General features: G+C 35.3%; 2 protein-coding genes across 3 annotated transcripts; one reads left to right on the top strand and one right to left on the bottom strand.

Annotated features, from left to right (window-relative positions):
- Positions 1–12908: 12908 nt before the first annotated feature.
- On the bottom strand, positions 12909–35736 carry LOC128991829 (RNA-binding protein 48). 2 transcript variants are annotated; one of them, XM_054415035.1, is made up of 7 exons: positions 35579–35736; positions 33628–33798; positions 32809–32919; positions 23400–23593; positions 16317–16475; positions 14503–14605; positions 12909–13300 (listed from the first exon to the last, which is right to left on the bottom strand). In XM_054415035.1, the coding sequence occupies exons 3-7, from the start codon at positions 32905–32907 to the stop codon at positions 12923–12925; spliced, it is 933 nt and encodes a 310-aa protein (XP_054271010.1). In that variant the 5' UTR covers positions 32908–32919; positions 33628–33798; positions 35579–35736; the 3' UTR covers positions 12909–12922. The 2 variants fall into 2 exon arrangements, with proteins under 2 accessions (XP_054271010.1, XP_054271011.1); XM_054415036.1 differs by lacking the exon at positions 33628–33798.
- A 1158-nt stretch (positions 35737–36894) lies between these two features.
- LOC128992383 (probable ATP-dependent RNA helicase DDX10) lies at positions 36895–67655 on the top strand. The gene is made up of 13 exons (XM_054415935.1): positions 36895–37136; positions 42177–42368; positions 44036–44186; positions 44744–44865; positions 45472–45593; positions 53653–53854; positions 56936–57098; positions 63217–63403; positions 64034–64210; positions 64584–64789; positions 65227–65435; positions 66206–66597; positions 67427–67655. The coding sequence occupies exons 1-13, from the start codon at positions 37023–37025 to the stop codon at positions 67599–67601; spliced, it is 2412 nt and encodes an 803-aa protein (XP_054271910.1). The 5' UTR covers positions 36895–37022; the 3' UTR covers positions 67602–67655.
- Positions 67656–72089: the final 4434 nt, after the last annotated feature.

Raw genomic sequence — 72089 nt, 5'->3', positions numbered from 1 at the left:
TCATAGGATTGCAAATACCTTAATCTAATGGTCACAAACAGATTCCACACCCTGAACAGCTCGCCTTTACTACTTCCTTCACCACTTCCTACGTCGCGGACCTGTTTCCTTCCCTTCCAATAGCATTTTAGGATTACAGATACCTTCATCTAATCGTCATAAACAGTTTCCACACTCCAGACTGCTAGCCTTTACTATTTCCTTCACCACTTCCTACGTCGCGGACCTGTTTTCCTCCCTTCCCATAGAATTTTAGGAATGCAGATACCTTAATATAATCTTCATAAACAGTTTCCACACTCCAGATTGCTCACCTTTACTACTACCTTCACCACTTCATACGTCACGGACCTCAAGCTAGTGTCGGCATTTGATTATATTTATGATCCATACCGTTTCTGTTCTTATATCTGTGGAATAAAGCTATCAGCTATTTATTTATCTACTGCATTCAAAAGTCAACAGCTGATCATATGTCTTTGTTTATGTGTCAAATACTGCTTCCATAAGGATTACATTGAAACTTGAGACCCAGTGGGGCGGATTCCTGAGAGATTTTTTTATCGCCATATAGATGTTGGCACTCACCGATATGGTCTTTATCACCATGCAAAATTCGAAAACGATTGATTCAGATGTCTAGGAGGAGTTTGCGTATTACGAAATGCATAAAAGTCGACGTATAAGAGCTTCGCTCGCTCCACTCAATAAGTAATTATTTTAGTCGTTTTTACATGTTTTACATTAATACAAGTCTAAACTTATAGCAACTGGAGTCTATGTGTGGCTTTTTAAGTGATTTCTCTGTGTGTGTGTGTGAGTTACGTTTATGTATAATATTTTCACTGAATATGTATACTAATTTAGATTTTTAATTTAAATTACACAACAAAATTCTAGGATGTCAACCTAAACCATTTTAGCGAATTTCCCATATTGGGAATAAGCTATTACCGTAGGTCTCATGGTAAGACCTGGATCAGGGAGCGCTTTACTTTTTCGTTTTGAGGGTCCCCAGAGGCCAAAAACACCATCCGTTCAAATTTATATGCATATATATGTGTCCGTTAGCACGATAACTCGAGCAAAAAAATTATCCAATTTTAATAAAATTTGGTATGAACGTTTAAACCTACATTTATTCGAACCAGCATGATCGTACTGTGGGAACCGGGGCTTATGGGGGGTTTTATGGAATAAAAATGTTGTTTCCCATTTTCACCCAAAAAACATAACATTTTGCAATTTTCAAACCATTTTGAGGAGCACAAAACAAATAATTTAGTATGCTGAAGCGTTATACCTAAGGGTTATGGGAAAAATTCCAAAAAAGAGTAAATTTAAAATTACTATGATATTCTTCGGGAGAATAAATGAACTGTTGTAGCTTACTTGTCTATGAAGGACATATTTTAATGAAATTTGGAAAATTAGTTTACTTCATACTAAGCTAATCAATAATAAAAAAAAACACTTCTTATCACCTTCCCTGTAGCAGCAAACCTAAGTACTCATTAAAATTAATGATATTTTATAGGAAATAAATCTGACAATTTTAAGGGAATAATTTTGTGGAATTCCAGCCAGGTAAATGGAAATTCGCTTAGTCTGCAGGTTTGCTGCGGGCGAGGGTATTTATATTTTACTAGCAGCCAAAGTTAATAAGCATAAAAAATGTAAACAGATGTTTATGGTTATACCTAAATTGTTAAATTTTATGTTTATATAATTTTCGCAACAAAGTGACATGGGCTGAAACTTTTAAATCAGCTGATGAAGTACTGAACCTATTTATTTCAAAACTACTGCTATTTCAAAGTTCTGAATTATTTAAATATCTGCAAAATTTAGTAAAATGGAAAATTCTGACTTATCAAACATAAATTATCTGAGCTGGTTATCAATTTTGACGAGAAATCAAATAGACATCAAACAAGTTAAGAAAACTCATTAAAGCCTTAACAAAGTTCCCGCTCCCGAGAACAGAAAGGAAATTGTTTCTCGATTTGAAGTATAAAGAAAATCTCAATTTTCAATCTAATATCCTTTGTAACAATCTCGTATTCGACAAAGATATTTTAAAAAACGGGGACTCGTTACTGCTCTTATCTGCAATTAATTACTTCAAAAGGTTCTGAGTTTTGATTCACACAAAAGTATCAAATCAAATTAATTGATAGTTTGTTTTTGGTCATCAAAACATTTAATTAAAAATATGATTCATTGATTTAAAAAATATCTCAAGGACCAACTGTTAAAAAAGAAAAGTTGCTTTTAAGTTCTTACCTCTGCATAACTATATGAGATGTAATTTATTACGCTTTGCTAATTTAATTTAGAAAATTATAAACGTGTATTAAGAAATCTGAAATGCAACTGGACTAACATAGGAAAAAATTGTTCTTTTATTCTATTATTTATTTAGATTAGAATGTAGGAGTAGAACCTTAAGAAAGTCCTTGTTCAAATCATATTGTTCATCGATTGGTTTCACCTTTGTGATGTTGCTACACATGTGTTCAAAGACCACCTTCATCTGGGGACTGTACATAATATCTGTGTCGCAGCAAACCTACAGACTAAGCGAATTTTCATTTGCCTGTTTGGAATTTCACTTTAAATGTTTGCTTGAACATTGTTGGCAATGGTTTTAGAATTTAATTTAAAATCATATGATTCTTCATTACATGTGATTGTGATTGTGTGATTATGTTTATATTATGATTTGTTTTCAGTTGTTGTTGTTATTATTGAGTTCAATATTAAAATGTGTTCTGAAATACTTTTGAACTTTTAACACTTCTGGGACGGGTGTCATGACTTTTCGTGACTAGGACGGGTGGCGTCGTCCTGTAATCCAGCTACTAGGAGGTCACGAATTGTGGATATTTATAGGGTTGCACTGTGGATGCGATGCTCTCTGGTGTGGATTAATGTCCGCACTAGTGAGTACTATACGACTATCCGCAGTACTATCCTAATAATTAGACCAATTCGTTAATTACGAGGAAAAAATGTGGTTCGGATTCCAGAATAAACTGTAGGTCCCTTAGTTGCCATTAGCTGTATGGGCTATTATTTAACAGCTGTGTCTAAGGAACATGTCGGCCTCAGTCACTAACAGGACTACAAGATCGCGCCACTCATTCTACACTCATCCTTCACTCATATTTGGGTTGAAATACACATATAGTGGTGTCGCCATCTTAAATAATTGATAATTATTTGAATTGAACTTTAGATTAGATTTATCAACATGGTGTCAGGTTTTTGATAACAAGACATGAATAATATACCAGTTCCAAATAAATTTGACTTCACGGATAAACAATCATCAGCAGAAATTTGTGAGCTTTTTAAATGTCAGTGGGAGAACTACATCACCTTGGCACAAGCATGCAGCTTAAAAAGTACGAATCTGCCTAATCGGAAGACACAGCTTTCTGATTTTTTTTGTGGTTATGTTATTTCTTACAGTTATTGGTGGAAAAATTGTAAAAGTAATAAATAACTGTGTAATGAGCCATCAAATGTTGAAGAAGTCTAGATTGGATGACTATTTCAAAGATGCAAGAAATGTAACTTATAATAGATTTGTATTCAACAGTTCTATGCAAGAAGCAGATGAAACCTTCCATAGATAAGTAAGTAGGGAGGGTGATAAAGTGTGATTTTTAGTAGAATAATAAAAGTTTAGTGTAAAATAAATAAATGCGGTTTTAAATAATCCTAGCTTAAACCTTGCTCGGGACCGACAAGAGCCTAATGACTCTCCAATTATTGCACTGAGTGACATCTCCTTTTTGGATATTTTCAAAATGGTAGGCCTACCCTGCTTCCACTCATTTGTTACTTTTTCCTCAATCCTCATGCCAGATTTGCAGTGTTCTGCTGGGATGTTGTCCGGTCCAGGGGCTTTACTAGACATGAAACACATCCCAAAAAAGGTTTTAATGTAGGCCTACCATAAGAATGGAGATCCCTTGTTGATTCATCTGATGTTTTAAATTGGTCTTACAAAATGTTACAGTATGCAATTTTGCCATCTTACCAAGTTAAACAATATTACCACACGGAACATTCATCTCACGTCTTTTACAGTATATAAATGTTGATAAGTCATTCTAAAATTTATGAAATACCTAAGTACACACAAGCACACACTCGCATGTAGACTTCATGCTTCACTCAACACTAAACTTGCTAAGTTGCAACCTGAATACCTCGGTTACTGAGGAATGAAACTAATATACTAATATGGAACCTAAAAAATTCTCAAATTTACTTTAGGTCAGAACTTGATCTCCAAAGCTAATTTTCTGTTCTGGACTTAATCTTGGGTTTAGTTCAAAACTATAGATAATTTGTAGCTCTGAAAATCACACGTTAACACAAATATTGCTGCTCCGTTCGATAAACCAAAACATATAAGGATAAAAAGATAACATGAAGAATCAGTAGTTGCAGCAGTAAAGATTTTATGTTGAAATCATTTGCTTAATTGTTCAGCGTGTGTACGAAACACGTAGTTTAGGGTTGCGTTGTAAAATATTTAATCAGCGCACAAGTCTAAAACCAATCACTAAGATAGAATTATTTACCCTAAATATAAGTAATCTTGGTCATACAATTCATGTGTTTATAGTACATGTTTTAAGCTTTCGATATTTGTTATAAAATAAAACTTCAACGACCGATTGCTACATTATGTTTGAGATTTAAATTTTTTCCCTTTCATCACAAGTAAAATTCAAAATAACTTCTTAATCAGCATAGTACATGTCATTAGATTTACAGAAAGTAAATAAAAATATGTCTTATAACCAGTGCTCAATTTGTAACAATTGAGGTGCCGGAACTTTAACCTATTCAATGTGATTAGTACCTATTTATATTAATATTTTTATCTTTCCGAAAGCACAGAAAACATACTACTATAACCCAGAATGCCAACCGCATGGGAAAAACCATTAAGTACTTTGAGAGAGCTTTGCCTGTCAATTCGTAGGCAGCGCCACCAGTGTTGCTATGCTGAGTCTTGAAAGTACTGAATGTTAAGTGGTCTCAAAGTACTTAATGGTTTTTACCATGTGTTGGCATTCTGGGTTATAGTAGTATGTTTTCTGTGCCGAAAGAGAGGTACCGGAATTGGGGCTATAATATACAGGGGCTGGCTCGTATCTTTGATGTAGCACTTGCCCACATGGTCCCACTCCCCCCTCCCTGTGATGTCACGGTGCGGATAGTCGAGCCTATTGGCATTACACAATACACAGCCACCGAAAATCTCACTCTTCCACACGCTTCCCTACGTTTGTACGATTATATTTTTAATGTAAATCTTACATGGTTAAATTTTGCATTCTCTGAGAATAGAAATATCTTAACAGTTTTTAGTTTAAGAGAAGTGAATTGGTTTCAACAGAACATACAAACGTAGGGGAACTACAATAATGAATCTTGAAAAAGTTGCTAAGCAATGATTTATTGTTATTTTTTAGGTTAGGAACAAACTTCCAGCAAGGAAAATAAAGTCAATCAGTTCTTCCACATTAATTATGTTACCAATTTGTTTATACACTTCCAACATTTTATTAAAATACCCCCGCCCCCGCAAACCTGCAGACTAAGCGAATTTCCATTTACCAGGCTGGATTTCAACTAAAATATTCCCTTAAATTGAGATTTATTTCCTATTTAAATAACATTAATTTTAAAGAGAACTTAGGTTTGCGCTACAGGGAAGGTATTGAGGTGTTTTTTTTTTGTTTTTTTTTTATAATATGTTTGTAGTTTAGAATGAAATGAACAAAATTGCCAAAATTGATTTAAAAATATCCATAAAAACTACAAAAGTGTTTTTTATTCTCCATAAGAATATGAGAGATAGGGGACGTACTCCAATTTTTCTGAGATTTTACTCCAGCTTTTCTGGAAATAAATCATGAGAGACCATATCAAAGAAGACTCCAGAGGTGGATGCTACTTTGTCTTAATGCGTTCACAACCCTACGGATGATTGAAAACATTCCATTGTCAGTACACCCGCCTTGGACCTTGGACAAAACTAAACTGATTGGGGCACAAAATTGGGTTGTTGTGGTTAATGAAAGTCAACAACCTATTTAAAAATGTCTTTTACCTACGACCGTTTTTTAAAGTAGCCATTTCAGTCCAGTTCTTTGATATGGTTCTTTGATAAAGTGAATTGAAAAGTTTCACTTTACAGCTGTTTACTTTCATATCCGCATAGTTTCATTTCATATCCGCATAGTTTTCTCATATCCACACAGGTAACGGACCAATGAGGTTCAAGTATTGAGAGAAAAGAATTAAAATTGTAATGCTTCGAACGTCACCCAATCAGCTGAACAGCTGATCAGTTGACCAATTTAATTGTTGATCCGACTTGTTCATGTTGATACTCGCGTACATTCTTAATTAAGTTGGTGGAAGTCCAAAAATAAATGAAATATTTGCCGAATTGTACCTGATACAATATTATTTATGGTAAGAATGCTGCTAGCAATGTAATATTTAACGAAGTTTAACAAACACGTAATTACAGGAAATCAGCTGATTATACAACAAGACGTTGCATCACTTTCAGTGGCAATGACAATACACGAAAACATAACCTCTCTAAAAAGTTATCAGTAGTGATTGTTAGTAATTAAATCCAGATTGATAGTAATTAAAAAACGGTCGTAGGTAAAGTAGTGTACGCAACTGGCGTTAATAGTCTTTAGGACACTCGTAGAAGTTTTTAAAGCACTCGCCAAGGCTCGTGCCTTAAATTTTCTACTCGTGTCGTAAAGACTCACTTAACGCAATCGTTGCGTAAACTACTATTCTATCACTTTGGAAAATGTCAAAGTTATTAAAATTGGTCTGAAGTTATTAAAATTGGTCTAAAATTATTTAGATCTTGAACACTGCCTTTTTTGTGGACTGGCGTTACAATAGATAATTTTACTGCGTCTGGAAAACTTCTCTCGTTTGAAAGGAGTGGTTGATGATAATAACCAAAGGATCTACCAAAAATTCATAACAGGACTTCAGAAGCTTTGATGACACACTATCACAGCCTGACGAAGGCTTTGCTTTCAAGAACTTGATTATTTCTTTCTACTACCTACCTCCTTCTTGCTTACTGGTGTTAAGAAAAACTAAGATACAGATTTCCCATTAGGAGAAGAATTTTGGCCCCATTTAACCTCCGTTCCCATAGTCTGATCATGCTGGTTCGCGAACTCGTTTTAATAAAGGTAGGGTTGGTACACATTGTTCCAAATTTCATCAATGTTGGTTCAATTTTGCTCGAGTTATCGCGCTAATGGACACATATATATATAATGGATTTGAAGGGAGGGTGTTTTTTGCCTTTGGTGGCCTCAAAACGAAAAAGTAAATTGGTCCTGGGTCTAGGTCTTACCATGACACCTACGGCAATAGCTTATTCCCTATATGGGAAATTCGCTAATATAGATTGGTCTCCATGGTAATAACGTACAATCTCACTATTGTTCTCGCTCACCTCGCAATATTCATTTATTTTATAGTTGGTTTAACTAGTGCACTAACTAGCGCATCAAAAATTCCTTTTACTATTTTGTACCAATAAACGCTTTATTCTACTAAAATAAAACCATTACACATTCCTAGAAGCAGAGACTCAATTAAGTGTATTTAGAGAGCATAACAAGGAGTACCGGTATAGAAAAATGGTAGTAATATTCCAAGCCTATATCGAGCCAAGATTAAAATCTATTGAAATGCGCAATTTTTAAGCGGGCCCTCTTGTTTAAAATTAATTGTGACGTTTTTATAAAGCAATAATCCATTTATTAAATATAGATAAAAAATCCTGATATTAGTTTAACCATTGCAGAAACTACAGACTAACAAAATATTTGTTTATTAAATGCACCAATGACGTAGAAGGATAACAGAAAATAAGTTAACAAATAATTTCTAAAACATTTTTGGACCCAAGTTCACATTGTGTAGTAGGTGCATATAGAGAATAGTTTTAGAAAGGAATTAAATATGGCTTCAGTAACCTTTCATCTAAAGACGATATACTTGAAGCGCAACTTGAAATGTAGAGAACATGAATACATTTTCTTCTGGCGCAAAGAATTAACTTTAGATTGATTTACAAAGTAGCCAAAATAGAGATCAGCAAAATGCATCAAAGTAATTCATTTTCAATTGCTTTTTTCAGAATGAGAATAATTGATCAGTATTCAGAGAGAGAGATTCTCAGTTTCATTTCTTTCATTATCTTTAACGCTGCCATCTAAAATAAATGCTCAATATTAACTTTCACTTTATCAAAAAAATCATTTATTAAGCATATCCCTTTCAAATATTAGACTTTGATGAGAGTATTCTGATTGAAACATAATATATCTTTATAAATTTGTATTTTGTATAAATGACCAATGTAATAAAGTGGTTTATAATTAATTCCAGTAATAGCGTAGACTAACCAACACATTCAAAAAAGTAATATTGCTCATTTAAAATTTAGCTGGATTTATCAGAGTGGGAAAACCCAAGAGTGGCCAAGAGTGAGTTTATTTTCAATAAAAATATTCATGCTGGCAAAGCAAGGTTGTTTGTCACTTTAACTACTCTCCTGTTGCACAAAAACAAAGAGAATTATGTTTTGTTATTACTAAGGGAATTAAAGCCCTTTTATATTTATTAACTGGGCCAATTTTACTAATGGTAAGCATAATTTGAAACTATTGTTACGCTTCATGTTTTTGTTTTTCAGGGAAGTACATATTGCATTGCACTAAAGAACATTAAAAAAATTTATCTTATGATATTTGTCAGGCCTACGGACATTTATAGATAGATACATTATAGAACATAGAAAGTACACATTTATATATAGACATTATAGAAAGTAGTTCCATCGTTTTTTTTTATCATATAGTGTTGCGGCCAACTTTATTTTGAGTAGTTTTGTGTAAAAGGATGTTAGAGCAACTGACATACCATTGATACCCCAAATCAAATTGAACTTGAACTGAAATTGATATAATTTCCTTAAAAAATAGTTTTAAAAGAAGAGTAACAGAAGTTATTCTCTAAGTCTAACCTATAGTTTTTGGTGAGTCAATATAGAATAATTGTATTATTTAGGGATGGTCAAGTCTCGAAATTTCGGGAAATTTTCGGGAAATTTTAAATCTCGTTACACGAGACAAGATTTCTTTTTGGCCGAGATTTTTATCGAGACGAGAATAAAAAAAAAATTAAAAAATTAAAAACGCCTGCAGAAAGTCAATGCAATACCCGCAATACAGGAGTGTGTTGTACTTGCGTTTCCTTTGCGAAGGCGTTCTTATTTAATTAATTCTTCAAAAATGTAAATATTACTTTAATTATTTTAATAACATTTGAGAAGTTTTGTTAAGTGTTAGCAGTGTGTGGAATGTTTTATTACTATAAAAAAGTCAAAACAAGTAACTATTTTATAAAAATTAATATTTTCTTTTATGATTTATTTTATTTTAGGATAAGTTGAACTCTATCCTAACTGATATCACTATGTTTCCTAATCGTAGGCATTTTTAATAATTTAGGTGTGATTAATTAAAAAATGTTATGCTGATGTTTTTTAATAAAAGAGTACCTGGGGACCGAGCTTTGCTCAGGTAAAATCATTAGTTTAATATGAAAGCAGTCTTAGTATTGCAGATACATTAATCCATTCCCAAACTGCACACTGCTCGCCTTTACCACTTCGTTCACCACTTCCTACGTCGTGAGTCTGTTTCCTTCCCTTCCCATAGCATTTTAAGATTGCAGATACCTTAACCCAATCGTCATAAAATGTTCCCGCACTCCGGACTGCTCGCCTTTGACGCCTTTACTACTTCCTTCACCACTTCCTACATCTCAGACCTGTTTCCCTCCCTTTCCATAGCATTTTAGGATTGCAGATACCTTAATCCAATCGTCATAAACAGTTCCCGAACTCCGGACTGCTCACCTTTACTACTTCCTTCACCACTTCCTACGTCGCGGATCTTTTTATCTCCCTACTCATAGCATTTTAAGATTGCAGAAACCTTAATCTAATCGTCATAAACAGATCCCACAATCCAGACTACTCGCTTTGACTACTTCCTTCACCACTTCCTACGTCGCGGCCCTGTTTACCTCCCTCCCATATCATTTTAAGATTGCAGATACCTTAATCTAATCTTCAAAAGCAGTTCCCACACTCCGGACTACTCACCTTGACTACTTCCTTCACCACTTCCTACGTCGCGGACCTGCTTCCCTCCCATCCCATAAAATTTTAAGATTGCAAATACCTTAATCTTATCTTCAAAAACAGTTCACACACTCCGGACTACTCGCTTTGACTACTTCCTTCACCACTTCCTACGTCGCGGACCTGTTTACCTCCCTCCCATATCATTTTAAGATTGCAGAAACCTTAATCTAATCGTCATAAACAGATCCCACAATCCAGACTACTCGCTTTGACTACTTCCTTCACCACTTCCTACGTCGCGGCCCTGTTTACCTCCCTCCCATATCATTTTAAGATTGCAGATACCTTAATCTAATCTTCAAAAGCAGTTCCCACACTCCGGACTACTCACCTTGACTACTTCCTTCACCACTTCCTACGTCGCGGACCTGCTTCCCTCCCATCCCATAGAATTTTAAGATTGCAAATACCTTAATCTTATCTTCAAAAACAGTTCACACACTCCGGACTACTCGCTTTGACTACTTCCTTCACCACTTCCTACGTCGCGGACCTGTTTCCCTCCCTCCCGATATCATTTTAAGTTTGCAGATACCTTAATCTTATCTTCAAAAACAGTGCCCACACTCCGGACTACTCGCCTTCACAACTTCCTTCACCACTTCCTATGTCGCAGACCTGTTTCCCTCCCTTCCCATATCATTTTAAGATTGCAGATACCTTAATCTAATTGTCATAAACAGTTCCCACACTCCAGACCGCTCACCTTTAACTACTTCCTTCATCACTTCCTACGTCACGGACCTGTTTCCCTCCCTTTACATTGCATTTTAAAATTTCAGATACCGTAATCTAATCGTCATAAACAGATCCCACTCTCCACACTGCTACCCTTGACTACTATGTATCGAGTTCAGTTTAATCTTTGCTTAAACAACGGATGTTTTTCCTTTTGTACTGTATTTTGTTTTGATCGTATACTGTGGATAGAGAACTTCTGCGCATGTGCAAGCTAAGGTGCCCGTGGGTACAGAACGCCAAGTTATGTCTTAAAATGTAAACAAAATAACAACAATGGCGGAATGTTTTCTCATAAGGCCCATGTTAAATTTTCAAAAGTTTGTACTCATATTATGGTGAAAATAGATTTTTCCTGGCTAAACCACTGGTCTAGAACTTATTTTTGACACAGAACTTAGTTATTCCGTAAATATAAACGTTTTTGTAAGAGCCGATTCCCAGATCGAGTTGACAAGTATTCAAACTTTACTCGTATTATATATAGGATGGTAAATATTCTTGCCTATTATCATTATTTTTGTATTTAAACAGTCATCTAACAATGTTACAAAATCAGGTAAAAATTCCGAACGTGCATTTCCCGTTGTGTATGAGAAGGGAAATCCCGTCTCGATCTCGTCTCGTCTCGTCTCGAACTAAAAATCCAATCTCGTCCATCCCTAGATTATTGTATTACTTATAATTTAAATAGTTATTTGAGTAACTAGTAAGTGAGGCACTTTGCTGCACTTTGCTTTTGTTAACTGAGAGTTTCTTGAGTGCAGCAAAAACAATTAATTTGCACTCATGTTACACATTATATTTTTACTATAGGCTAGTTATTAAAGCTTAGAAATAATTATTCTTTCAAACACTAAACAACACGCTATAGGTTAGGTTAAATCCAAGCGTTGAACGAAATGGGACACTGCAACAGCTGATCGTAGTCGTAGTATCTACTAAAAATTGCATTGTGTAGGCTTTCCAATGAGCCTACTCCCACCACCCTCATACGACCTGTCGCTGAACAGTGCGCTGCAGAAAATAGATTTTTTTTCCGCACCCTGTATTACTAAAAGGATTCAAATAAAAATTGTTATTCACTCTTGCCTACAACGATCACTGAAATTTTTTACTTTACCGTGTTTTGGGTTTATTTGTGACTTTTCTATAGTCATTACTTAAGATAAATGAAATGAAATGAAATGAAATGAAATGAAATGAAATTAAATTAAATTAAATTAAATTAAATGAAATGAAATGAAAATCGTCTTTATTCTTGAGCGTTTTTCATATTACAACATATGTTTTTCAAAACAACTCACGTCAACATAACAGATAACAAGATAACTAGATAACAAGGAGATAAGTAGATAAGTGCTGTTTATTTTGTAAATTATGCAAAATAATGATTATATAATGAATAGCACTTTTTATTTTATTTTTTGGATTGCCTGTTTTAATTGACTTATTGAGTTTTCCAATGTAGGTCCAGTCTTGTTAGGGTCGGTTAAGAGGGGATGTCAATTCTGAATAGAACAGGGGAGTTTTTAGTTTACAATAATTGTTGCCAATAACCCATGGCCGAGAGTGTGTTCATTAACGGTGCCCCCCCCCCCCCACCCATCTGGTTCTATTCACATATCTATGGGTCAACTAATAAAATTGGGATAGTAGAAGATGGCAATGTTTCTGTGATCGTAACTCCAATCATAGTAGGCCGGTGTTCTGTTGGCAATGAAGAAAAATCTTATTTCAAAGTTGGATCTCGGTACCAGTATTTTTTTTTTACTGTGGTAATGAGAATAATTTCTCTCGAATATAACACATAACTAATAGTAAGGAATGTATACAAATAATATATCTACTAATAAATTTTCTTGAAAAATATTTTATTCATTAAGATTTTCTATGAAAGATAATTTGTTTTTTAACGGATACTTGACGAGGAATAAATTTGAGAGTTTTTGCAATAGGAAGGCTGTTTGATGTTTTTGAAGGTAGGTCAACAGATAAAGCTGAAGTTGGAAGAAGGTTTGGAATATTTGGTCCAGAATCGATGGGCAATGACTGAGGTGAAAGAAAGGGGGGGATTTGTGAAAATGGTTGTTTATAGCTGAACATAACTTGCGGTGGAAGATGGGTTGGTAAACCTTGCGCTGCAGGATTGAGCCAAGTTTGATGAGAAGAGTTACCATGAGGTTCCACGAGGGCTGGAGGCTGATAAAAGCTTTGAGAAGTTCCCTGAGGATTTGAGTTACCTTGATCATATGCAACCTGCAAGATAAAGTTAACAATGGTAAAACTGGGTCAGCAGTTACAGTAATAGCCTTCATTATAAAAGTGGTTTTGTTTTAACAAGTTGACAATTTAACTATCATCTATTAATCAGCACAGTTTTAAGAAAATCTCTTTATTTTTTATGAGCTACTAATATTATGTCTTATGACAAACCATTTTGATACCTCAAATCAAATAGATTAAATCAACAAAACAAATTTATAAATCTAGGTCCATTTACTCCATAATATGATAAACTTAAACTACATGGACGTTGCAACACTTAATTCTAATTAAGATCTTTTGCCAAAGGGGGCTATGGTAGTGAATAAGACTGATTTAAGAATGGATCTTTTAACCTAACCACATTTTAAAAAGTGAAGTGACCACTTTTCACCATTGATCTGTACAAATAAATTCCTTCCTGATTAATTTGAATAATGGAACATCAACAACCACAAAAATACCTACCACAGAATGATTAAAACTGTTGCATAACCAATATTTAATTTGCATGCTGGCTAAAGAAAATTGGTTTTTCTCGTTGATAAATGAATTAAATTGAACTTCATTTCTTTCTCAGAGCCACTGAACAATACCTGTTGTTCTTAAAACATTTGTTCCATGGTGTTTCTTTATGTCTCTATTGTGGTTTATATCCCCTGTAAACTTTGTCAACCTGTATCTGAAATAGTTTTAGTTTTCTGCCTTTTTCAAATCTGTTTAATAGTTTTATTTTTGTTTTAGTATGAACAGACCAGTTAGTTAACAATAAAACAGTTAAATTTCCTGTTGTCACCATGTGGTCCAAGTTTCGTCTTTACAGTTTTACAGCGAACTTGCTAATATTTCATACTTAATATACTGCAGGTTCTCTGTGCAACTGTACCCTTCTGGGTTATTTAGACTCGTCAAAACCCAAGAGTCGGACACACGTCTGGCACGATATAAAAATATAATATAGACCTGTTTAAAAAAATGTAAAACCGTTGGTTTGTGTTTTATGTGATTCACTATGTGTTAATCTATTGTTTCAAACTTTTGACATGCCTCTTCAAGCAAGTATGTCGCTTTTTATTATATTACCCAAAAACTTTTTAATGGAGGTCTATATTATGAATTGTACGCTATGATTTTAATTTTTTTTTTCTTTTTTCAAAGGAGTAGGCCTAACTATAAAATTTTTATCACAAAATTACCTCCTGAGTTGGCTGAGCAGGATGAACTACAGGGAAATTTGATGTTGAAGTCTTTTGGGGTTGTGTAGCTGCAACTGAATCTCCATTTTTCGAATTCAAAGCTCTGAAAGCAATGTTTTAAATTGTGTTATCAATCTCTGCATATAAAAATAGCTTATTCCCTATATGGGAAATTCGCTAAAAATACAAGTAATCCTTATTGAAACATCTGATCGAACAAGGCAATTCTAGGCATTTTTCTTGTCTTAGAAAGTTTACAAATGGGTTCGTTTTTCTACATAAGAAGGGATTTTAAACTAGAATTCTTATGACATTTTTAAAAATGGTTTGAAAATATAGTCCAATATATTGATATTCTTGTCAAGATTGTCAAAAATCAAAAGAAGACAATATTCTGGGAAGCACCCAGTGGTTATCATAATCATCTTAAAATCTTAAGGTTGCTTGAAATCCCAAAAGGGTTCAAATTGTAATGGGTTGAATCATATAAAATAAATAAATAAATTTATTAATTAAAGGGGAAAAAGAATAATGTGAATTCAAATTCGGAAGAAACCGCCAACAAGTTCAAATACAAGGAGGGGGGGTTGAACGACCTTCCAGATTGTCCGAGAACATTCTAGAAGGTTTCAGAGCACTCTGGGTAACTTCCGTGTCCGGTTCCAGAAACATCTAGAACGTTGGAGAAGCTTCGAGAGCCTTGGGTTGGTTTCCGTTTCCGTCGGGCAGCGCCCCTAACGGGGGGAGTAGAACTGAAAATCGAGTAGAGAGGGAAGCGAGGGAGGTCATTCGTCGTTCGTTCGTCAGCTAGCTAGCACTACATAGTAGACATCGCCATCAACTTATTCGGTGAGGGAAGTTTTGTTCCACGAGGACTGTTAGATGAATCGTCAAGTATAACACCTACGTACGTTACGTCCCCGTGAGCATACGTCAATCTAGTTACGGTGGGATTTAGGACATCTACAAGGGAAGGAAGTTGCTGTCCCTCACTTCTCAGGAGGACATCTTGACTGGACTCCCGACGCCATGATGGTGGATGGATCGTCACTCACATTCACTGCTGAGATTTAAGATGAGTACTATGTAACTTAGTAAATTTAAAGCCATGGTCGTATTTTTCTTTCTTTTTAGGTAGACTATCAAAACATTCTGTAAAAATTTGTGGTCATCATTGCTAGAAGTCTGTTGAATCAGAAGTTAGGGCCTAATTTAATTAAGTTAATGTAACAATTTTTTTTAAGTAACTTTGTCGAATGTTAAATAGCTTACTGTTTGTGTTTTTTATTGAAAGGAGTTAATTAAAGGTATACGTTTATATAAACAGGTTCATTTAATTACCTATTCAGCCTCACACGAACCAAAACACCCCTGAGATCAGACAATCAAAATAGTATACATAGGCCTAGATTCATTCTAAATAACATAAAACAAAATTTAATTGTATTACAAAGAGATTAGTTAAGATTATAAATAAGTCACAATCAAAAGTGAGAGAACCTGTTACAAAATCCAAATTCAAATTCAAATGGGTTCGGATCTAAGCCCAGATGCTGTTTGTCATTGGGCCATCAATTAATGTCACTAGCCCATCTAACAATAGGTTGAGGTTAAATAGTAACAAAACCAGGGCTTGCAAGAAACATTAAAGCCACTGGCATTGAGAGCTAGACAAAATAAAAATAACTTCACAGACAAAATTGTTGCAACAGTGATTTTGAAACAATTAAGTAAAATCTCATAGAATTCTCAGTAGGCTATTTATTTTAGATGTTTTCATGAAAATATAAAATATCCATATTTCTGTTAGCTACCCGTTAGTTGATGCCTTCTTCCTCACTCTAGAAGCCACCTCCTTCCTCCGCAGCACAAGTTTGTTCCTCGTCTCCAGTACAGTTTCCAACTCCGGAGCGTAACACACATGCAACACTCCTCCAAAGAAAGACCTTGTGTCTAGCTGCCTCTTGGCAAACCTACAGCAAAACAAGCGGAAAAGAAAGATTATAATGTGGAACGTAATAAGGATTATTAAGCAACAAATTTCTGTTCGCTATGTTTGCTCAGGCAAATATTGTAAAAATCTAAATTTAAGCCTATAAAATCCACCAAGAAAAAATAGAGCACTGGTAGAAGACTTAAAACTATCAGTTCAGTTTAATTTTTTTTACATAAAAACTCTGTCAAACTATATGATAAATATCACAGCAAGTGGCAATAAAGACTAGTTAACATGCAGGAACAATAATAACAATAAATATTAACGAAGTAGAGACTAACAATAAGCAAACCCAAAATTATGAAACACTACAAAATAAATACATAGTATGGAGGCAAAAACAGCAAATTTACAGAAGAGAACAATGTTCAAAAGGTACGGTAAACTCTGAAGAAAAATTTAAAACTTAACAATAAAGGTAACAACAAGATAGACCATAAATATCAATAAATATGAAAAAGTAATACACAGAAGTGAGGGGAGTCGACAGCCCCAACACTATCACACACTCTTGCACAGAAACATGCACTCACTGGCTCGGAAGTGAGCAATGTACAATGTAAAATGGTGTTTGCCGTATATAAATAAATAAATAAAATAAAACTGTTGACATTGTAAACCATATAGCTTTCAATTACAATATATAGCTATGTAACTCTGTGCTCAATAAGCGTTCATGTAATTCATGTATTGCCTTCCAGATTACTTCACAATGGATTATGTGTTATGTGTACATGCAGTTCTTCGTGTTTGTGTGCCTTTCTTTATGTTCATTTGTGTTGAATGCTTTGAAGACTTAGAGTGATTCACTGAAGAGCACTGAATAGAAACAAACCATGCCAAATGAAGAACTTTGTGAAAATTCCCTTAGTGTGAACTTTTTAGGTTTTACACTTCAGGACAACTTAAAATGGCATGATCAAATTCTGGCCATACAAAAAAAAAAAACTTAATAAATCTCTTCATGCTATTAGAACTATAGCCAACATCTCAGATATAAAGACATGTCTTTTGGTTTATCATGGTTATTTTTTATCAATTGTTAGGTACAGCATCATCCTTTGGGGTGGAACATCAGTAATTGACAAGATAGTCAATTTACAAAAAGAGGCCATTCGAGCAATGTTTAAACTAAAATTTAGAAAATCATGTAAACAATATTTCAAAAATTCCAAACTATTAACTGTACCCTGTGCCAGCTCTTTATATTTTTGAAGTTCTGAAATTCTTTAAAAAACATCAACAATATTTTTCAAACAACAGTCAGGAGACTCAGGGTACAAGAAACACACACACTCTGCGGTACCCTAAACATAGATTGTATCTTTTGGAGAAGGGTCTATATTACATGGCAATTAAATTGTTTAATCACCTTCCACTAGAGATAAAAAAAAGAAAAAAACTAACACATTAAAAAAAAACTGGAAACTCATCTAGCTGCAACATGTCCTTATAAAGTGGAAGATTTTTTTTTAATGAGCATATCTGTCTGAGTCAGGGGTTGTACTGTATATATTTTCATTTTTGTTAGACTATATCTTATCCATTATATTTGATTTTTAAATAATTAATTCACACTCTAGTTATAATTGACATGCCATCTGTTACATGAGCTATGCTCAAATTTGTTGTCATATAGTACTCATCACAAAGAGACTTTGATTTAATAACTCTATGCTGATGTATGTTTACTCCTTGTTGAGACGATGACTCTATGATTTGTAAATTAGCTTAGCTCACTCTCTTGTATTAAATATGTAGAACGAGATGGACATCTTTTATTAGACTTGACCTACAATACTTCTTTTGACATGGCGCAGTCCAGCTAAAGTTTTAAAGTTATATGTTTAAAGTGAATCAGTATGTTATAAAGTTGAATGATGTTGCAATTTAATGTAAAATGCAAATTAACTGAAATACAAGAAGCAGAAATATAATGGCTGGAGATGAAGACGAGGAGAAGAAAGGTAAAATTGAAACTCCGATGGCCAAGCCTGCAGGATCAGGTAGTACACCTACAACTATGTCTTGTTCAATTTCAAATTCGAACATTAAAATTCCGTCAGAACTAAACTGGACTGGAAATATGGCAGAAAATTGGATTTTCTTCAAACAGAAATTCAATATTTATTTGTTAGCTAGTAAAAGCAAATCAGAGACTTCAGAATATCAAGTTGCACTTTTGTTAAGCACCATTGGTGATCGAGCACTTAAAATATATAATAACTTCACATTTACTGAGGATCAAAAGGGTGATGACATTGAAACAGTTTTATTAAAGTTTCAAGAGTATTTTGTTCCTGACAAAAACGTAACCTACGAGAGACACATTTTTTTCCTCAGGGAGCAAAGGCCTGATGAATCGGTGGACACCTATGTCACTGATTTGAGAGATTTGTCTTCCACATGCGACTTTGGCACGTTAAATGATTCTCTTATTAAAGATAGGCTAGTCCTAGGTATCAAGGACAGATCCGTCAAAGATAGGCTACTTAGGATTAAAGATTTATCTTTAGGCCAAGCAATTGAAGTCTGCCGTTCTGCGGAGAGAACCAAATCTCAATTAGAAGATATTTGTTCGAACTCTGAAGGTAAGGAAGTCAACAAAATAGGCGTAGGCCTAGGTAAAAATCAACAACACAAGAAGCGAGCAGCTCTAAGTGGACCCAGTGCCAGTGGCAGTTCTAATAGAAATAATAATAGGCCTAGTGGTTTTTCTAGTCATCCAGTTAAAGGTCGTACTTTTAAATATAACAATCCAAGTAAAAGCTATGCAGTGACTGGCAGGAAATCTCCTTGTTCAAAGTGTAATACATTCCACGAGTACTACAAATGTCCAGCTTTTGGCAAGCGGTGTTTAAATTGTAATAGACTCAATCATTTTGCTAAGGCATGTAAAGCAAGTAAAACTGTAAATATTGTCGAGCAGGAAGAAGAAGATGAAACTAGCGCGCCTAATAGTTCTTTATTTATCGGTAGCGTTCATGTAGTATCGACTAAATACAAAGGTTCGGGTAAACACAAACAATGGCACACTGATCTTCAAGTTGAAAATGCCACGGTCAACTTCAAACTAGACTCAGGTGCGGAAGTGAACATTATTTCAAGAAATGTATTTGGTTCCTTAGATGCAGGCCTAGATGATTTGTTAGTGACAGACACAAAACTAACTTCCTACACAAGACAAAACTTGAAAGTAGCAGGTAAATGTTTACTTAATGTTACTTACAAAGGTTCTAAGCATGTTTTAGAATTTTTTGTTGTGAATTCAAAAGCTCCTTGCATACTAGGGCTTAATTCATGTGTTGAGCTAAATCTAATCAAAAAAGTTGATTCTTTAAAAATGATTAGGCCTACAACTCCTAAGCCTAATCTAGATACAAATGGTAAAGATCTTATTTTAAGTAAATACAAAGATCTGGTAACTGGTATTGGTTGTTTGAAAGGAGAGTATGACATTAAATTAAGAGAAAATGTTGTACCTAAGGTGCATGCACCAAGAAAAACCTTGGTTTTTGGCACATTAAATTAACAGAAAGATCCTCGGACCTTTGCACATTTAATACTCCATTTGGCAGGTACAAATTTTTGCGTTTGCCATATGGGGTTTGTTCAGCCTCTGAAGTTTTTCAGCAACGTATGAAACAAATCTTTGAATCCATAGAAGGTGTTGAAGTGTACATAGATGATCTCATAATATGGGGTCGTGACAAAGATGAACATGACAGTAGACTCAGGTTAGTTTTGGAAAAAATGTATTCAGAAAACATTAAACTTAACCTAAGTAAATGTAAAATATGGGTAGATGAAATCAGGTATTTAGGCCATTGTTTTTCACACAAAGGTATTTCTGTAGACGATGAAAAAGTCAAAGCGATCACTGAGATGCAGTGTCCTAGGGACAAAAAGTCATTAGAAAGATTTCTTGGTATGGTGACCTACATAAGTAAATTCATACCTAATGTGTCAGAGCTAACATCTCCTTTGAGAGCAATTTTGAAAAAAAAATGCGGAATTTCAGTGGTCTTTCAAACAGGAACAAGCGTTTGTAAAAATAAAGTCGTTTCTTGCGTCAAAGCCTGTTCTACAGTATTTTGATAATGAAAAACCAGTTTTGCTGACGGTTGATAGTAGTCAAAGCGGAATGGGTGCAGCCCTAATTCAGAATAACCTACCTGTTGCGTATGCATCTAAAGCCTTAAGTGACACCCAAAAAGCTTACGCACAGATAGAAAAGGAGATGTTGGCAATTGTTTTTGCGTGTGAACGATTTCACCAATTTGTCTATGGCAGACATTTCACTGTTGAAACGGATTGTAAACCCCTGGTATCTATAGTAAAAAAGAATATTGAACAATGTCCTCCCAGATTGCAGCGTATGTTATTGAAACTGCAACAGTATAATTTTGATTTGTTTTACAAGCAAGGTAAGGAACTTTTCATCGCAGACACGTTGTCTCGAGCATTCAATGTTTCAGACGATTCAGACCTTGATTTAGACACTAAGGATATTGAAGCATATGTATCTTCTATTGAAGCTAACATAAATGTGAGTAATGGTCAACTAGCTAAGATAAAAAACCTTGTAAATATTGATAATGAAATGTGTGTGCTAAAAAGGTATCTTATTGGTAATGTGTGGCCTACTCACAAAAAACAGGTCCCTGATTGTATTAAACCTTATTGGCCTGTAAGACATGAACTCACTCACTGCAATGGTTTGATTTACTATGGTACTGCAATCGTAATTCCTAATTCCCTAAGAAGTGAAATGTTAACGAGACTGCATTACCCTCACTTGGGTATCACGAAAACCCAACTTAGAGCTAAGAATGTTCTATATTGGCCTAATATGTACAATCAAATTGCAGAAATGGTAGGTAAATGTGAATCATGTTTGTTGTATGCAAAAAATTATCCCAAGGAACCGTTGTTGCCTCACCCTGTTCCAGATCTTCCATGGCAGAAAATAGGTATTGATTTGTACCAGTATAAAAGTAAGTTTTATTTGTTAGCTGTAGACTATTTTTCAAAGTTTCCTGAAGTGTTATGTGTAAATAGTATATCAAGTGTCACAATTGTAACATGTTTGAAATCAATCTTTAGTAGGCATGGTATACCAGAAACTATCGTAACTGCTCATGATTCTTGTTTTGTAGGAGAACTATTTAAAAAGTTTTCACATGATTGGGGATTCAATCATATTTTAACGAGTCCTCATTTCTCGCAAGCTAATGGAATGGTTGAAAGAACGATACAGAGTATCAAAAATCTAGTTAAGAAATGTGAACATGACCAAAATGATCTGTTTTTAGCGCTTTTAGAATACAGGAACACTCCTGTATCTTCTACTTTGCCTTCTCCTTGTGAGATATTGTATAGCAGAAAGGTAAGAGGACTACTTCCTCATGACAACAAAGAATTAAAACCTAAAGTTAATAGATTTGTTAAGACTCATCTGTTACAAAGGCAACTATCGCAGAAGAAGTACTATGATGTAGGCTCAAAAGAATTGTCCAATTTACATGCTAATGAAAATGTGTTGATGAAGTTAGATGATAAGAAATGGGTCAGAGGTAAAATTGTTAATGAAAGAAATGTACCTAGATCCTATGTTGTAAAATGTTTTGCAAATGACAGGTGTTACGTCAGAAACAGAAGGCATGTTCGCCCTTACCTAACAGGTTCGCCAAAGGCAAATGAAAATGAATGTAATGTTAGCCTAAGTCCAAAGGTTACACAAACAAAACCTACCACCCCAAAAAAACCTATCCTATCCCCTCCTTCTAGAGGTTCATCGTCTCCCATTGGTCCTTCTCCGACCAATCCTGGTTCTTCGCCTAACATCACTCGAAGTCCTCGATTATCTTTACCTCATACCATACCTAATGAAGACCTACCTCCTGTAACTAGTCCTGAAACTATCACCAGAAGCCGCTACGGTAGGATAGTCAATCCTCCCAAGAAACTGAATTTGTAGTAGGCTATGAATGAATAGGCTAATAGGCTATGAGTGAATTTATTTGTAGTCGTCAATCACAATTCTTTATTTAAAATGTTGAATATCATTTTTCAGTGTGTATTTTGTCTTTTATAATTGATGGTACTTAAGTTTCAAGAAAATGAATTTGAATTATATTTTAGGTTATATTATGTCTTTTCACATCCAAATGGTTCTTATGTTTTGTAAAGTTAAACTTGAAAGTTGAAAATTATTTTAGGTTATATTGTGTCTTTTCATATCTGATGGTACTTAAATTTGTTTTGACTGGAAAATTGTTTTAGGCTATATTTTGTATTTTTAAATCTAATTTCTCTTGTAGGCTAGGTGAAATTTGATTATTGTACAACTTTGAGTAATAATGATTTATTTTATATTGTTAATAAGATCAAATGTGAATTTTAGTTTCATTTTAATAATGTTGGAGAGAGGGTTGAATCATAAAAAAGAAATGTACTTGATTTGTTTAATGACTTGTTCTAATGTCTAATTGTGTAAAAGATGTTTTTAATTTTGAGCTAGGCTATATTAAAAAAAAAAATGTTTTTCTCATGTTTCAAATTTTGAAATGATATTAGTTTTGTAAATTCCATTTTATTTTAAGAAGGGAAGTGTCATATAGTACTCATCACAAAGAGACTTTGATTTAATAACTCTATGCTGATGTATGTTTACTCCTTGTTGAGACGATGACTCTATGATTTGTAAATTAGCTTAGCTCACTCTCTTGTATTAAATATGTAGAACGAGATGGACATCTTTTATTAGACTTGACCTACAATACTTCTTTTGACATTTGTAATGTTTTTTTTTTTTTATGGCAAATAAAGAGTTTGAGTTTGAGTTTGAATATTGTATGTCTTGCTTAGTGCTGGATTTACCACAATATTGTGAACTAACCTGGCAGACTGTAGTCTGGCGTACTGGACGTGGTAAGTCTCTGTGAACGCTTCATCACCATCGTACCCCGGCACCAACACACAGCAAGTGACTGTCCCGAAGCGGCTGCATAGGGCACTCAACTCTGAGTGCAGCTGGAGGGCCGGCACTCGACTGACAAGTAGATGTGTTGACTCATCGCTCACCGTGTACACCTGACAAAGCTGGTCTTTTAAGGAAATTGCTACTTACGCCTTCCTGGTTTCTGGCACTGAATTAAATATGTCAAAAAAATCTAAAATAGATTTTACAGACAATAAGCTGGGCCTATATAGATTTTAGTTGCTCAATGTACTCCAATAACCAAAGTCAAAGTCATTTTTTTTGTCACAAAAGGTTTTTTTTACAATTCTCTGACACAGCGAGACAAAACAAGTGACATTTTCAAACTATAGGAAATAAATTAGCCTATTGTACAAATAAACACATATTGGATTTGTCTTCAAGAAACTGGTTAATACTATAATAATTTTTCCAAAAAAAAAATTCTACTATTTTTATTTTAAAATATACTAATTGTATAATTGATTTGTAGTACCCTGGCAAGTTGTTGTAAAATTGTTTACCCATATAAGAAAGGTACGTCTTTTCCACAAGATTTAATCTATGTATATAGAATATTGAAAATCTGTCTAAAATCTATTGTTGTAATTGTGCCCATTATTTTCACTGTGGAGTTTTTTCAAAATTTGATTTCTCATACAATTAACAATTAAGAATGTACAAATTAAGGACTGTTAGAGTCTTTAGGTACCTATTTAAAAATTTGTTTGCAATAATGTTTTGCAGGTTTAAAAGTCAAGGTTTAAAATTGTAGCACTTCAACTAACATTCTTGTTCATTGTTTGTAGGAATCATCAAATTCTTAAAAAACATTATCTATTTCTTCTACTTGTGGGAATAACCCACATCACCGCCAACAATTATATAATAAGGTAAGAGTCAACCCCATCAGCTGATCCAAAGGCAAGCAGACAGCTCTAGTCGGACCGATACTAGCGCTCCGGCCGAAAAGGACCAACCGCCGGCAACCAGGTTTGTCTTGGATCGGCACGGGACGGAGAAGGACATCTTAATCTTTTGCTACAGTTGGTAAAGTACCCGTAATGGCTAACTAGTTAATTAATCTTTTGGGGGATAAAGGGGTTAAGGGGAATCATATCTTTTCTAAATTAGACCAAGATCAACCAACAATAAACTAACTGACGTAACTCTTTTAGGTTTACTCTTTTAGACCTCAATTCAGCATACAACCAGATACCCCTCGACGAAGAGTCAAAGCCCTTGACAGCCTTTGTGGTCCCTTGGGCCCAATATGAATTTAATTATGTCCCTTTTGGACTGGCAAATGGTTCTATGGTACTCAACGATTTGATGAACAAAGTATTAGGTGATATCAAATTTAAATATGTTTTTTCATTTTTCGATGATTTAGTGATCTATTCAGACTCCTTTGAACAACATGTTCAATACATCCAAGAGGTACTTCGTCGCCTTGAACGAGCAGGTCTCACAGTCAATCCCGGAAAAATGGTGATAGCTTCGCAGGAAATCAAATTTTTAGGTCATCAAATCAAAAACAACTCCCTATCAATTAGCAACACTAGAACCAAACCCATAGATGAATTTCCAACCCCTAGAACACTCAAACAGCTATCCAGATTTTTAGGTATGACCGCCTTCTATTCTAAATTTATCCCCAATTACTCCGAAATATCAGCTCCTTTAAACAAACTCAAAAAGAAGGGTGAAAAGTTCATTTGGGGAAAAGAGCAGGAAACGGCCTTCAATTCATTGAAACAATCTTTAACTTCGGCTACAGTCCTTAAGATGCCAAATTTTGATCTACCCTTTGACTTGCATACAGATGCCAGCAGAACTAGCATTAGTGGAATAGTGTCCCAAAAGTACGACGATGCACTTCTACCAGTGGTATATGGTTCACGTCCCACAAACATACACGAGAAAAATTACAGTGCCTTCGAGTTAGAGGCTCTCGCCATAACTCACTTCCTCAAGAAATTCCGTGTATATTTAGAACATAGACATTTTGAGCTATATACAGATTCTAACGCACTAACCTGGCTTTTTGAACCATCCTAGACAGGTAGGCAAGATCGCACGTTGGATCACGCTAATCAACTCATTTCAATTCACAGTTTATCATATTAAGGGAAAAGACAACGTAGTAGCCGACTGTCTCTCTCGCATGTTCGAGGAAGGCCCACCCCCAATCACATCACCCGTAGCTTGTCCACCCCCAATCACATCACCCGTAGCTTGTTCACCCACACCAGATCACACACATCAAATTAATGTTTTATTTAAATTACCAGACGCTTTTAAAGATATTAGGGAACATCAGTCAGAAGACACAGTTACACAACAAATCATTAAGTCATTGAAAGGAAAAAAACCACCACCAAACTATTCAATGGTAGACAACATACTGACACACAAATTTCCGAGCCAAACCAAACCCAGAGTAGTTATTCCAGACCGATTAATACCACTTCTCTTTAAATACTATCATCTAGCCCCAACCACAGCTCACTTAGGCATCAAAAAGACTTGGTCTCGAATCGAGCAGCATTTTTGGTCCCCAACCCTTAAGGAGACCATAACCGACATGGTCAAAACCTGCACCTTCTGCCAACGATCTAAGCAAGCCCTAAATACTAGAGCAGGACTCTTATCCTCCGAGGTACCGACAAGACCATTTGAAAAAATTTTCATAGATCACATTGGTCCATTACCACGTTCCAAGAAAGGAAATAAATACCTTCTCACAATTGTCGATTCATTCTCAAAATTTGCAATTTTTCTTCCGGCTAAGAACACAACGTCAGCAACCACAGTTTCACTTCTACGCTCAGGCCTCTTTGCTTACTTCGGCTTCCCAAAATATCGTCTTTTACATCTAAAGAATTTTCAGACATGTGTCTCCAGTTAGGGATCCGCCACATAACCACCACTCCATACTATCCAAACCCAAGCCATGCCGAGCGAGTGAATAAGAACATCAAAATAGCCATTCGAATTTATCACTCAGATCATCAAACTGATTGGGACCAAAATATCCATCTTTTCCAGATAGACTTTAATTCAGCCAAACACTCAAGCACCGGATATTCCCCAGCAGACCTTTTTTTAAGTTTTCACATCAATCATCCATTAGAACTAAACTGGGATTTGGACCAATTACTAAATTACAACACAAACCCCCAAACAACCAGGGACAAATGGGTACAAGCGCACCAAAATTTAACTAAAGCACGAGAAGCCCGCGAAAGACAATACAATCAGGGAAGACACCCCCCATCCTTCAAGATAGGCGATTGGGTCATGTTTAGACTACACCATCAGAGCAAGGCAATCAACAAAATCAATGCTAAATTGCTTCCACTCTGGTCACAACCTGCTATTATACAGGCCTACACATCACCTGTCACAGTAATTTTAATGGATCCAAAGACAGGAAAAGTTGTGAGGCGAGCTCATGTCTCTCAGCTCAAGCACTATTTTCACCCGAATCAGGGACTTCCATGAAAGACCACATCAATTAAACCCCCACCCACCCGTTAAATCAAAAACTCACGCATCTCATGAACCCTCTCAGCTGGTGATATTAGATTAAGTTAGGTTAGTCCATACTGTACAATTTTTCACTCCGTAGCACACACATACACACGCAGGGTTGTGATGGAGCCTGCACCTGTCGCCAACTGTGACTAAGGTCGTGTTTCGCGTAGGCACGCCCTCCAGAAGGCGGCAGGGTTTAGCGATTGCCCATACAACCTGAGCTGCAGCTCTCCTCCACGTCATTGGTTTTAGAGTAAATTCATTTTTTGCGCATATTTAAAATTATTTTATTAGACCGTGAACTGTGCCTAGCTTTTTTTTAAAACTTTTTCATCTTTTAGCGCAGTTCAGGGGCTAATGATCGTGGGGAAGAGCGGATTGTTCCCCTCAACCTACTTCGAAATAGTTTGAGGATACACGCTCACCAACACTAACACACCAATCCTTACACAAACACATCTTTCATATTCAAACCGGTAGTTTTAAGTAGATTAAGTTAGTTCTGTGACCAACATGCCAACCTTAGGGCAGCGAACCTGCATAAAAGTGCCCTACAGGATCATAGATCATTAAGATATATGTTTAATCGCATTGTTATAGTTCAAACTATTTATTCATTGTTATTTGTTATTAATATTTATTTACTTGTTTATGGATTACTATCCTATTTGTTTATTTATTAATACATTGTATGATCCCGCCAGTTAAGTACATTACCACCACTGGAACTGCAGTCCAGTGTGGCCAAGGCAGCAATCTTGCCTACCAAAACCCCAAACACTATTTTCTTGCCCCTTTTAACCAGAAGTTCCAGGTCCAGCATCCTAGCTCCAGCTCCTTTTTTGGGGAGCGGGGGAGAGCTGTGGGAATAACCCACATCACCGCCAACAATTATATAATAAGGTAAGAGTCAACCCCATCAGCTGATCCAAAGGCAAGCAGACAGCTCTAGTCGGACCGATACTAGCGCTCCGGCCGAAAAGGACCAACCGCCGGCAACCAGGTTTGTCTTGGATTGGCACGGGACAGAGAAGGACATCTTAATCTTTTGCTACAGTTGGTAAAGTACCCGTAATGGCTAACTAGTTAATTAATCTTTTGGGGGATAAAGGGGTTAAGGGGGATCATATCTTTTCTAAATTAGACCAAGATCAACCAACAATAAACTAACTGACGTAACTAAATTAAACTTTACAATTATCGATATCATGTTTAGGGCAAGTTGCTGCAGGCGTGTCACAATGGCGAGGAGTAGTTAGAATTGAATAAAATGTAGTTAATCTATTTATTTGAGACTTATCAAAGCTGGCTTATGCTGAGCAGGGTTTTCGTGGGTGCTGTGGGAAGTGGAATCAGCACGTTTTTCATTAAGTGTGGATCTGGCTGGGTTTATTCCATTCAAGACCCCGCATACTTGGTGGCGTTCTATGACTTTCCTATGTTACTATAGTTTACAAATCGGTTCTTTCAAATAATTGCTCAATAAATACAGTACTGTGTCAATTAACTCATGTTTCTTATTTGGTAAAATATATCAAATTGTCCAGAATTCATCATTTTTTCCCATTGTTATGTGTACGCAAACCCAAATTCAAATACAGTAGACTCCCTCTTATCCGGACACCTTTTAACCGGACCACACTCGGTAGAAGTGACATCTTTTTATCTGGATAATTATTATCAGCACATCGGTCTAACCGGACTAGATCAGCAGGAAGTGGGCGGTACTGAAACGACTGTTCTGGAAAGATTTGAGACCAGTGATACGTGTCTAAATACAATGCTCTCCTAATTTTAAGTCAAATACTGTATAGAGTATGCATTTAAACGGTCCGTTTTAAGAAGAGATTTTGAGGACGTCGGTTTAACCGGAAAAACCCTTATCCGGACTGGCCTCGGTCCCGAGGAGTCCGGATAAAGGGAGTCTACTGTAGTAAATATTTAATTTTAACAAATTCAGTAAAGTTTAATGTTTGTAGCACCCGTTTCCTTGAATTGCACCTTAAATATTAACAGCGATTAAATTATCCAGCTGAACATAATGTAAACAAATATGTTCTTCATAAGGATAAAATGGAAACTTTACCGTAACCCTTTGCGGTCGAATGGCAAGTATAGGTTGCCGCCCGCCATTTTGCCGGCTGCTCGAGTAGCAACATATACTTGCCGAAAAATGAAAAAGAAATCGACCTCAAAGGGTTAAAAGCTACTGGGGCAGAGCCCAAGGGTCTTTTTCAAAAATTTAAGGTCAGTTTGCAAATCTACATGACACACTCTTTCCAATAAGACGCGAATGGTTAAAATCGGTTAAGAAATGGCAGAGGATTCCGAAGGACAAATTTTGTGTTGGCGTATTAATTATATAGATTACAAGAAAACGATGCTCGTGAGCACTTTGTAGTCTCATACCTCAAATGAGCCTAGCTGCAGTTTGAAATATGAAAATATTGTGGAATAATAACCACCCTTTTTGCAATATTATTGTAAAATTCCATACCTACAACTAATTTTTAACTAGACCAAAATTAATTAACAATTCAAAATTAATAAAAAATACAGTACAACATTGTTAAGTTGGCACACTTTAAGTTAGATCCACAAATGACTCCGACCGGTTTGCAATTTTAAACTTAGTAGGCCCTTTAAACAAACCTTTTAGGCAACAAAAATACAGGGTGATTGATATAAGTGTGCAAACTGTTTTATTCGAAAGTTATAAGAGACATCAAAAATGTTAAACTGTAACTGCATTGGATGTTTTATTAAAAAAATTGTGGTCAAGTTGAAAAAATAATTTTAGCTGCCATTTTTCCAATATGGCAGAACTTAAATTTTTCTTATGGAAGACCCTATATTTTATGCATTTTTTTAGAAAGTAAATGCCTAATTCTTGTCATTTTTTCTCTAAAGCTACTCTAAATTACTTGGGGTGTAAATTCTGCACCATGTAGCTCCTAAATTGAGTAAGTTTAGAAAGTTTAGGAAATGGTATGAGGTATGAGTAAATAAGTCTTTAAACTGTATCTACATTACAAAAAGACCATAAAATACATAGTTTTCTTATTCTAAAATTTTCTGCCATTTTGGAAAATGGTGGCCATTTTTGAAATAATGGGATCAATATTTAATTAAACCATCAAAAACAAAAAAAAATATTGATTCCATTATTTCAAAAATGGCCACCATTTTCCTTTTTCCAAAATGATAAAAAAAATTTAAAATAAGAAAACTATGTATTTTATGGTCATTTTGGAATGTAGATGCAGTGGCTTAACGACCTGTGGCTTAATGGATCCACCATGTTATTTGCAGACGACACCACCCTCATATCACAGGGGAAGGACATTGGTCAGGTTCGGACGGAGGCTGACCACCTACTGGAACGGGCCAAAGACTGGTTCAACATGAACCGATTCAAGCTAAATGAGGACAAAACCCAATCGCTGCTGTGCACTCTAAAGTTTGACCCACATAAAGACGAAGCCATGAAACGACTTGGGTTTTGGCTTGACCCCAAGCTAAGTTGGAATACACACATAGATAATGTATGTACTAACATAGACTAAGCAACACAAGTAAATAACTCATCCCATTGTAAATTTTGAAGCTTGTTTTTCGTGTCTAGTTCATGTACGTCCACACTGATCGCTGGGGTAGACAACATTTTGTTTCTATTATTTTAGGGTTATTTTCATGATTTGTGCTTTACTATTTGGTTATATAACTAGGAGACCAGTTATTGTTTATGATTACATCGTTTTATTTGGTTAAATGAGATTTTAAATTACTGAAATAAGAAGAAACAAATTGTAAACAAAACATAACCTCTACAGTTGGACGTACAGAACTAACAATGAAATTGGCTTCAGCTGTTCCATAGGGATGACAAATCTACTAAGGGAGTATGATTTATCTATGGTACTAAACTCTCCAGAGTACTATGTCTTTTGAGGAAGCTCCGTTACGTCATCACAAAGCCTTATCTACTAAATGTGTACCATGCTCTTTTCCATAGCCATGTCACCTATGGCATAGCGATGTGGGGACACGCACCACTAACTCAGGACATTCTCCTCTTGCAGAAGAAGGCTGTAAGAATTATAACATCCTCAGACTTTGATGAACACTGCAGGCCTCTCTTCATGGAGTTAGGAATACTAACAGTGCACAGCCAATATGTCCTAAGCAGTCTGCTACTCCTGAAAGATAACCTTCACCGTTTTGAAATGAGGGAAAGCCAGCATAGCCATAACACTCGAAAGGCCTAGGAGCTCGATCTGCCGCGGTGTAGGCTTAGCCACTCCATCAAAAGCTACCCTCGCTCAGCAATCAAGATTTTTAACACGCTGCCAAAAAGAGTGAGAGAGTTGGACAAGACGAATTTCAGGGCAGTACTGCAGGGCCATCTGGTTAATAAACCCCTCTACTCCTTAGAGGAATTAAGGGAAGTGCCACTAAAAGTTAGCTGAAAACAGCACTACAGTAGGAAATCAGTTAGGAAATCAAATCGCCACAGCCCAGTAAATAAATAGTTTTTTCCTACAGTTACCTAACAATGTACATGTTCTCTCACTGATTTGAGAAAGCAAAGTGGCCAATTCGCTCATCAACATTGTCTCACTCTAATTACTTTGTCTCACTCCAGATTTGCAACATGAAGGCACAAAATAGTGAGCGCGTAACATGCAGGCAACGTCGTATGCGCGCGAAATACGTTGGCAGCACTGGCTGTAAATCAGCTGGTCAGCTGTTGTACTGTTGTATTTGTCACTTCACATTAAATTTTATATATTAAAAGTTCACTTCTGTGTAAAAATAGGTTATGTTTCTTGTTTCTTCACCAATTTATTTGTTTTATGGTAACTGTAGGAAAAGTATAATGTGCAACTCGAGTTCAAAGTACAATTGCCTCACTCGAGAAACCATTCCTCACTCGCCTACGGCTCGTGAGTAAGGATTTCTCTCGAGTGAGTCAATTGCTCACTTTTCTCACTAGTTGCACAAATAACTATTTTTAGTAAGAAGTTTGTAAGTATTAGTTTTAAAAATATGTAAATAAATAGTATGTTAATGTGCCTCTGACGCAATCTATCCGACATCGTCGGTCAAGGATTAAGGACACAAGTATCAAATATCCAAGTAAGTATCAGTTTTAAGACTTAAGCCTATTTACTCTTATATAAATTAAACTGTATAATTTTAAATTAAATATGCATTTTAGTAGCATTATTGCTTTATGTGAGCATATAATCGAGCAATGATTGTGTTTCTGTCATTTTTGTCCAACCGAGATTGTTTGATTGTACATCTGGTGCTTGAATTGACGTAGAGTGCCTCTGTGGCAAGTCACTGTCATTGCAATTGGTTTATTGTGATGTATAAATATTTCAAGCAAAGTGGTTTTAATGTAGCCTAGTGAAAAAAAAAATGTAAGTATATTTTCGTCTGTTGTTTTCTGCTCTTTTTTTAAGACACAAATTTCTCAGAACGGCCACGGTCCCATTTGGTCTGACTTAACGAGGCTGTACTGTAGGCCTACACATTGATATAACTTCAAAATAACAATTCGGTAAAACATTTACGCTTTGCAGCCTATTTAATTCAAGACGATGTATAAACTATAAATAACAGGATATTGATTCAAATTGGATGGAGTACAACGATCACCGCACACATTCAAATCACATGGCAAATTCACCTGCTAACGTTATTTGTCTTAATAATTAAAGGCTGGACTATCTCTTTATCATTACTAAATATATACTTTGTGTAGTAGGATACGTCACACCTTAACAGCTGTTAATTTTCTTCCTTGTCTATAACTTGGTCTAGTCGAGCACAGTTCCTGCTGTTCATGATGATTTAGTTTTGGAATATTGATATCCATCTCTTGGGGTACCTTAACAAAATTAAGTTATTTTATAGCTAAAAAAAAACTTTACTAACCAACTAAACATAGAGATTTGAACTAATCCTTAAAGATTGGCCACAAACTATTATAACAAGTAGCCTACAATCTTGGTGCAGGTCACAAACTATATGACTTTCTCACTACCGTACCACTCTCCCACTCATAAAGAAACATACACAAATATAGGCCTAATGATCATTTTGGAAAATTAACTATGTTGTAGCCCTTAAACAGTTCAGGGTAGTTTGGACTCCTGGTTTATGATCGGACGGGTGCTGCAACCAAGCAATTGTTAAAAATGTAAATTTTTTATGTGCCTAGACCTACTTACAGTTTTTTGCACGTTCAATCCCAAAATGCAATAGGCCTAACTCCTTTTTTGTTAGTTTTTTGTCGAAAAGATTCATAAATAACCGTACAATTAAATTACCAATTTTACGACCGTTTCGGTATCAAAATGCCATCATCAGATGTGTGTATCAACCAGATTTGACGTCGTCAAACTTTACAAAAACACAAAACGCGATAAAAAAAATTTAAAACATAACTTAGAACAAGAGACAGGCCTGTCGTGCACATGATGTCCGATACGAGTACGGAAGCTATAATTGATTGAGGCCTACACAGGCAAAGTTAGGCCACATGGCCCTTTCTTACATAGTCCTACCACTAGAAAAAAACCCACACGTAGCCTACCTGTTTGAGTCGAACGCAGGTAGAAGAGTCAGTGTGGTGGGGAAAGACACTTCGCCCCTCGCCAACGACTTATCCCCACCACCACTCCAGGCCCTTCCCCGCCATCACCCCTACGTGCGCGAGACAGCCGTGGTTCTGCGCAGGTTCTTTTTATAGTGGTAGACCTATAACCTGTAAGTTAGGCTACTTAAATATGATCAAAGTGTAAGTTGTAGAAATTTACGTTTTCCAATCTTTCCCTATTGTTGCTAGTAAATCTAGAAAAATAATCATTTTTTGTAGTATATTATGATATAAGTTAGAGTAGCCTAAATTCTGTGGCCTACAATTTGCATAGGCCTATTTTTAATTGTGCAATAGAAATTTACGTTAGGCTACACTTGACAAGTTTTTGCTTTTGAAAGAAAATTAAAAAAATAAAGTAGGGCCTATAGCATAACTTATATTTTTTGTTTTTGTTACTTTTATCTAAAAATCCACCTGTCTAAAATTGGTTTTAAGTTATAACCATTTTTGATTTCTAACTGACTAAGTTATTACGAACAAAATGAATATACAGATCAATTAATAGTTAATCTATATTACTAAGTTAATTTTATACAGATTTTTGAAAACCCCCCTTACAAATTCACCAAAATAAGCATGCCACTCCACAAAGCACATAACTTATTGAAAATTGGTCTCGCAACTCCTAGGGTTAAGATTTGGACCAGCATAGCTTTTTCCACCGTTGCCATTTTTATTTTCAAATTGTCATTTGAATCCAATTAAGAAATCACCAACGGTGAGCACAATGTCGTGGATGGTGCCTTACGTAGACCGGAAAAGCTGTCATAAGTTAATTTTGATCCAACCAAACATCTTATAGGCTATAAGTTATTCAGGAAAATGAAGACATTTTGATCTTTCAGTTATGGTAGGCCTTACTGTCAAAATAACTTCCCCTTTTGTAGGTGGTAAGGCACACAGTCCCCCAAGGGTCTGTGTCAAGTTTTCACTAAGACTTCGGTGAGGGTTGATTCAGGCCTGACTATGCTAAGTCGAGATTGAGAAGGAGCTGATTGAGAAGGACGATAAAATTCACTTCCCACCAGCTTGAAGCCTAGGCTGTTCCATATGGCCAAACCTATAGACGCGTTTACACCGGAGTTTGAAACACGAGTTGCAAACAGGAATTGCAAACATCTCTAAAAACGCACATTTTTAGACAAAACATTTCGCTGTTGCAAACAGTTTTTCAGTGTTTGCAAGAGAAATGTTTGTTTCCACTTGAAGTCGGCAAAGATCAAAGGGAGTTGCAAACTTTCGTTTGCAACACCGGTTTTGGTCACTGTGTGCCGTTGAAACACAAAACAGAAACATTTCCCCGCCATCCCCTACGCTGCCAAATCCACTCTCACTCACGTGATCACTCGCACCACCCTGTGTCGAGAACCATAGATGTATAACTTAGCCTTTCATCAATTGTCTCGACTCAAGTGTCATAAACCTGTCTGGACTGCTAGTAGTTATCTCGTGCGTGATGCGAGTGACAATGGAAAAGTTACTGAATGAGATGGAGTGGGTAGGTAGATGACAACATTCTAATAAAGCTAATTGTCTCGTACAGAGAGCAGCAAGTCCTGTGGAACCAAACTATTAAGATTACAAAAACATGAAAAACTACGTATGGAATGACATTTAATTTTAAAATTACATCCTCAACACTATAGACATCCTCGGAAGGAATGATCCCAGGAACCATAACATAGGCGAGTCATAATCAAGGTCAAAAGTGTTTCAAAAATGTTCATGAAATATGGAAATAAAAATTTCAAACTTTTATTTGAAACTACTGTTTGCAATAAAAGTTTGCAACTTTTTGTTTGAAACTTCTGTGCAAACGCGGCTTAGGCCTATAGGTTACAAATAATAATTAAATTGACTACAAAAGAGTTTAAACTGTACTTACTTCTTATCAGTTGATATTGATTGAAGGAGATGAAATAATTAAAATTTATTGACGTTATATCAAAGATGAAACAACTACATTGACATTACAAACACACATTCCTTCTTCCTTTCAAAAACACGCAACAACAAGACCAAGACGAAGACAACGACAACGACAACGTCGACAACGGCAACAAAACAAAACAACAAACGAACAAACAAAACAACGAAACAACAACAGCCCAAACCAAAACTCTTCTTCTTGTTTACTTGTTTTTCTTCTTCTTGTTCTCCCTTTTTTCTATTTTGTTTTTAAAAAATCTGGCTTGGCTTGGTTGAGTTTACATGTAGTTACACTATTTTACACGACTGTTCTATAAATTTTTCCCGGGGTTTTCCGAAATGCTAGCAACAGCAACAAACTTCTAAATCGTCAAAGAAAGACTAAAATAGAATAATCAAAATTAAAAAGTAAACACTTTCTACTATCAAGCTCATTTATGTATGTGTCATGTAGCTGTTTTTTCTGCCGTAAAAGGAGAAAGGTGGTTGTGGTGAGAAGTCATAGCGGAGCTTCGTGGGTATAAAGTTTGACTTGACAGTGACATTGACCAGTGGCACTGATAGGTAGCACAGTCATCTTCAGCTTCGGCTTCATGTTCATAGTGAAGGTGACCGTGGTTAGCAGAAGCTAAGCTAAAGAATGGTGTGGTGTGGTGTGGGTTCTGGGTTCACCATTGGTATTTACTCAAGGGAGGTATAGAAGAGCCTTCGATGACGTCAGCTGTCGGATCTCTTGTCTTGAGGGAACGCCATTACCACAAAGATACGATCGAGCCATGGCGTGTCGGGCTGATAATCTGAAGGTGCCGAGCTCGAATCCCGCTGGTAGAACTTACTTTTTGACAACAATTCGTTTCATATCAGCAAGTTTGGTTGGTATGATTAAGGTTATGAATGTTTAATTCTATAATTAAAAAATTATAAAATTGAATTTGAGGCATTTATAATTTTATTTTATGAACAAAACTATTTTTTTCGATTAGTAAATCTTCATTCGATTTTTGTAATTATCAGCAAGTTTGGTTAGTTTGGTTGGGTTATGATAGTTTAATTTAATAATGGAAAAATTATAAGATTAATTTGGAATTTTTCTTAATTTTATAATTAACTAATAGTGAAATAAAAATTACTCGCCGTGCTCTCTAATACAACGCTGTTCAAGGAGGAATTTTGAACTAAGCTATGATGTCATCGTTGCCTCAATTATACCTCCCTTAAGTCAGACCCATTCACCCACCGTTCGTTCGGCGTTCGTCTATTTTCAATGTTTTCTGGTTTGCATCACGTTCTTTTAGGTTATGTTACCTTTTATTATGAATGGTGAATAGCTCAGGCCTATGCTAAAAAGCTAGCTAGAGTAATTAATTATAGTGTGTTTATTACATTGATTTTCCACTACCATGAAAGCTAAAGACAAAAATAAAAATAGAAATAAAGAAAAGGTAAAGGTATTTTCCAAAAAGAAGACCTTTGATCATTTTGATAAGGTCATAAAAAAACTTGAATCAGCCAAGGTGAGACATTTATTTACTTAGTTCCTCTTGTATTTCTAGATACCTTAATTTAACTTATAGGCTACCATTAGATACCTTTGGGTTCAGTTCTGCAGAGAATCTATGATTTATAATCTAAGTTACTGTATTAAAATATTATTATAGAGGGGGAAGATCCACAACCACGCACTGATAAGTACGGTAGGCCTATTGTTGAGACAATTGCTGATGCCATCGAACATAACGAGTCAATTCTTTCTTAGACTCTGCGATCTGAGCAAGGCTTTTGATGTGGTGTCCCGTAAGCTAACTTAAGTTACGGTACTGATAGGCAAAGTATGTTGTGGGCGGAATTGTACTGAAGTCCTTGTCCTGTTATCTGGCAAATCACAGGCAAGTAGTTTCAATAATGGGGCCTTCTGCTGCTTCTGCATCAGGAATATCTCACATGGAGTGCCACAGGGCTCAGTGCTCGGCCCTCTCCTTTTTAGTGTGGCGGTGAACGACTTGAGGCTAAATGGCTCCACCCTCATCTTCGCTGACGTCACCACCCTGATATCTAGAGGAAGCGACATTGAGCAACTGCATATTGAAGCTGGCCAAGAACTCGTTTAGGCCTACAGCAAACCGCCTGAAATTAAATGCAGCCAAAACTCAGTCCTTGCTCTGCTTACTGAAGCCACATAACGAAAGGGATGAGGCGGTTAAACTTTTAGGGTTCTGGTTGGATCCCAAACTGAGCTGGAGCTCACACATTGATAGGATATGCGGATGGCTATCTAGGGTAATTTGCCTCCTAAGGAAGCTTCTGAACGTCATCCCAAAGCAATTCTTGATAACTGTGTACCATGCTCTATTTCATAGCCATCTTTTACAGCTTGATACTTTGGGGTCATTCACCAGCAGCACTGGACATATTATTGCTTCAGAAAAAAGCTGCAAGAATCATAATGTCAGCTGACTACAGGCCCCTTTTTATTAAAGACCTGGGCATTCTTCCAGTCTTTAGTCAATACGTATTAACATCCTAATACTTTTGAAAGAGCCATCTGTTCGGCCGAAGAGAAGTTCATCACCGCTATGACATTCGGCAAGCACTACATCTGAGATCAATCAAAATTCTTTTGCTAACCTGTTCAATACCAAAAACAAATTTTCCAAAATATTTTTTTGGTGATTTTAGGTTTGTAGCTGAAGAAAGTGTTAGGTATTCACGCTATGCTTCATTGACTTTGCGTACGTGCCTCATCATAGGACCGCAGTCGTTTGTTGTAACCGCTTGTCGACTTTGGAATGACCTCCCTTTAGCCATCAAAGCTCTTGATAATCGTTCCTGGTTTGTGCAGCGCTAAAAAATATGGGTAATTATGTCGAAATCCAGTCAACGTTCTAAAAATTATTTTTTTTTTATATGTTCTTTTTTAGTGCTGATTCCAAAAATGATATTCATTTTTGGCGGAAACGTCCCGTTTTCCCCGAAAATGGGAAAAACGGGAAAAATATTTTTTTGCCCAAAACCCATGGTGTGCGTACTCAAATTGTGCGGAATTTCCTCCTGAACAAGAATATGTAATTTTTATTACGATCGGACCACTATTAAGTAAAATATCACCGGAAAAGCGGCCGCTGGCTACTTATGTACTGCCGCATGGCGCTAGCATTGCGGGTGACTCTAAGCCATTGTAGAATGCGGGCTTTATTTTGGGTTAGGATTGGTTAGGTTAGGTTAAGTTTGGTTAAGTTAGGTTAGGTTAAGTAAGTTTAGGTTATGTTAGTTTAGGTTAGGTTTGGTTAGGTTAGGTTAGGTTAGTTTATCAATAACATGAGTTTTGTAAATAAATGAACCTAAAATTGTGGAATGCGGGCTTTATTTAAGGTTAGGTTTGGTAAGGTTAGGTTAGTTTAGGTTAGGTTGAGTTTGGTTAGGTTAGGTTAAGTTTGGTTAGGTTAGGTTAAGTAAGTTTAGGTTATGTTAGTTCAGGTTAGGTTAAGTTTGGTTAGGTTAGGTTAGGTTAGTTTATCAATAACATGAGTTTTGTAAATAAATGAACCTAAAATTGTGGAATGCGGGCTTTATTTAAGGTTAGGTTTGGTAAGGTTAGGTTGAGTTTGGTTAGGTTAGGTTTGTTTACTTACAATACTCATGTTATTGATAAACTGACCTAACCTAACCTAACAACCTTATCCTAACCTAAACTAACCTAACATAACCAAACTTAACCTAACCTAACCTAACCTAACTTAACATAATCCAAACTAACCTAACCTAACCAATCCTAACCTAAAATAAAGCCCGCATTCCACAATTTAAGGTTCGTTTACTTACAATACTCATGTTATTGATAAACTAACCTAACCAAACCTAACCTAACCAAACTTAACCTAACCTAACCAAACCTAACCTAACCAAACCTAACCTAAACTAACCTAACCTAACCAAACTTAACCTAACCTAACCAATCCTAACCCAAAATAAAGCCCGCATTCTACAATGGCTTAGAGTCACCCGCAATGTTAGCGCCATGCCGCAGTACATAAGTACTTAGCGGCCTCTTTTCCGGTGATATTTTACTTAATAGTGGTCCGATCGTAATAAAAATTACATATTCTTGTTCAGGAGGAATTTCCGCACATTTTGAGTACACACAACATGGGTTTTGGGCAAAACAATATTTTTCCCGTTTTTCCCCTTTTCGGGGAAAACGGCACGTTTCCGCAAAAAATTAATATCATTTTTGGAATCAGCACTAAAAAACGAACAGATTTAAAAAAAAAAAAAAATTTTTAGAGCGTTGACTGGAGGTCGACATAATTACCAAAATATGTATTTTCAACGTATGGCCATGGTTGGTTTTTCCTAGGGGCTCGTACGTGTGGTTGGTCGCTGACAGGTGTGCTTTGGTGTGTGTGTGTGTGTGTAAGAGAGAGGGAGAGGGAGATTTTTGTACATTTTATAATGTAAGTAATTTTCTTTAAGTAAGTTTCTGTATTTATGATTTACATTTCGTTTTGTTGTATATTGATGTAATTTTTAAATATGTGTAGGCAAATATTTATGTACAGGTTAAGTCAAACTTTTGCCTGTATAAATAAATAATTTTCCATTTAATTTCATTTTCACCTTGACATGCTGCGAAGTCGTCTCACCCCCACCCTCAAGAGCTATTCCCACTATGCCATGAGGCTTTTTAACACCTTGCCAAATAAGGTGCGGGATATGAACATCACCTCTTTCAAAGCGGCAATCAGAAACAGCTTAGTAAATAGGCCACTGTATTCGCTGGAGGAGCTGAGCGAAGAGCCCCAAAAGTTACTTAGAACCACTTCCCTAAAAATGTGTTACAGTAGAGTCCCGCAAACTCGGCACTCGATAACCCGGCAGTCTGGATAACTCGGCCATCACCTGGCTCAGAAAATTCGTGATTTTTTGAGTCCGAGTTAAACATGGGCTCGAAAGTCAAACCATTCGCAACTCGTACCAAGGATTTGTTGTACTATATAATGACTTAATACTGACTTGTAATATAAAAATAAATAAATAAGGCAGCTAAAAGAAATAAAAATTGTATTGTTCTTATTTTTAACCCTAGTTCCCGAAAACCCGGCATTTCACAAACTCGGCACCGTTCCAGTCCACATTACGCCGAGTTTGCGGGACTCTACTGTACTTGTTTTATTTACTGCCACAGCCTGGTCAAGTTTTGTATGTAGGCTATGTAAATAGTAGTGTTATATTTTGAAATGTATATATTTTATTAACGCAGTCTATCAGACATTGTCGGTCAACGACGTAGCACACAAGTATCAAGTAAGTAAGTATTCAGATAGAAATGCCATGACCCTAGGGTAACTCTGAACCAAGTAAAAACACCATTACATAAAAACGGATTAGCATCCGAACAACTGGCCATCATGATAAGAGCTGATTTGTAGCAGCTGATAATGAATGATAACACGGAGTGCCCTTAGACCTTCTGATAGGAATAGTTGCTTGCTCTGTGTACTTGGTTTCCGGCAATACATTTTTATATGGCTCAGAATTATCATGCATAGTGCATGAGAATGGGATCAGTGGTGTGTTTTCAACAATGTGTCCTTTTGCTGGGTCACATTTTCTTTCGCTGTTCTCAGGCCTATTTTTATATTTATTTGAATGGCAACCACCAGTTTACAATAATACATAAGCCTCAGAAATGACATGTCATTTGTATGGCACATGCATGCAGCAAGATGCAGAAGAAAACATATGGATGCGTAAGAAGCTGTGACATGATGATGAGATTTCAAAAATAGTGAGAGAGAGATTTGCATATGATGCTAAGTGACGTTATTAAATAGACCAGTGTAAATTGATAACAATATAAACAATGACAGTAAATTAACATGTGTAAAACAACAAAACGAAGCACTTACGGCATTTTTAAGGGGGGGGGGGTGCACGCACTAGGGCGGCATGGCACGGACAGACGGGCAAGCTAAAACTGTTAGTCCTACTTCGGGGGAGACCATGAGACCAGTGGAGAATGGCGGTGACCAGTATTCGCAGCGTTTGGTCGGTATGGCCAGTACGGCAGCTCGGAAATGTCCTAGAGTTCTGTCTCTCGGACTTTTTAACAAACGAAAACAGCAGAAGCTGCTGGAAGTCCGTTGCCGGCTATCCCACCGTAGTGAACACACCCATATTACATTCGATGTATCCCAATGCTATTTACTTCTAAAAATTAATTGCTGTGCAGGCCGCCGGACATGAACGTTAGTCATCTTCACCGCTAACCACCACGCGCCCGCCGCCCCGCCACCTGCCGTGGCTGGGCGAGGCACGTGCCTAGTGTGCCTTTTGTTAAGTCCGCCACTGAAGATGTAGGCCTCAAATAGAAACAACAGTGTAAACATACCACCTAGGATTCTTGACCACCTAGGTCAAGACCATTAGGTTGGCCTACCAGTTTGATTCATGCAGTTTTACAGGCTATGCTTTGGAGTTCATTTAACTTTATGAACAAGATATGTGTAATGCAGTGTATCGTTTAATATCCTAACTTAATTTAAATATATTTACAGATTGATATCTCCCAAGTAAGAACGTTTACTGACCTGCCATTATCTCCACCAACTCAGAAAGGACTCTCTGAAAATGGCTTTGAAATTCCAACAGAAATACAAAAGGAGAGTTTGGTTTACAGTTTGCAAGGCATGGATATCTTAGGGGCTGCCAAAACTGGAAGTGGGAAAACGTTAGCATTTCTTGTACCTGTAAGTAAACCTATTCAATTTTACATATAAAATATTAAACAATCCCACATAGGCCTCAGGCAAATGCGTAGAATTGAAAGGAAGTGGTGAGCCGAAAGGATGTTACAAGAGTTGAACTGTAGGCTACACCTACTGATTCAAATAATGATTAAAAACTAGGTGAAACCCGTCGAAATCGACGGTTACTTTCAAGGCTTGCGCTAACTTATCTAACTGCGACAAATTGAGTGAAATTATACATATTTTGAGCATTTAGCATTGTTTAAAGAGTAATAGGTGTAAAAACAATAATGATATTAATTGCGTTAGTTGCCAAATATGGTTGATCATTCAATGAATAAAATATTTCCCATACTGTACATCATCGGAGTTATTATTAGTATGTTAACTGGTACATCTTCTTTTAGAAGAACCTTTAGATAGTATTAAAATCATATTGGTGGATCTTTTGTAGTTAAAACTTCCGCGATTTCATCTGTCTAATAAAGATTAATCTATGATTTTATTTGAGAAAAATATCTGTTTATTGAAAAGACACGTTCTAACTTAAAAGGGAGGTCCATCCGTTACAGTGCAAGTTTGATTTTTCCTTCATCACGTCGCGTCAGTTCATATCGTACTTCTGTGCCAATAAATAACCCTCTAGCATAGTTTTGGGAAATTGGTTGTGGGGATGTTGAAGCTAATAAGACACTTCTGCACTTGTATTATTTTGCATTGTATTACACAATCGAATATTTTTCCAATGATTTAAAACATGTATGGCAATAATCTCATAGTATGATAAAATATAGCCAAAAGTTGTGAAAAAGGCAGACACCAACCCGTACAATAGATATAAGATAGTTCAATAAGAAATAATTGTTAAATAACAGTTACTGTGATAAAATGATTTTCCACTGATTTCGTAATGGAACGTTATATTGCAAAATATGACATGATACAAAAGAAAATCAATTTTAAAATCACAAAATAACATTGCAAATACTTCTTTTGGACCATTCAGTAACTCCCAATAAATGTGTGTTGTTTAAAATACAATTTTAAATTAACAGCTGTTTCATTAAAAAGTATTATCCATATGGACAAAATGTAAACAAATCTGTGGAGGGATCTTTGAGGGCTTCTGGTGCAGAGCCCTAACGGGATTCACTTAGTTTTTCTTTTGGTAACTCATCTAGGGACCAACGCCTTTCTTTGGACACCTCTACCAAGTTTCTACGCCCAGTCCTTCTCTCAAATTAATGGAGACAAAGTTTCAAATTAAATATTTAGATTCCCCCATGTTAATCTTATGGGAGAAAATCCAACTTTGGTGGAAGATCCTGCCCAAACTAATAAAGATTTCAAAAAACTAAAAAGACTTTGCAAAACTACAGATCAGGGCCATTCATTTGACACTTTAATCATCAAAATCGGTCCAAAAATGAGGGAGGAGTTCTGTTTACAAAAATCGGCTTAGCGTATTATATATATAGATGTTGGGCTACCAACTGAGTCACCAACTCACCCTCACTGCTGGTTGTAATTTTCTTTACTCTGTAAAATGTTTTTAATGTCCATTCAAATCAAGTGTCAATATAAATCGTTCCAATAGCCCATCGTGTAACATAAAATATTTAAATACAGTAACTTAATTCATTGAGATTTATAAACTCTTTTTTCAGATTCTTGAGACTCTTTTCAAAAAGAAATGGACTCGAATGGACGGTGTTGGAGCTGTGGTTATCACTCCTACAAGAGAATTAGCTTACCAGATATTTGAAACTCTGCGTAAGGTAGGATTTCACCACGATTTCTCTGCTGGCTTGATCATTGGTAAGTATATCAAACACATGATGAAATTACTAGCAAGTCCCTTGGGTGTCCTCTAACCAAATTTTCTGTTCTGTATAAAATTACTAGGATCATTAAAAAAAAATCCATGCTCACAGCTATCAGAAGTTTTTAGAACCAAATGACTGTACCTTTCTTTTTATTGTTCCAAGATTGAGACTTTATGTTTGAAAAAGTGTTAGTGCCCAATATCTAGGGACGTTGTGATATCACCAATCATCTAAATCTAAATTTGTATCAAAATTGCAGTATCAATACCATAAGTATTTAACAAGTAACTGTACAGCTTTGAATCATATTTTGTAGTTACTAAGAATAACCTATAATGTTATCATATCACTCATTTAGTAATATGTCTATTAAAAATCATAGCTTGATTTGATGCCGAGACTGATAACACTGGAAGCGGAAGAAAAGTATTACAACGTCCCTACTTATATGTGCTAAAGTATTGTTCTGTACTTTGTGCCATAGTAGGTACTGTAAGAATTTTATAATACTTATTTCACTCGTTTTTGAACAATGTTGTACTGTTTCAGGTGGAAAAGACTTACACTTTGAGAAGCACAGAATGGACCGAGTGAACATTGTGATCTGTACTCCCGGCCGTTTGCTTCAACATATGGATGAAAATCCTCTTTTTGACTGTGTAAACATGCAAGTAAGACCTTATCTAGTTGTTCAAGTCAAGTCATTTGTGCTAAACAAGCTTAACATTTATTAATATTGGACTAAAAATCTAAATTATTACTGTTTGTCTTACGTCTGGTGGTTTGAGCTCTTCTAGAGGGTTTCTTTAAATCCCAAAAGTCTGTGTCCAAACACTTAACCTAATGATAATGGCAATAATTGTGACCATGCTAGATCGGGCAAACCTACTTAAAACTGTTGATCATATCTTGATAAAAAATATAAGCCCATATATATTTACCTCGTGCTCTAGAAAGAAATAGGGTATATAGGAAAACCTTCCAGGCGTTAATAGAAAGTTTACTGTGATTTTTTTATTTTTTTATTCCTGCACAGATGACACCATTTTTATTTTATTTCGTTGCTTATGACCAGGACTTTTGAAAGGTTAAAAATAGTGTACGAAAGTCTTTGTGTTTTAAGGTGTCCATTTTTATATTCTTTAAAATCAAACTGAGTTTATACTTAAACCGATAGGCCTATTGAATTCTCGGCTTGGCAGTGATTTCTTTTCTGTAAAAAAGGCTTGTTTGACATATCACTGAACTTTAATTCACTAATTAATTGATTTTTTCAGATATTAGTTTTGGATGAAGCGGATCGCTGTTTGGACCTTGGTTTTGAAAAGACGATGAATAGTATAATTGAAAATCTTCCCCTAAACCGGCAAACTCTATTGTTCTCTGCTACTCAGACAAAGTGAGTTTGGCTTGGTTTTGTAATTATGGTTGGTTTTTCCAGAGCTTTTACGACGTATAGTCTGTGCAACTTCATCTCAGAAAGTTTTGCCAGTTTATTGAGATTCGTAATTGTATCTTCCATTATGTTTCCATAGATTATAACATAACAGTGAGTGTATGCGCTTTTATAAATTTAATGTATTTTTGGGTCCTAGATTTGATGTACGTTTGGAAAGACAAAATGCCTAGTAGGTCATAATAACCTAAATAACACTGTTTTAGTAAAAAAATTTAACAAAGAAATTGCATATCACCTACTTAGTAGGGGTCTGCGGTGCACCGAAAAAGTCGGTACGGTACGGTACAAGCTTAATTACCGTCATCGGTTCGGTACAGCATTTTACACGGTACAAATTCGGTTCGGTACAGCCTATTATAATAATAAATTACTTTCAGTTTACTATCGTAGTCAACGGCAGTTGGTTCCGAGCACATAAAAGTCTTATCAGATGTTTGTTTACGATCTTCATAATTTATTACTAGCGTGATGATGCAATAAAAAACCCATAAGCAGTCCCAAATCCATTAACATTTTATCACGACAATAATTGTTGTATTGAAGTACTTCCAAGAACTGTTGAGTTTTATCACTTTTATTTCTTTACGACTTTCCCAATTCTGTTTTATCATAAAAATAATAGTTTTATGATGACTGTTAAATGTTATCTCTAACTTAATCAGTATTTTCGTGAATATTGAATTTGCCGCTGGCCATTGCCTACTGCCATAAAACTGTTTATGGCTACATATTAAACTTGTAACAAATCTACAATCTTATTTTATAAATTAAATATTTGTTATGGATATTTTATCTTTCTATTGACGACCATGGATATATACAAACTTTTGTCGTAATTTTAATTTCAACATCAAAATACAATATTGCACAATCGTGATATTTTAGGCCATTGACCTTTATTATGCATCCGGTATTGCTGTTTCAGAAGAGAAGCATGTTGATAAATTATAAATTGATATTCCCGTAGTTAAAAAGAATATTTTATAAACCTATAAAACAAAATCATAAAATCTTACATAAAGATAACAATAACGGAAATTGTAAAAAGGGTATAAAGATAACAACGTCATTCTTTCTCTTTGTTCTTCTATTTCTTGGGTTTCCCTTCATCACGCATTCAACAAGTTGCCATGGTTACTAATCACCCATGTCGTTATCAGCTTTTGTGACATAGCGCACAGCAGGGGGTAAAACTTGACGAAAATCGGTAAATTTTTACCTATTATTTAATTACCAATGAATGTACGGTACTACTTTATTGGTATTTGGTATTGTATTAATAATCGGTCCAAATGGCAGATTTTTGTCAAATTTTACACCAAATTTATTGAAATTTCAAGGTGAATATTAATAAAACAATTATTACCAAATATTTGTATTCATTTAAAAGATTGATTTGTGGTATTGGGTTCCCCACTGAGTGCAGCCGAGCGGCACTAATGAGGGTCGGACCTTCTTGGGGGTGAACAATAGACGGCTTATCTAGGGGTGTGCGATGCAGCATATTTTTTTCGATTCGATGCATCGATGCGATTCAAAGAATTTCGATTCGAATCGATGCGATTCGATTCGATGCATCACGGCATGATTTTCTTCAAAAATTAAATACAACATGTGTTTCTGTAATGGATCCTTTACCTTAAAAAAAGTTAAAGTAAAAAATGTACTAAATAAAATTATGAACAAGAGGATAGTTGCTGACCTAACCTCATTAATGGACACTGCTAATTTTATGGTTGGCCTAAGGAAATTCACCCTTCACTAACAATTAGAATAAGCCTATATATCAATAAAGCAATCGTTAAGTTTATTATTATTGACCTGTATTAAATAAAATAGAGTTTATTTTATGACGTACGGTAGTATCGTTACTTAGTTTTCACATTTATATTTTTGGCTTTCAATACTTCTGGTTCATTCTTAAATCAGCACGAACCAAAAAAGTTGATTATCAGTGTTTACTGTCTATTTTAGTGATGGTCGGATCCGGATATCGGACGACCGGATCCGCCGGATCTAAGCTAGAACCGACGCCCGATCGTATCCACAAAAAATCGGATCTTGGGCTGGATCCGGTTTTAATGGATCCAATTTTATTTATACTATTAACACAAAATGGACGAGTATTCGAGATTTTGAGTTTGAGTAAAGTACAATATAGAAATAAGCAAGAGGTAGTTGTCCTAACCTATTTTTATAGCTGTCACGACAGAATAGGTCAACTCAAAGCAGTCGCCGGCGAGCGGCGACTGACTGGCAATGGCAATGGTATACTGACTTGACACAGAATAGAATGACATGACCGGTAGTGATTTTGTTTTAAAGTAGGCCTAGCCTACTGTTTCACAATAGAAAATTTCACTACTGAACTACTTAAGCAATAAATTTATGTTTATAAAAGTCAGAATAGAAACACTATAAAGGCAAAACAATAGACGGGAGGCAGGCGTTGTGCAATGACCTTGAAATGAGCGGAATAGTAACATTGAGTAGGGGAAGGGAAGGGTGAGACCTTTGAGCTATATTTAGACTAGACTTTCACCACTTCCCAAATGGCTGGGTACGGGGATTACAATAGCAGGTTTTTTCCTTGCCTGGTTTGACTTTTGTCTTTTTGTGTAGGAGATTTGAATAATCAAAAATATAATTTGAATTGACCACAATTATTTAGCATTGATAATACAATTTGCAAGGGACCAGGAGGAAATAGAACAAAACACTAAAATTAATAGAATAACAAACAAAGTAAACAACAAATTAAATACAGAACACGGTGATTTAACACTGTCACTGGCACTCAATTTTGTTGTCTAGAAGGGTCGGTGAACTAATCAATAAATAGCCAAAACCAGTTTCCTCCCCCTCTAACCACCACCCCTCCCCCCTAAGCCGGGAGGCCCAACACTTTGTCCTTGAAACACCCTAGCCTCTGAAACAATAAACCCTTACACCTGCGTTGCTGTTTTGACAACAGGTTTATGAATGCGTTCACTATTTTTCATTTTCCAGAATTAACTATCAATTATTATTATTTGCAAGTTACAAATAGGAAACTACATGACATTATGGTACCTATCCAATGAATGACCCATGTATTATCAAAAATTTATAATTGATTACTTATTTAAATATATATACTGTATATATAATCATCAAAGTATCTGTTACTTTATACAAAATAAAATAGGTACAAAATTGTGTGGCCAGTCAAAATTTATAAACAAACATTTTATTCTATAAAATACAGATGGTAAATAGGGGTTGGTTTAAAGGAAATAAAATACAAAACAGATTAATTAATTAGAAAGGTTATGGGATTGATTGAACTAAAATAACCACAGGGAATCTTAAGTAGAAAAGTCGTCAACCACAATCTGTTTCTTGTCGATTGGCTGACATGACAGTGCAGCGTGGCCTCTCGACCAATGAGAACTCTTGTTACATACTTTGATTTATCTTAGATGGTCAACATTTACCATTCATTATAATATTACAAAATCGACATGGACTATGCGTATGGTGTTTTTCAATCAAAACTTATGTTATAGTAGCACTTAAAACTTCACTTAAACTCTTAAACTAGGTAAATAGTACAGATATAACATGGATCTACTTTTTGGTGCAATAGGCAAGTGCAAGCCTAACCCTCTGACTTCGATGTTGTAATTGAATCGAATTTTTCTAATGATGCGTAATGCAGGGATGAAACTGAACATTTAGACAAGTTTAGGTTATTTATTTTGTTCTAAAAATAAAAATAATACATTTAAAGATCTGACTTATTGATACAGACATTTTTTAGTATAATTTCGTGTTGAGGACACTCGCGCGCCGGTTGTCTGAGACTGAATTCTGACTGTCTGACATCTTGAAATGTAGATTGTATTGTGTTGTGCAATATCATCTGCCTGCAGAGAGAACAGCTGAAAATAAACTTTAGCTGTTTTGAACTAAATAGTGTGCTAAGTTGGTTACTACAGTTGTTAGCGTGATTACAAAACTAATAGATATCAAATAAATAAATGTTAAAATAAAATATCTATCCATCCCTGTCGGCTGTCTGTATCGGCGGAATCGGGCGAAATCGATGTTTGGCAATCGATTCTTGATACCGATATTCCTAGTATCGGCAATGTCCGAGTATCGGTGGTAGCGATAATTGACACTTCCCTATCTAAAACTCATTTTGGAGTCCTGAATTAGTTTTAAATATGCATCGGGACGTAATCGTTGCATCGGGAGCTAACCGATGCATCGGTCTTTTTCGATGCATCGAGGCCAAATCGATGCATCGGGATTTCGATGCATGCTGAATCGAATCGCGATTCGATGCATCGAATCGAATCGAATCGAAATTTCGATGCATTTTCGATGCATCGCACACCCCTAGGCTTATCAGACCCTCCCCTCCCCCGTGGTCTGGAGAAAGCATGTAAACAAACTATTGCACAAGCGTGTGTGACTTGACATTGAGCTGCTTCAACTATAATTTTGTCAAATGAACTGTGATGTTTCAAAATCAAAAACAATAATTTGGGACCATACTGCTTAACAATAATGGACTGCAATTATTGTTGAACATACAATCCATTTTTAACAAACTAAGATTATACGATTCAAATACAATTATAAAAATTATCTTGGTATTTTACTTGGGGTAATGAAGTTATGTAGGCTAGTGTAATTCTCGGTTCATCAAGGTTCTACTGAATTATGTTTGGCAGTGAATAAGTGTAGAATGCAATTTATAAATTCAGGGATACACACCTTTTACACAGTTATAAAGTCTAATTGCCCAACATCAAATCTTACTCTGTGATAATCCAAATTTTAGTTTCAGAAAAAAACTTTGCAAGAATTGTATCCATCTTATAACTTAACTAGTTTTGAAGCTGATAAAAAAAATGGTCTTTGCCATTACTTCATCATAACCTCCAGTTTTTCATTGTCATCTGCTGTGAACAGCTGGCAAAACTACACTGTCTTCTACTGAATGCTTTTATATGTTTTTAAAATAAAAAAAAAAACAACTAGACATTGTGTTGGTTGGAAATAATTTATCAGTTTTGTGAAATTATCTTGTCAATAAATGTTTCAAACATGTTTATTCATAAAAACTCTCATCCTATTTTTAAACTACTTTATCATGGCTATTCAAAGTATCTCAGAGTAAAATAGGTAAAGCCTTTAAATCTCAACTGTGATTTTTCTTGACACAATCCTCGTAGTAGTAAAAGGTTTTGTTTTTATAATATGTGGTACAGTAATTGTTGTTAGAAAACCATGAATGTAGGATACTATCCATTTTCATAGTAATGTCTATGTATTAAAGTTAAAAATAATGGTTTGGATACAGTTCTGAGAAGAAAACCGCAAAAATACGGGTAGCCGCGTACCGTACCGATTTTGTACCGAGAACCGAGGTACAAAATATTGTACCGTACCGAACCGTACCGACCTTAAATTTTCTGTACCGCAGACCCCTACTACTTAGCAAATTTTTTTTAGCAAATTCATTAATTCATGCAGCAGTATGGGAGTGTGCAGCCCTAAAGTTCTCAACGACCCTGGATTGATTTAAACCCTATTCTTTATTTAGGTATGCTTTATTCACTGACAAACTCACCAATATACTCTCAAAAAAGTCATACACTAGGACATAATATCATAGGTCTGCTAAATGTCTGTTTAAAAAAAAAACCCCTAATCAGGTACATGGCTTGCTCTTAAAATATATGCTTAACTTAAGTCACAGGTATATTTATTAGCTTAAATTAAGAATGTCAGATCTATAAACTTATACTAGGATTGCTTTCATGGCAGTAAAAGCCAGTTGAGCGGAGCAATCATGTTTCATGGTTTTTAATAAAGCAATAAATGAAAAAATGTTTATAGATATAATACAAAATACTAATGTTCCACACTCTGCACTGCTAGCCTTTACTACTTCCTTCACAACTTACACAACCTACGTCGTGGACTAGTTTCCCTCCCATCCCATAGCATTTTAGGATTGCCGATACATTAATCAAATTATTAATCCCATAGTTTTTAATATTTATATACATTAATCTAACTTCCCCAAAATGGTCCCACACTCTGCACTGCTAGCCTTTACTACTTCCTTCACCACTTCCTACGTCGTGGACCTTTTTAAGTTTGCCATTAATGAGATGGATCCATAAATGTGATCCACCGATTCACCGACGAATTGTTTAAGATAAAATGTTATTTTTTATAACGTTATTTAGCTTTGTAAATCAAATCTGATAAATTATTATTATTATTATGATTTTATGGCCAGCATTGGACCACTTAAGTCAATAAAATGGTTAGATTCTTTTTAAATTCTGTCTCTTCTTCTTGTCTGCCCAATACTTTTTCATTCTTTCCGGCCGTTTTTTTCTTTCTTCTTCCAAAACCACTCTTCCTTGTTTCTGATTGTTTGCTCCTATTGGCAGGATGATATTTTTGTCTTTGAGTACTGCAAGCACCTCTAACTTATTTTCCAAATCTTCTAATGATATTTTCAACCTTCTCATGTCCTCCTTAATCTCTGTAATCCACCTAAAGTCACTCTTGCTATTCCACATTTTGTCAATTATTTTATTGCTTGTTCTATTTTCCGGTGTCCTTAAAAGATGTCCAATGAATGAAATTCTTTTCTTTTTAATTATACTTGTCAATGGCTCTATTTCCTTATATACAGTTTTATTAGAGGCCAGTCTCCAAACTCCATCTTTTTGATATTTTTTGTTCATGTTCTGATGATTCTTCTTTCTACTTTTACTATTTTATCTATTGCTACAGTGTTAGTTGTTTTAAATATAGTTTCACTTGCATATGTTATTTGTGGAAGTATAACTGCTTTGTAGTGTTTCAATTTTCTTGCTATTGATAGGCATTTTTTGTTGTATGTGTTTTTAGTAATATGTTGTATCATAGACTAAGCAACACAAGTAGACTCCTCATCCCATTGTAAATTTTGAAGCTTGTTTTTTGTATCTAGTTCATGTACGTCCACACTGATCGCTAGTGTAGACAACATTTTGTTTCTATTATTTTAGGGTTATTTTCATGATTTCTGCTATACTATTTGGTTATATAACTAGGAGACCTGTTATTGTTTATGATTATATCGTTTTATTATGTTAAACGAGGTTTTAAATGACTGCAACAACAAGAAACAAATTGTAAACAAAACATAACCTCTATAGTTGGACGTACAGAACTAACAATAAAATTGGCTTCAGCTGTTCCATTAGGATGACTAATCTACTAAGGGAGTATGTTTTATGTTTTATCTATGGTTGTATTCTGATCAATTTATTAATTATATTTTGCCATGATGGACTTTCTTTAAGATTGTATGTTATAACTTCACCTAAGTATTTGAAATTTTCTACAATTTTGATGCAATGTTCTCCAATTTTGATTTTGTTAGCCAATGGTGGTTTTGTTAACATTATTTCAGTTTTTTCAAAAGAAATTTTTAGACCTGTTAAATACTGTACCTAAGAAAGTATTTTCTATCCATGACTGTACCCATTCGATCAGTGGTAGTTTCCAAATTGCGACTTAAATATAAACCTAAGACTTTCTCTGTATTATATTATTTGATCAGTGGTCATCAGAATTCTCTTTACTTTGTACTGTGTTTAAGCCGTAGCTTGATCTCAACATACAGTATGCTATGATTCTTTGTTTTGTTTACATTTACATCGTTATTTTGTAACCATCATGGCAACCCGTAAGGCCAATGTTAAAATTAAAAAAACTTTGAGTTACTTTTTAAAATTATATAGGCATTATCAAAAATTGAAATTGGTTACGTCCAAACCATCCAAACATGTGACAAAACAACCTTGGTAAGTTAGGCTAAAATATGTTCAGCTGTTATTGAGATTAAGGGTTATAAAGATTGCATTGAAGTTGATCCCAAAGACCTTTGCTTCGCTCCGCTCAATTAGATTTTATTTTGTTACATTATTGTTTTCAGATCGGTACGAGACCTAGCCCGGTTGAGTTTGAAGGACCCTAAGTACGTGTCAGTACACGAGAATGCTCAGTACAGCACTCCTGATGGCTTGACACAGAACTTTGTCGTTTGCGAACTTCACGACAAAATGGCGTTTCTGTGGTCTTTTATAAAAAACCATTCCAAACATAAAATATTGGTGTTCCTATCCAGCTGTAAGCAGGTATGTAAGAATAAATATTTTAAAATAAATTAGCTTGTCTATGATTTCTGTTTCACTTTCCTGTTTAGAACTTTTGTATTTGTTTGTTTGTTCACCTGATTAAAATATTAATACAAAAAAATCCCACTAATTGGAACCCTACTCATCCGAAACCCCTGATGGGTAAGAAGAAACACAGGTGTGATCGGGTTCTCAGTAAATACGGACATTTTCACAACCCCTCAGAAGACAGGTATCATCTTTGGAAAATAACTAGGTGGCGTTCGCAGAGGCATCCACAAAATTGAGTGGAGTCATCAAGAGTTCATATTATATTGTTTTTGTCATACTGCAGTAAAAACAGTAGTTTTTAATGCATGCGTTGCAGGTCTAAAGTAGCATTTTTACACTTTAGGGGGTAAAAATAGTTTTTGGCCTCTATGGAGTAAAAATCTGCTGTTGTCAACTCAGTTGTAAATTTCGATTTTAAACGGTTGCATTTATCGAAAATGTGTATCAATTTGTGCTTCGTAATCATTTTAACCTACAGTCTACAATCTGTTCCCATAGCATTTTAGCATTGCAGATACATTAATCCATTCCCACACTCAACACTGCTCACCTTTACTACTTCCTTCACCACCCCCTACGCCGTGGACCTGTCTCCCTCTCTTACCATAGCATTTTAGGATTGCAGATACATTAATGTAATTGCCAAAAACAGTTCCCACACTCTGCACTGCTAGCCTTACTACTTCCTTCACCATTTCCTACGTCATAGACCTGTTTCCCTTCCTTCTGATAGCCTTTAAGTATTACAGATACATTTATCTAACTGCCCGATCGGTTCCCCCACACTGCACTGCCAGCCTTTACTACTTACTTCACTACTTCCTACGTCGTGGGGCCCGTTTCCTTCCCTTCTCATAGCATTTTAGGATCGAAGATACATTAATCTAACTACCACAGACGGTTCTCACACTATGCTCATACTTTACTACTTCCTAAGCCACTTCCTACGTCGTGGACCTGTTTTCATCACTTTCCATAGCATTTTAGTATTTTAAATACGTTAATATGATTGCCACAAACATTCCCCTCACTCCGCACTGCTAGCTTTTACTACTTCTTTCACAATTTCCTATGTCGTGGGCATGCTTCCATCCCTTCTCATAGCATTTCAACATTACAGATACATTAATCTAACTGCTACAAACTGTTTCCAGTTCCCACACTCCACACTGCTCACCTTACTACTTCCTAACCTTACCTAAATGCTCTTCCTACGTCGCGGACCTGTTTCCCTCTCTTCCCATAGCATTTTAAGATTGTAGATACCTTAATCTAATCGTCATAAACAGTTCCCACACTCCGGACAGATCGCCTTGCCTACTTCCTTCACCACTTCCTACGTCACGGACCTGATTCCCTCCCTTCCCTTAGCATTATTGGATTGCAACTACCTTAATCTATTGGTCATAACCAGAGCCCACACTCCGAACAACTCACCTTTACTACTTCCTTCACCACTTCCTACGTCACGTACCTGATTCCCTCCCTTTCCATACCATTTTAGGATTGTAGATACCTTTAATCTAATCGTCATAAACAGTTTTCACACTCCGGACAGCTCGCCTTTACTACTTCCTTCACCACTTCCTACGTCGTGGACCTGTTTTCCTCCCTTCCCATAGCATTTTAGGATTGCAGATACCTAATCTAATCGTCACAAATAGTTCCCACAGTCCGGACTGCTCTTCTTTACTACTTCCTTCACCACTTCCTACGTCGTGGACCTGTTTCCTTCCCTTCCCATAGCATCATATGATTGCAAATACCTAAATCTTATCATCACAAACAGATCCCACAGTCCGGACTGCTTGCATTTACTACTTCCTTCACAACTTCCTACGTCGGGGACCTGTTTTCCTTCCTTCCTATTGAATTTTAGGAATGCATTGTCACCTTAATCTAATCGTCATAAACAGTTTCCACACTCCAGACATCTCACCTTTCCTACATCCTTCACCATTTCCTACGTCACGGACCTTTTTCCCTCCATTTTCTTACCATTTTAGGATTGTAGATACCTTAATCTAATCGTCATAAACAGTGTCCACACTCCGGACAGCTCGCCTTTACTACTTCCTTCACCACTTCCTACGTCGCGGACCTGTTTTCCTCCCTTCCCATAGCATAATAGGATTGCAAATACCTTAATCTAATTGTCATAAACAGAAACCACACCCCAAACAGCTCGCCTTTACTACTTCCTTCACAACTTCCTACGTCGCGGACCTGTTTTCCTTCCTTCCCATAGAATTTTAGGAATGCAGATACCTTAATCTAATCATTATAAACAGATTCCACACTCCAGACTGCTCACCTTTAATACTTCCTTCACGACTTCCTACGTCATGAACCTCTAGATAGTGTCGTCATTTGATTATATTTATAATCCATTCCATTTCTGTTCTAATATCTGTGGAATAATGCTATCGGCTATTTCTTTATCTACTGCATTCAAAAGTCAACAGCTGATCTTTGTTTATGTGTCAAATACTGCTTCCATAAGAATTACATTGAAACTTTGAGACCCAGTGGGGCGGATTCCTGAGAGACTTTTTTAACGCCATATAGATGTTGGCACTCACTGATATGGTCTTTATCACCATGCAAAATTTGAAAACGATTGATTCAGCCGTCTAGGAGGAGTTTGCGTATTACGAGATGCATAAGAGTCGACGTATAAGAGCTTCGCTCGCTCCGCTCAATAATATATATTGCCATGATTTCTGGAGAGTGAAGACAATGCAATTTTACAGCATTTCTGGATAATCTTAACAGGAAATGGTTGAAATTAGTTTGAATTAGCAAGACTATTGTTGTATTCTTTGTAGAGAAAGGATTAAGCCTGTCTGGTATTTGTATGGCTAACAATAAAAAAAACTGCAAAAGAATAAATAAATTAAAAATGTTTTTTATTGAATTTTTATTATTATTATCATTGGTCAGCTACTCATAATAATAACTGTTAACTAACTGTTAATAATAACTCATAATAACTGTTTTGCTTTTCGTTAAAACGTAACATTGTTTTAGGTGAAGTACATGTTTGAAATACTGTGCAAGCTGCGACCAGCTAATGCACTGCTTGCGTTGTATGGAACATTGCATCAGGAACGGAGAATGAAAATATACAATGCTTTCACTCACAAGCAGCACGCTGTATTACTGGCTACTGACATTGCTGCTAGAGGACTAGGTAAGAACACATCTTACTGCTAGTCTGAACTCTTTGAGCTAAGTGTAATTTGCCTTACATACTAATACTTTTCATTTTTTATGTGTATTGTGCAAATTTGGTGTCATATATGAACTTAGTTAACTAATACTGCCAACTCCAAAAAAATCCATGAAAAAATATTTATAAATCTAGCCTCTAAAAGTAGTAGGAAATTGCTGAATACAAGAGTCCAAAAGATTACTTTCACTTAGAACCGGTATATGAATTTTCAGTTATTTTAGTTTAACATTTTCTTTCTTATTCAGGTAATGGCATGGGTTGAGATTGTGTAATCATTTTAAACTTCAACCAAATATTAAATCCAAGGACAGCGGTTATTTTATTTGGTCGGTTAGCTCTGCCCTGCCTCACTGAAATACTTGCAGTAAAAAATAATAGCATACCAGAACAGTTGTTTGGTAGATATAGGTTCTTGATATTGCAATGCAATTAGAGGTGTGCGGATATCCGAAAAATCGGGTCGGATTCGGTTCGGTTCGGATATCCGTATCCGAATCGAACCCAAATTCGATATCCGACACTATCCGTTATATATCCGACTTTTTCGGATAGACAATATATTTTGACGTTTTGGACAGAAAACTAAATCTCCATAACCACCATTAGTTTCCCAGGACAAAATTACAGCAATACGTTTCCAACGACCTAACAGCAAACGGCAAAGAAGCCGTATGATGCAATACCGATAACTAGTTTAGTCGTTATCGGCTGTTTTGCTTTACGATTAGATTCGTCTGGAACGAACAGACATAAAGCAGAAAACAACTACCATGGTCAAATGAAAGTCAACTCGTGCTTGTCTCGCTCCTTATACTAGGGGCGCTGCGTAATAGTTTTTTTACAGTACTGTTTCAAAGTAGAAAAATCTAGCCTACTACTGTGATGTTACGTAAACAATAGATTTAATGTTTCCCGAAAAAAAGTCAGAATATAAACAATAGAAAGGCAACACAATAGAAGGGTGGGAGGGGTTGGGCAATGACCTCGAAAGGAACGCGGGTAGTGAGTCAAGTAGAACCGGAGGGGGAAGGGGTGGGTAAGACCTTGAAGCTATATATAGACTACTTCCCTAAACCTAAGGACTGGCCGGCGAGTGGTATTCCAATCACATGACAAGATACGTTGTTTTTTGGGTATTCATTGCCCGGTTTGACTTTGGATTGTCTTACTGTGTAGAAACTTTGAATAATAAAAAATAAAGTTAGAACTAACCACGATAATTTAGCATTGATTGTGTACATATTAAATGATTAAACGATAGGGACCATGGATATATACAAACTTTTGTCGTGATTTTAATTTCAACATCAAAATACAATATTGCACAATCGTGATATTTTAGGTCATTGACCTTTATTATGCATCCGGTATTGCTGTTTCAGAAGAGAAGCACGTTGACAAATTATAAATTGATATTCCCGTAGTTAAAAAGAATTATTTTATAAACCTATAAAACAAAATCATAAAATCTTACATAAAGATAACAATAACGGAAATTGTAAAAAGGGTATAAAGTAGGGATGGACGAGATTGGATTTTTAGTTCGAGACGAGACGAGACAAGATTTTTTATTTCTCATAAAATTTCGAGACGAGATCGAGACGGGATTTCCCTTCTCATACACAACGGGAAATGCACGTTCAAAATTTTTACCTGATTTTGTAACATTGTTAGATGACTGTTTAAATACAAAAATAATGATAATAGGCAAGAATATTTACCGTACAATCTTTTAACAAAACATCAGCATAACATTTTTTTATTAATCACGCCTAACTTATTAAAAATGCCTACGATTAGGAAACATAGTGATATCAGTTAGGATAGAGTTTAACTTATCCTAAAATAAAATAAATCATAAAATAAAAGCAATATCTATATATATAAAATCCAATGTATGTTTGTATATTTGTATGTTTGTATATTTGTATGTTTGTCCTTTATGGACTCCAAAACCGCTCGACAGATTGTAATGAAACTTTCAGGCATTATTAAGCATTATTCAAGGATGGTTTGTGTGAAGTTTGGTGCAGATCCGTCAATAGGGCTCCGCCCCAGTGGCTCTGGAGTTTCCCATGTTAACCTTATGAGTACTCATATTTAAATGGAATTAAATAATCTTAACAGCTGGTGCAAATAAACAATTTGATTCTGTGATGTTCAATAGTATTAAAAAGTTAATAGGTTTACCAACAGGGTGCAGCACTATATTTATTTTTAATTTATAAGAACAGTAAATTTGCAACCAAAAGGTGAGTGAGCGTAGCGAACGAACTTCAACCTGGAGGCGAGTTAGCGTAGCGAACGAGCTAACCTGAAGGCAAGTGAGCGCAGCGAACGAGCTCCAACCTAAAGGTGAGTGAGCGTAGCGAACGAACTTCAACCAGGACGTGATTGAGCCATGCGAACGAGCTCATCTTGAAAATGAACGGGCATGTGACATAAAACCACAATAGGACAGGACGACGTCTGTCGGGCCAGCTAGTTAATTTTTATAAAATAGTTACTTGTTTTGACTTTTTATAGTAATAAAACATTCCTCACACTGCTTACACTTAACAAAACTTCTCAAATGTTATTAAAGTAACTAGAGAACCCGTGCGGCTCAATGAGCCGCATAGTATGAAACACAACGCCGAGGAAAACGTTATGCTTAAATTCGAGTAATTCTAGTTACAGCTTAGAGTTGTTTAAACACATGTTAGAAACTAATTTTAAATATCTCTATTTGTGTCGTCAAGGTTCGCCTACATTATTTCTGCTCTTAGTTTTAACTGATAACTTTTAATGAATGCTAATCGATCTGCTTCAATTTGAGCAAACATGTTGCAACAAAGTTTTTCCAGCGTTGAGAATTGAAGAAAACTGTTGCCTAGGCATCCCCCTAATCAAACAAATTTTCTCCGTAGAGAATCCTAAAAAGTGGAGTTATCAACCATTAAATGTGCTAAATGTTTTACCCACAAACTCTGGGTTATCAACTGGAAAGCCATAATCTGCTTTGAATAGGCTAAAGCAGCAACACCATTGATAGTTTGTTAACGTGTTGTGTGTTGGTCACAGTATATGCCCCGCATCAGAACGTTCTCACGTTGTTCAGTGGGGTTTCTCTTAATACCTGTCCCAAAGTTTGGAAAGTATGGATTCATTTTTCGAAATAAGTTGGATAACTCTTGTAGCTATAAGATTTGGATAGCAATTTTCATTTTCTCTTTTTGAACAGCGTATATTATTTGCCTCTTCTGAATCATAAAAATAAACTTGACTGTAACTACTCGATCGTTGAATACATGAACACTAATTCCTTCACTTATGTCTAATAATGCCACTAAAATTCAGTAAAAAAACTTTGTATCAGTTTGTCCGAGGAACTGGCAACATAACCTAGAAGCAAACAATCCATTTCTGTTTTTCCTCAATTAAAGTAGAGCGAGTAATACAAAAGTTTACAATAAAAACATGAGGTCCGCCAAGATGTGGTATAATCTTACTACTTGAACTTATCAACTCAAGGCATTATTATGGTTTCTACTAAATGTTTTGAAATATCTCGATCTGTCAGTGTCATAAGTAAAAATTTCTTGCATAATGCATACATTCATTTGATCTGACATTAGGAAAGTTTTTTTCCACCGTGACAACACTATGTGCTTCGTATATTTTTTTACTTCCACAAATATTATTCATCTCACCAAGTGAATGTGTATCTGTTAGACCAGGCCCCCCTTTCTCTACTCTCCTTATACGCATAAGATACCTTGTTATTAATTGTCTCCTCCTCCCGTTTTCACAATTTCTTCTTTGAACTTCAGACATTTTCCGTTCTTCCAACAAAACTGATTAACTGTTTAACTTGGTCTTAACCTACTGAATACTAAAACATTAATATTTACTCCCAAAAAGCTAACGAGTTTCTTTTTATAAAAACAGCTGTTTTTTGTTTTTAAATTTGTTCTGTGTATTTCTTATGGGGATAACCCGACCTTTGAGAGGGTCTCACGCCCTTAAGAGTAAAAATTTTTAAGTTCTAAAACCTTATTGCAAAACTACATATTGAGACGAATATTTTGACACCTTAAACGTTGAAATTGGTCCACAAATAAGGGAGGAGTTGCGTTAACAAAATACGGCTTCACGTATTATATATATAGATATTATTAAATTAATTAAAGTAATATTTACATTTAAAGAATTAATTAAATAAGAACGCCTTTGCAAAGGAAACGCAACTACAACACGCTCCTGTATTGCGGGTATTGCATTGACTTTCTGCAGGCGTTTTTAATTTTTTTTTTTTTTTTTATTCTCGTCTCTATAAAAATCTCGGCCAAAAAGAAATCTCGTCTCGTGTAACGAGATTTAAAATTTCCCGAAATTTCGAGACTTGACCATCCCTAGTATAAAGATAACAATGTCTATTCTTTCTCTTTGTTCTTCTATTTCTTGGGTTTCCCTTCATCACGCATTCAACAAGTTGCCATGGTTACCGTACTAATCACCCATGTCCTTATTAGCTTTTATGACATAGCGCACAGCAGGGGGTAAAACTTGACGAAAATCGGTAAATTTTTACCAATTATTTAATTACCAATGAATGTACTACTTTATTGGTATTTGGTACTGTATTAATAATCGGTCAAAATGGCCGATTTTTGTCAAATTTTACACCAAATTTATTGAAATTTCAAGGTGAATATTAATAAAACAATTATTACCAAATATTTATATTCATTTAAAAGATTGATTTGTGGTATTGGGTTCCCCACTGAGTGCAGCCGTGCGGCACTAATGAGGGTCGGACCTTCTTGGGGGTGAACAATAGACGGCTTATCAGACCCTCCCCTCCCCCGTGGTCTAAAGAAAGCTTGTAAACAAACTATTGCACAAGCGTGACTTGACATTGGGCTGCTTCAACTATAATTTTGTCAAATGAACTGTGATGTTTCAAAATCAAAAACAATAATTTGGGACCATACTGCTTAACAATAATGGACTACAATTATTGTTGAACATACAATCCATTTTTAACAAACTAAGATTATACGATTCAAATACAATTATAAAAATTATCTTGGTATTTTATTTGGGGTAATGAAGTTATGTAGGCTAGTGTAATTCTCGGTTCATCAAGCTTCTACTGAATTATGTTTGGCAGTGAATAAGTGTAGAATGCAATTTATAAATTCAGGGATACACACCTGTTACACAGTTATAAAGTCTAATTGCCCAACATGAAATCGTGAGCTAGAGCCCATCTTAGTGCATTAGTGATGTTTTCTAAACTTGGCAAACCCGCAAAATGCCACTTAAGGCCAATAATCCGTTCCAAAAACGTAAGGAAATACAATGTGAAAATAAACTTGAGATCGAACTCCTTGGCTTGTGAGAACCAGGAAACAAGATAAAACATAACCTCAAGTAAACAAGCCCAAACGTTTGACATCAGTCCTGCTGAGCTAAGGTGTTGTGGGAAGATTTCGGCTGCTAGTGTACTTAATTCAAGCAACTAACTTTTGAAAATAAATGTTGTGAATTCCGAATTGTGATTTTCAAAAGAGAGAAAACTGTGAACTTGGCTAATTTGAAATTCTATAGTTCAAAATCGTCATTTAAGTTTATTTACACAGCTTTACATTGTTTTATAGGTTAAAAATACATATGCAGCTTATTATTAACCGCGCCGAACTATCCGAATCCGAAAATATCTGAATCTGAACCTCCCAATATCCGATCCGATCCGAACCGAGCCTCAACTATCCGATCCGAATCCGATCCGAAATGAAATTTCACTATCCGCACACCTCTAAATGCAATGTATTACCTTATTCGATTTATTTGAAGCAGACATAGGCAAGTGCTGCCGGTGTGTCTGCTAATGTACAAGATGAAACTATACAAATTTGTAAAACGATGTCAACTACATCTCAGTCTAGGCCCTACTCAATGCAATTGTTTGCAACTTGTCTACTTAATTATCGATTATTGTCAGCAAGTGCTGACACTATGAATCTCATATTAAAAATCTGCTGTTGCCAACTTTAGATACAGTTATCTAATCAACACATAATTTCTGCAGATTTCCCAGAGGTCAACTGGGTCATACAGCTGGATTGTCCCGAGGATGCCAACACGTACATTCACCGTGCAGGACGTACCGCTCGCTACCACAAGGGCGGAGAGTCTTTGCTGGTGCTGCTACCTTCAGAGAGAGACACAGTGTTAAAACATCTTGAGGAGAAGAAGATACCCATCAATGAGATCAAGTAGGTCTTGGTTTTTGTCATGATTTAAAACTATTTGATTCTAAATGTCTCTGTTTTGCAATTTGCATGTTAAACATCATTTTATTCTAGACCTACTTTGTTCAACAATACAGAGACTTGTTTTAATAAAGAGGTTGAGGTTCAGAGGTTTGTTGTTACATGATTAGGTTATTTAAGGCATTGTCAGTAACAGATTATGTAATTAACCGTAGGCCTACAACGTGATGAAAATTAAAAAAAAAACATGTAGTTAATAATGGGCTACAACATATTTTTTTTAGGGATGTAACAGAACACAAGGACCTAGGTTTTTAGGATTTTTGTGAGGATAGAGGGCTTACCAGAATGGGAAAAGTCAAAACTGTGTGTTTTCAACTAAGGAAGAGAGAGTTTTCATTATGACTAATGTTGTGTACTTTTGTTAGTTTAACTAACCTATTTTATAAATTTATATTCTGGTTTGCCTCTCCATTTTGGATTTCCAAGGAACGTGCATACTGAACTCAGATGCATTGAGTAATATTAATAATATTAATCAAATAAATAGGCTTCTAATAATGATAAATATTTACTATATTGAACATGCATTGATTAAATTTTTCTATGTGAAATACCTTTGTATTTTTGCAGAGTGAATCCAATGAAATTGACGAATCCTCAAGTTAAAATGGAAGCTTTTCTTGCCAGAGATCCAAATCTGAAAGCTTCTGCTCAAAGGGCTTTTGTTGCTTACTTCAAATCTGTGTTTTTAATGAAAGACAAAGAGGTTTTCGACATCAATGCCCTGAATCCTGACACTTTTGCAAGGTAGCCCATTAACAGTTTATAATTGATTTAACCACCAGATATTAAAAATAACAGTTACCGGTATTTAAATGTTGATCTGCCATCATCATGCCTGTCTTACCCTAACTTGATATTTTATAAAATCAGTTATTTTATAGTCAAGTTCCTTTTATGAGCCGCAGTATTAGGTTTTAATGCTATCAGAAAGTACTAATGATACTCAATCGTGATGATTTATTAATCAAATCTTGTAGTAGTATTTACTAAATTAAAGGGGTCAAGGGGTGTGAGGAAACATAAAGAAAAATTCCGATTTGTTTACTTATTACTCCTTACACATAGGTAATCAATAGATTCCAGATTTATTCATGTGTTAATATTGTTTTGCGTTTAGGTCTTTAGGTCTTGTTGTATCTCCAAGAATACGATTTCTTAACAAATACAAAAATCAAATTCAGAATGCTAAAAAAAGCAGAGATGAACTTCCCTCTTTGGAAACCAAAGATTCTGATGAAAGCGACAATGACCTTCCCAGAGCAAATGTCATTCAACCGCCTAAAGAAGTGCCAAAAGGAAAAGAAACTTACAACTTTGGTGGAGGTAATGGACATCAGTTTTTACAGAAACTGTAAAATTATGTTTACATTACAATTTATTTTACTTTTTTTATATATTGAGAGGCAACCATTACTTGATGCTTAATATACGTTTAATTTGTTTTTGTAATTATTTTAAAGAATTTTCTCATGAGTTTTTGACCTAATGATGTTTCTTAAGTCCTTGAAAGAAAGTAAAAAGTTTTAAAATATGTGATTGTGAAACTTAGTTCCAATCGATAATGGTATTCATATTACTTAATCCTGAGAAGGATCAATAATCCACAGTTTTCCTAACAAGTCATAGTTAATTAATGACAAGACAAAGGTCTATGCCATCACCTTAGTGATAAAAAAACATTATATACATTGATAGAGTAGATTGAGTATTAATTACACAACTTACCCTGGAAAACATAAATCATGTAACTTTAATTTTAGATGATAGTGAGAGTGATAATGAGTTCTTAACCATCAAAAGACAAGACCATCAGCTGGAAGTCGATGAGAAGGATGAAATCACAGATTTATTAGAGCAAATGCAGAACAAGTCAAAGAAAAAACCTCTGACTAAAGCAGCATTGGCCAAGAAAGTTTTAAAAAAGAAAATCATCCCGAACAAAAAAATAGTCTTCGATGAAACTGGAGAGGTAATTGTTTAAATCTTGATTTTCAATTTTAGGCTTTTCTTTGGGGGTACTAAGATGAAAGATTTCTGCAAGTTTGTTTACACTTAGAGAGTTCTTTTTTACCTGTTATGGTCAGTCCAAGAGCGTTAAATCATTGACTAAGCAACACAAGTAGACTCCGCATCCCATTTTAAATTTTGAAGCTTGTTTTTCGTGTCTATTTCATGTTCACACTGATCGCTGGGGTAGAGGAAATTTTGTTTCTATTATTTTAGGGTTATTTTCATGATTTGTGCTTTACTATTTGGTTATATAACTAGGAGACCAAATATTGTTAAAGATTATATCGTTTTATTTGGTTAAATTAGATTTTAAATGACTGAAATAACAAGAAACGAATTGTAAACAAAACCACAACCTCTGCAGTTGGATGTAAACAACTAACAATAAAATTGGCCTCAGCTGTTCCATAAGGATGACAAATCTACTAAGGGAGTATGTTTTATCTATGGTTCAATAATCTAAATCATCTGAATAATGTTCTTTCATTGAAGGATTTTTCAAATCATTGTTAGTTACATCCATCCCGTGAAAGACTGCTTATGAAAGTGAACCAAACAACCATTTGTCATTATTGGTCTATTAATTATTGATGCCCATGTAAGTTTTACTACAAAAAGTTTTCAAAAATTATAATTTTCAATTTTTTAATTAATATTACACAGTTCTCTATACTGTATAAACAAAATAAATTTAATAAAAACAAATTTTAAATAAATACTCTTTTTTAGACCCAAGAAGATCAAATGAAGGCGAGGACCACAGAAGAGGGACGTCAATACGAAGCAGCAGCTGAAGGTGGAATCGACATTGCTGAAGCCCAGAAAGTTATGAGAGCTGAGGATAAGATCGACAGGAAACTATTTCGGGAGAAGATCAAAGCAAAACACAGAGAACAGAGGCTGAAGGAGAAGAAGATAAAGAAGAAGAAAGACAAGGAAGACGAAGACGAGGTGGAAGTGAAACTTTACAGTGGAAGCGATAGTGAGGGAAGCGGACCTGACTTGTCTTGGCTGCCGGACCCAGACAAGGTGTTTGGAGAGAAGGGAACGAGAGAATCGGACAACGAAGACTCAGCAGAAGAATCAGTTGATGAGGCTGAGGTTGAGAGGAGTAAAAGCAGGTGAGTTAAAATTCCTTTTTGACTTGATCCAGATATTGTTGAAGCATTAAAACTAATGTTATTAGTCATGCTTTTGATTACAGTATTCAAACTATGATCTTTCAAGTAAAGTTTATTTTACAATAATGTGTGAATAAAATCATGCAATTTTTTGAGAAATATATGAGCAATTAATAAGTATTCCCAAATTTAAAAAATGTGGAAAGGAAAGCTGATGGTATTGACAAAAAATGCCAAATTAATTGCCAAATAATTAATTAATTAATCTAAATTAGACACAGTCAAGAATCTTTATTTGTAGTATACATAGTTTTACATGAATAGTGTCAAATAAGTTAAAACTAATGCTTAAAACTTTGATAAAGCCATTTTCAATTTGTCTAAAGAGTACAAGGACAGGTCCATTAAATATTCCTTGAGACGTTTTTTTAAAATGTTGGGTTTTGTTCTATTTTAATTTTCAAAGGAATAAATTTAAAAAAAAATCATGTCCTGCATTGACAGTCTTCTTTTGAAGAGCTCTAATTTATGTTTTCCAATTACAAAATTATTTTTGTTACGTGTATTGTAGTTATGATTATTTTCTTTAATTAGTGGATTGAAAATTTTGTTTTTGACAAACATAATACATTCAAGAACATACAAACCGTAAACAGTGAGGATCCTTAAACGTTTAAAGTGTTCTTTTGCAGAATCATCTTTGTTCATTTTTAACATAGCTCTGATTGATTGCTTCTGTATTGTCAAAATTTGGTCTAGATTCGAATTTGAGGTGGCTCCATATACACATATGCCATAAGATATATGGGAAAATCAATGGGTTTTTTAGGTCTCAAAAGAAGCCGGAAAAAAGAAAAAGAAACTCTAAAAAGGAACCAAAATCTAAGAAGGTCAAGAGGTTAGAAGAGGATGAAAATATCAGTGAAGATGAACCTCCGGACACAGGCTTATCTCTTGTGGAAGATGAAGAACTCGTTTTGAGATTCTTGTCAGATAAAACGTAACTGTAAGAATGTTTGTGCATACGTACTTTTGTAAATATATATTTGATTTTTAAATGAGTTTATTTTGCCCTGGCATAAATCAAATTATTGCAATAAAACTAGTAGGTTGTGCCTTTGGCACAAAAGCTTTGATGTAGTGGTGCGGATTTCTACTTCCCAAAAATTCCTATCTATTAATATAATAGAAACCACTTTATAAACACTTGTCACTAAATACATTTCCATTGTATTATTTATTTAGTACAAAATCATTATTAAACAATTAAAAAAAAATAAATACATAATTATTGTACATGTTTATAGGGAGATAAAAATGAAGATTATACATGTTCATAATTTACACATCAGATACAGGAATAGATTAGTTGTTAGTAAACATTATGTTAAAAAGTTACTACAGCGTATGCCTAAATACCAATTTTTAGATAACAATAGATATTATCTAGAAAGTTAAACATATACGTTATGAGCTTATTGCTGTATTTTTTTTCCAACGGTGTTCTAATGGTTGTTTTACATGATTTTTGGACCTTAATATAAATAAAGATCGTTTAAGTTTTTAGTTGCCCTACGGAGGTTTTTGGAATCTGTTATTCAAGTATTTTGTAAAGTAATATAATCTTTAGGCTCTTGGTATTGAGTGCTAATAACACTTTAAGAGGACAATAAGAGAGGTAACAACGGTTTTTTGAAACATATTGAGTCAATCATGCATGAACTATTTGGTGTTGTGCACAACAATTTATACATGCATCTAAGCGTGATGTTTCATTCAGTCAAGTCTTGGCTCGATGGTTTTCACTTATCACAAAAGACTTAACAAGTTTGTTCAAGCATAAAACAACTGACGGCTGGCAGATGAAAATATTTTTTTTCTGCCTTAAAGCTTACAACATGTTTTATGCTTCTGACTTCAAGACCACCTCTAGTAGGAAAACTTTAAAAAATGTAGTCAAAAAAAGTCAAAACAAGGGTTCCAAAGCTGAGAACTCTTGGAAGCACTATTTCAATGGGCTACTTGACGAGTATTGTCAATGTGGATCTTTGCATGGGTTGAAATACATCAGAGAACCCTCCATTCCTAGAGCAGAAAGGTAAGGACTTTCCCTCTAAGTTTGTGTCGCGCCAACAAACAACCTTTACAGTGGAATTGTAGAAAGTTAATAGTACCTAGGTTTGCTATAATTAAATTTAGGCTACATCATACTACAACAGAAACAGGTACTTTTCCATTTATATTGATAGGCTGGAAAGTTGCCATTTGCCATACCTACACACGGAAAAGAAACGTAATGTACTTTTATCGTATCACACTTAGTAAGCTGATGAAATAAATAGCTTATTGCAATGGCCTATTTTATTATGTGACATATAAAAATTTTATAATTTATTTTATGTCCCAAATAAATTGTGTTATGAGTTTAAAATGTACTAATTTTTCTGTGTATTATTTAGGTAAGAAAAATTTGTACATTTTAAACACTTTACACAATTTATGTAGGACAAAACATAAATTATAATATTTAATATTTTTATATTTCAGAAAATAAAATAAGCAGTTGCAATTGCCTGTTTATTTCACCAGCTGACTAAGTGCATGGTAAAAAAAAAGCTTTTTACAGAAGATACCTGTTTCTGTGTAGTATGATGTAAAGTATTGTACGTTACTTGCCTGGTAAGCTTTACCGTACACACACAAAATCCTGCTCAAGGCGTCGTGCTCGCATAGTAAAACATCACTTAGGCTAGTATTGTAATATACTATCAAAAGCCTATCAATTAATTATTGCAATAAAGTTTACAAAATAATATGTTTGACAAAGTCATCCTATTTAAACCATCAATCATATCCCGTTCAATATAAGTTAATTATTTTAAAATTTATTTGCAGCCAAAAAAGGTTGACTGTGTGTTTTACAGAAATCTCTTCTATGGAATTAGTACTCTTCATACGTAATATTTAAAATTATTTAAGAACCATTTATAGTTGGATACCTGAGTGTTCATAGGCCTAGTAATCAACAGGTTGCTGGTTTGATACTGAGAAAAGTTTGTAAACAAATTATTGTAGTAGCCCCGGAACTGTAATATATAAAATATTTGGTTTTACATTACCTTTATTAGTTACAAAACCAAAAGTAACCTTCGTCAATGTGTTACATGTTTCGGCGGAAGCGGGAACAGACCAAAACTCTGGTTGTGTTCCCGCTCGTGTACCGGCAATGTTGTATATTCGTGATAGTCCTATCAAACTAAAAGTATTTATTTTTATATTGTACATGTCGTGTGTAAATGTTGTTTGTCGTGTAATGTGTTATGAGAACAAAGCTATTCAAGCGGATCTACATATTCCTGTAATGAAGTGTTTTACAATGGCAGCTCGCGACGAAGTTTACTTTTGGAACTGATAAAGGTAATGTAAAACCAAATATTTTTTAAAGTTTGTAGCTTTGTCTTGGTTCAAAACTAGTCAACTATTGGGTGCAACGGTTGGTCCTGGCCAAAATGAAACAGATTGTCGTTTGGTCGGTAAAAAAGCTAGTCAAACCCTCATTCAATAGTACACTCATCCTACATTCTTATATGGTAGTGGAGTCCTAATCTTGGTAGTAATAATATTTGTTTGTTTCCCCCTAGATTGCTATGGTTGGTCATAATCATGACTTGCTTGTACACCAGCTGGAATGTTGTCATCAATTTGTATTTACAAGGGGCGGATCACAGCTTCTCTTTGGATATCCACCCTCAAAGCACTCCAATTTGGGAAATTCCATTTCCGGCTGTGGCGGTTTGTTCAAATTATCCGATCAGAAAATCAGTATTTGACATAGCCAAGGAAGTAGACAATAAGTAAGTAATTTGTTGATAATTACTTAAACATATGTCTATTTTTTATTCTAGCTTTGTGATATTAATTGGTCAACAATTACTTTTATGTTACAAATTTCAAAAGCTAGGTTTGTTCAAAGATATTTAAAAAGAAGATGACCTATTATGATTATGCAATACTGAGTAGGAACAATTATTTTTAGCTTAGTTCCCATTGTACCTATTTACTGCTCACTGTTGACATCCGCCATTTTCATAGGGGGTTTACTGGCGTTTTCCCATAATGTAGAGCAAGGGCATCCCTAAATTCTTGTGGGGACATGTCCAGATAAAGTTTCTTCAGAGGCACGCATGATAGCCAGCATCCATGTTTTGCTTTAGGTCCTGCTTTGTGCATTATAATTTTCTGCCGGTTTTCTGAGAATGTTTCCAAATGCTATCTGAATAATTCTTCCTTCTTCCATGGATTTCTTTACTTCTTATTCTTAACATGACTTTAACGACAAATTTAGGGCATATTCATGTGAATCAAAACAAAATTTAGTTTTCTCTTTTAAACATGATGTAAGAATTTTGCATCTGTCTTCAGACGATTTAAACATATAATTTGACTGCTTTGTTGGGTCTATTATTCCTATTCCTCCTCTTTTAACTGATAAATGCAGAATTTCCCATTTTCCTCGTTGCTTACTTCTGAACAACATAGATTTGGAAAAAAGATGTTCTAATTGCTTGTTGAATGCATTTCAGATTTAGTTTTGACTGGCCACCCTTTGAAAAAGTCAATTCATTTTGTGAAGATTTTGTTGCTACAGTGTAGGCAGATTGTGGATATATCCTAGCAATATTTTCCAGATTTTCAATGTTTTGGGTCCATAAACAGTTTTGTTCAGAAATGTGTCCGTTTAATTTCATTGCCAAGAATCTATGGCTGTTCTTAAATAAGTACTTTTTTGTCCATGACGCAATAAGAAATCTGTCCAATTTTCGGATGAACTTCCTCCTCAACCTCCAACACCATGAAGTTTTCTTGCTATCTTTTCTACATGTTCTGCTCTTATTTCTGCATTTTCAAGCTTTGGAATTTTGTCCATGCGTCTGGTAATTTTAGTAAATTAATGTCAGGAATTTTATTCCTGGCCTTTGGATGTTATTCTTTCTATACATCATAAACAGTATACGAGTTATTATCAATAGTTTCTTCCGGTTTAAGTAAGCCACCTATATTATTTTTATTTATCTGTCTTGAGGCTTCAAATCAAATCAAATCAAATCAATCAATCTTTATTCCGAGAAAACAATGTACAAAAATCATACAATGCTGTATAGGCTGCGTCAATATGTAAATTAATAAAACATTTCAATGGTCAAAACAATTGTCAAAATATTCATCTAAGTCATAAAAACAGTATTTCAATAACAAATTCTTAACAGCTATTTTAAATTTATCTAATGGTAACTCTTGAATATAATATGGTAGATGATTGAATAACTTAATCGAGGAATATTTAAAGCTTTTTTGAGTAATACTATAAGTACAGTAATAATTTCTTAGTTTAGCACAGTTTCTGGTCTTATAACTATGGACATCACAGTGGGAAGACAAAGTGTTTAAGTTCTTTTTACAATACATAAGACAGTGAAAAATATATATACAAT

The sequence above is a fragment of the Macrosteles quadrilineatus genome, unplaced genomic scaffold (assembly GCF_028750875.1).
Source record: "Macrosteles quadrilineatus isolate MER2022 unplaced genomic scaffold, UCM_ALF_1.0 Scaffold_4__1_contigs__length_99947679, whole genome shotgun sequence".
In the NCBI taxonomy this organism is placed as follows: Eukaryota; Metazoa; Arthropoda; class Insecta; order Hemiptera; family Cicadellidae; genus Macrosteles; species Macrosteles quadrilineatus.
Note: the sequence above shows the minus strand (reverse complement) of the source record. Positions and strands in the feature narration are given on the sequence as shown.

What these genes read in the sequence shown, in the direction of transcription:
- LOC128992383 (XM_054415935.1), top strand. Translation starts at nt 37,023, where the DNA reads ATGAAAGCTAAAGACAAAAATAAAAATAGAAATAAAGAAAAGGTAAAG. An exon ending in CATTGCTGCTAGAGGACTAG is followed by an intron (nt 57,099 to 63,216) that starts GTAAGAACACAT and finishes TAATTTCTGCAG; the next exon opens with ATTTCCCAGAGGTCAACTGG. An exon ending in TCTTCGATGAAACTGGAGAG is followed by an intron (nt 65,436 to 66,205) that starts GTAATTGTTTAA and finishes ACTCTTTTTTAG; the next exon opens with ACCCAAGAAGATCAAATGAA.
- LOC128991829 (XM_054415035.1), bottom strand. Translation starts at nt 32,907, where the DNA reads ATGGATATCAATATTCCAAAACTAAATCATCATGAACAGCAGGAACTG. An exon ending in GCCAGACTACAGTCTGCCAG is followed by an intron (nt 16,476 to 23,399) that starts GTTAGTTCACAA and finishes GTTTTGCTGTAG; the next exon opens with GTTTGCCAAGAGGCAGCTAG. An exon ending in AAGAAGGCATCAACTAACGG is followed by an intron (nt 14,606 to 16,316) that starts GTAGCTAACAGA and finishes CATTGCTTTCAG; the next exon opens with AGCTTTGAATTCGAAAAATG.